The sequence below is a fragment of the Hakea prostrata genome, chromosome 9, assembly GCF_041222555.1.
Source record: "Hakea prostrata isolate BN-2017 chromosome 9, UWA_Hpros_2, whole genome shotgun sequence".
Taxonomy (NCBI): Eukaryota; Viridiplantae; Streptophyta; class Magnoliopsida; order Proteales; family Proteaceae; genus Hakea; species Hakea prostrata.
The window spans coordinates 54,301,120-54,369,420 of record NC_142608.1 but is presented as its reverse complement, the minus strand read 5'-3'; the positions used below and the strand labels follow the sequence as shown (position 1 = coordinate 54,369,420).

The following is a 68,301-nucleotide window of genomic DNA, read 5'->3' as shown; positions in this document are numbered from 1 at the left end:
TTAAATAATAATAATAATAATAAATTTTATTTAATTAAAAAACTGATGACAATTTGCACTTAGATCAGATTTAGGCTAAAGACAAATTGTGGGGGTATATCTAGATCTCGATAATATAAGCTAAATATTTTTCACAAAGAACATGCATTTAAAATAAATAATAATTTATCGAATTAAATAATTGGATTGATTAAAATATTACTGTAAAAATGTGCCAACCCAGTAGGCTCATGAGAGAAGATCACTACATACAACAAAAAGAAGACCTCACAACAAAGAGTCCCATAAAAAAGTTACTAGATCTACAAGTCAGCATTGATACGGAGAAAATATAACCGAACCCAGTTCAATCTCGGTTCAACCCTCGACCCCGGTCGGGACAAAAGGAATTGACTCGCTTCCAAGCGGGCCGGGTCCAAAAGGTAGCTTGTTGAGGAAGAAAACTAACTCAATCACAAGCATGCCCTAATCCGCTACGATCGGAATGGACTAATCGTCAAAGAGACGGGTAACAGCATTTGCGGCTAATGCTTATCGCTATTATATGGATAACTACCATATAACGATCATATTATCAAAGGAGTCATCTACTAGTCCAACCTAGTAGGGGTTTATCACTCAACGGATCTATCCGTTAAGATCCGACGACTATCTGAAGAAGGCTCAAATACATCCAACGAAGGAGATTCGAAGGTACACTCTATATAGGACATCACCTACGCACAAGGTAGAATGACACATACAATCTGAATCGTATTCTCGTTATTCATTCCTTAGCTCTGTACTCAAGGAGAGCCGTTTGTGATTAAGTTCATCAACTGACTTAGCCTTCGGAGGTGGACTCCCGACCCCAGCGGTCGGGCTACATCTGATGTTCGTTTTTGCAAGTCATTCCACAGGAGATCTAAGGGCTGAACAGATTTTGAACACATCATTTGGTGCCATCTGTGGGAAAAGCATAAAAAAGCCATGGTTACTAGATCATCGGTAGTGGCAGTAGCAACAGCGGCTACTGCAGTAATATCCAACCCAATTCTAACCCTGACCCTAACCCGGATCCACTGTTGTATTCAGGTCCGAAGAACCGAAGCGGTGGTAGAAGAGACCTATGGACCATTCTGATTGATGATCATGATTCGGAGACTGAGCCTATGGACATTGATGATGATACCCCTTGCTTAAATGCATTATCAGTGTTTAAGGAAAGTCTGCGCATCGGAGAAGATTAATCTCGTTGATGTACCTAATGACCTCCTGTGCACATTCCGAAGGTATTCCCCGAAACTAGACTTCTTGATTGAATTGTGGAAGAAAACCTCACTCAAATTGACCTTGTATAGCCTTTCAAATCCCTACTTGAAGTTGCTGAACTAAACCTGTTTTTCTGCTGATAAACATTTTGGTCGATACCATCAACCAAAGTTTCCCAGTATGCCAAGTTAAAGATTCCATGGAATATTCCTATTCTATTTATTATGACCTCGAGCCTTGAGCCTTGTGCAATCATTTTCTCACTTGAAATCGTGGGGAGAGCTTCCCAAGGCACCTCCTTGGCTAATGTGAAGGGCACCTCATCAAAAACTCATTGTTTACTATTGATTCTTGTCTACTTCCTCCACACTAAGGTATGAATCACCATTCCACTCTCTACCCTACCATTTTCTACTCTTTTCTTTTCCTTTCTTGCTGGTGAGACATTGGAAATTGTGTTGCAACCTTGCAACCACCACTCCAAGTGTCTACACATGATTAACCTATGAGTTTCTTAGCCATCCATTGATGCTATGCCTCCACCTCATGCCTAGCTTATGTATTCCTCTATTCTTCTATTAACATCATGTCATTTTGTACCAAACTGAGTTGTAGGGCGTGCTATGTTCATGTTTATCACTTTTATATGATTCCAATCGAAATTCTATTAGTTCCCCTAGCTATTACATGCCATTTACATGACAATGCAATCAATCCCAACTCATGGCATGATGTTTGTCACTTGAACTTGTTAGCTCAATTTGGGGCTTTTTGTTTGGACCATTGGATTGGGTAAATTTCTTGACTTATAGTGTCCTACTACTGTTGTTAAGTGTTCCTCCAAGTTTCAGATTGATCCGAACACCGGAACACCAATTTCGGATGAAAACACCCAAAATCCATCATTCTGTCCCGAAGGAAATTTTGGTCGATCCTTTTGGTCGATACCATCGACCAAAGTTGTTGCTGACAACCTTGGCCAGTTTTGATCCAATTGATATCCAATCTTCCTAATTTCTTCTCTAACTTATTATTGATGTTTGTTTAGGGCCTTAACAATTATTTTGGACTATTTCTTGGTACTCTCAATTCATCATCAATTCAACCCAAGGTAAGGATGGTTATCTCCATAAATATATAGATCACCAACTTATGATTTATGTTCTTGTTTGTGAATAGAACCTTTTGATTTCTTTTAAATCCTTATAAGACTATTATATATGTGTTAGAACAGTAGTATTGATATCTTCATACTTTTGTCATGTTGCCTCACTATTCTTGTTTACTTATGTCTATGATGATTCATTTCAAATATCATGATTTAAATTTTTATGATAAGATGCATTGGTTGCATGAAAGATGATGAACTTGAATATGTGATTGCTTACGTATTGAATTGGGATTGGGGAGTGTTCTATTGACACTTCTGTCCTTAGGCATCGGAGGGAATAGTATGGGATGTTCTCCGATGGTGCCTATCGACACTCTCCCAGGTTATTGGATGACATACATAGGACTGTCTAGTTGGTTGGCTAGGTTTATCCTTGTTGTGTCAGACCCGAATCGGAAGGGCATTAAGACCGAACAACCCGTGGTAGTGTATGGTTGGATGGGCGCTCTAGACCGGTAACCAATCCGGTAGGGGACATAAACCATGCTATGGATACCCGAAAGGGGCCATTTATTGGTAGGGTTGCAAATGGCTAGACTTGGGCTCACGGGCGCTGAAGATCGGTAACCAATCCGTGAGAGGACGTGAGAGCTTCCCGTTTACTATTTGTGGATGGCCAATAGGGTTGATGAGTCCGAAATCCGGGATTTCGCTGACTCTAGTGTGAAGGATACAGGAAAGGATCGTCGGGGGCGAGGAATGGACGTATCTGGATCTGACTTGACTGACTGAGTAGAGGACTTGCATTGGGCTAGGCTTTTCTGTGACATGCGCCAGTACTTATACCAAATGGTGATGTGAGAGAGTGGTGACCTATTCCCTTACCATGGATTTTGAGATGACTTTATCGAACTTCCCTGGCAAACCCAAGATATCTTGTATGATTGAGGGGGAGTGACTGACCACCCAAAGAAGTACCGTGCTATGACTTAAAGCATGTCTACCCTAGAGACTAGCATTTATAGAGTTAGAATCATACTGCATCATATGTTCCATATCACATTGCATTATGTATGTTCTGTATGTGTATGATTTCTAATTATGGAATAACTGCCTTGCTGAGTTCTTCGAACTCATTCCTTTTGTACAAATGTTTTTAGATTATCCTATAGGTACCGAAGACTACGATGGCACCCCCTTCGAGAAGGACTATGATTACGCATACTACCCTTCGGGTAGTGGCATCTGTGAAGATCCGAGTGTTGGTGCCGAGGAGGATTACTATCCGCACCAGGGTTAGCCCCACGGTTGTGAGGGAGCGGCAAAGCTGGGTTTACTTCATCCATACCATTGAGGAGACTATTATTAGAGTAGAGGATACCCTAGCTTAGTGCCCCATTTCTCTGATGTATTTATGGAACCTTTGGTTATGTAACTAACTTGTCTTTGGGATTATCTTTTGATACTGGAACTTGTAATTAACTTAATCACACTTCTTTTCCGCTGCTCTGAGAGAGTGGTTATCATACCTTCTCTCACCTTTATGATTATGTTCACACTTTACTGTTATTGTCTTCCACACTCTGATTTATTTAATCTTATCTTATTCATGATACTTAGTATTAAATGTTTTACTTTGATTATCTTTGTTCATGATTATGTCATTGTGTATGTGGGAGGCATGGACCTATGAATCTTGATCCTTGGACTGTGGATCAGATTCCCGGGTATTCCAAATGGGGTACCGGCTGGGTGGATGTGACAGATGCCGCCCAGCGAGATGCTGGCGTTCAAATTCCCGGAGCAAATAATCCAGATATCCCTGAGAGGAGTCGACCTCTTGAAGTACAGGAAGATGGTGGACAAGGAGGTAATAATCCTCCAGATCCACTCCAGTATCAACTGGATCAACTGAAACTCCAGTTATTGGAGGTAGTCAGATGCTCCGTACGCTGACCAGGCAAGTGGTGGCACCGCAAGCACCTGATCACCATGATGTGGGAAGGCGCGCATTACAAAGGGATCACAAACTGATCGATGACCAGAATGTCGGTCAGAATTTCCGGGAAGGTGACCGGAGGCGAGAAAGAGAACCTAGGAGAATTGGAGAACTCCCTAGGAGAGATGATTGGTTTGAAGGACCACAAGGAAGCACGACCGATTCAAATACAAGGTTGGGTGCAGGAGTACGAACTCACTCACCATCTATCAGGCGTGCGGCTCGGGATAATGATCGTGTTGTCGGAGATCGATCAGTGCATATTGGTCAAGAATTGGCCAATATCAATAAAAAATTCAGACAATTGGCGAGAGGGAGAATAACTGATGATATCTGTTATTCCCAGATTAATGGAACAACAATATCTATTCGGTTATTCGAAAAACTCCGTTTGCCGAGACCATATCCGGATATTAGTTTCCTCACAATTTTCGTTTGCCGACCTTTTCTATGTTCGATGGTTCGGGAGATCCTACCGCTCACATCGGTTATTATCAGCAGACTATGGTTGTTGCGGGTAATTCCGATGAAATCCTTTGTAGGGTTTTCGGTTCATCCTTGACTGGAGCAGCGCAGAAATGGTTTTCGAACCTCCCTTCGGGAAGGATCGTGGATTTTGAAGAATTGGCGTGCAAATTCATAGGACGATTCCAGAGCGGAATCCATATCAAAAAGACCGAGGAGACCTTGTTCAGTATTAGACAGGGAAAAGTGAATCAATTCAGGAATATCTGAAAAGATTTAACAGGGTTACAATGAAGATTGAGAATCTGGATGAACAAGTGGCTAAAACTGAAGGCCCCTACGAACAAGCAGAAGCCGAAGCAGAATGTTCGTGATCAAGTTGAAAAGCCTCATCAGGCATGGCGGCAAAGATCTCCCGGTAAAAGTGAGTACACTCCATTAAATACTCCTCGGGCTGATATTTTAAATATTATCAAGAAACATAATATCTTGAAATGGCCTCCAAAGCTTCCCACAAAACCTGGGGAGCAGGATAGAGAAAGGTATTGCCGTTCCCACAAGGATTACGGTCATTATACCAATGATTACAGACATTTAAAGGCAGATATTGAAAGATTGATATCTCAAGGGCACTTGTCCAATTTCATCATAGGGAGACAAGCGGAACCGCGAGACACAGGTAACAAGAGGGAACGTTCGGTTAGTCTAGAACAACCGACGGAGGCTCCTAAATCTAAGAAAGGTAAGGAAGTGATCGATGCCACTCGGTCACCCATACTAACAATATTTGGAGGTCCCGAACCTAAGTCGCTCCAGAAGCTCAAGGCCAAATCCAAGTTTGTTGGAACCGGAGAAACACAGAAGCGAAAAAGGCCGAATGGTGAGGGTTCAATCACCTTTGGCAAAGAAGATGAACGAGGCATCTGTTTACCTTATGATGATGCCATAGTCATCAAGGTAGAAATCGCGCGCCGAGAAGTGCATTGGGTGTTAGTTGACATTGAGTCTGCTGCAGACCTTTTATCCTATGCAGCTTATCAAAAGCTTAAAGTGGATGAAGACTTGATGGAACCATCATCCACACACCTATATGGCTTTGCGGGATCGTCCGCAATAGCAGAAGGATCTGTACAGCTAGATCTGTCGATTGGAAGCTTCCCCAAAGAGGCTACTATTTGGGTAAACTTCTTGGTGGTTCGAGAACTTTCGGCTTATAACGTCATCCTCGGAAGGCCATCCTTATCAAAGTTAGGTGCTATAGTTTCAACAAAGCACCTGAAAATAAAATTCCTGTGAGAAATGGGAATTGGTCAGGTTTCATCTGACCAAAGAATCTCTCGACAGTGCTATGTGGCATATTTAAAGGATAAGGAGGGCTCGAGGAAGGTAACTGCGTTACCAATAGAAGTACGAGACGATCGGGACGAGGCAAAGATGCAAAGGCTCGAGCCAGTAGAGAAGTTGGAACAAATTCAGCTGTATCCCGATGACGAAAAAAGGATTACTTATATCGGGTCTCAGAGCATGGAAGAATTCAAGGAGTTGAAGTGTTTTCTTCAACAAAACAGCGTTGTGTTCGTGTGGTCTACGACCGATATGCCAGGAATTGATCGGCAAGTTGCAGAGAATAAACTTTGGATAGATCCGAAGGTGAAACCAGTAATTCAAAAGAGGAGAAATTTCTCCATAGAAAAGTATGAAGCCGTTTGGGGTGAGGTTGAAAAATTGAAGAACACTGGTTTCATTGAACCTATAGAATGCCCAATCTGGTTGGCCAATGTAGTAATGGTCAAGAAGGCAAATGGAAAGTGGAGAATGTGTACAGATTACACAGATCTCAACAAGGTTTGCCCAAAAGATTGTAACCCGTTACCCAAGATTGATTTGTTGATAGATGCCATGGCAGGATATGAAACATTGAGTTTCATGGATGCATACTCAGGATACAACCAGATCCTCATGAACAAGGAGGACAAAAAGTTTACGGCTTTCATGACTGATCATGAGAGTTCTATTACAAAGTCATGCAGTTTGGCCTGAAAAATGCAGGGGCTACTTATTAGAGGGCTGTCAACAAAATCTTTAAAGACTTGATCGGGAAGAACGTGGAAGCATATGTTGACGATATGCTAGTAAAAAGCACTGCGAGGACAAAGCACATTGAAGATTTAGTGAAGGTATTTTCGGTAATGCAGAAATACCAAATGAAGCTGAATCCGGAAAAGTGCGCCTTCGGAGTCTTGTTGGGCAAGTTCTTGGGCTTTATGGTATCACAAAGAGGTATTGAGGCTAATCCGGCCAAAATACAAGCTTTGATTGATACGGAAGCGCCCAAGACGGTTCGAGATGTGCAATGCTTAACGGGGAGAGTAGCTGCGTTGAACCGGTTCATCTCATAGTCGGGAGAAAAGTGCTTACCTTTTTTCAAAGCACTCAAAGATTTGAGGGGCAGTAAGGAGGAGAAATGGATTGAAGAGTGTCAGAACTCAGAAGGCTTTCGAAGATCTGAAGGACACACTGGGAATACCACCGCTATTGTCCCGACCAGAAAAGGGAGAAATTTTGCAACTATATTTAGCAACATCCCCCTCGGCAGTAAGCGCGGTACTCGTTCGGGAAAAAGACAAAAAATAGTGGCCAATCTATTATGTCAGCCACATATTATTCGACGCAGAAACACGATACTCTCAGATAGAAAAGCAGGCTATGGCTCTTATGATGGCAACTAGAAAACTAAGGCCGTACTTTCAAGCTCATCCAATCGAGGTATTTACTACTTTTCCCCTTTGTAAAGTTCTTCATAAACCTGATTTGTCTGCAAGAATGGTAGCTTGGTCGGTCGAGCTCAACGAGTTCCAAGTAAGCTTTAAGCCTCGAACGGCAATTAAAGCCCAAGCATTGGCTGATTTCGTAGTAGAGACTACTGCACCAGTCAAGGAGATTGCCGAACCCATTATTCCGACCGTTTGGGAGGTATATTTGGATGGTTCGAGTAATAAGCAAGGAGCAGGGGCTGGAATTCTTTTAAAGAGTCCAGTAGGTTTTATTATTCGGTATTCATTAAGATTCGCATTCGAAGCAAGTAACAATGAAGCAGAGTACGAGGCTCTAATAGCTGGACTTTGATTGTCAAAAGCATTGGCGATAGCGGAGGTAACTATTTTTAGTGACTCGCAGCTTATTGTTAATCAAGTACAAGGGGAGTATGGTATCAAAGAACTCCGATTACAAAAATATCAAGAAATTGTGCAAGCATTGTAGAAAGAATTCAGGAATTTGAAAGTATTTCAGATCCCAAGAAAAGAAAATACGATGGCAGATGAGCTATCAAGACTAGCTAATGCCAAGGAAAAGAATTTAGACCCTTTGGTCTATATAGAGGAAGTAACATTCCCAAGTTACCGAGAGAAGGAGATATCATATATTGAAGCTGAACGGTGCTGGATGGATCCGATCGTGGAATATCTAAGAGATGATAAATTGCTTGAAGATCCGAAAGAAGCAAGATTAATCAAGGTATGATCAGCACGATTCATAATGTAGAATGGAAGGCTATACAAAAGATCCTATGCTGGACCCCTCTTAAGATGGGGTCCCGAAGGATCGGATTTAGCTCTGGCCGAGGTTCACGAAGGAATTTGTGGAGCTCATATGGGCGGTCGGGCCCTGGCACACAAAATTTTAAGGCTCGGTCTATATTGGCCTAAGCTTCAACAAGCTGCTATGGAATATGTTCGTCGATGTAGTAGTTGTCAAATCCATGCTACGGTATCTAAAAGCCTAGGTAATACCTTGACTTCGATTCTAGACCCCATCCTTTTGCGATGTGAGGAATCGATATCATGGGAAAATTCTCCAAGGCATCTGGCGGAAGAGAATATCTTATAGTAGCGATTGATTACTTCACCAAATGGGTCGAGGCTAGCGCTCTGGCAACCATCACTGAATGAAGGGTGGAGAAGTTCATGCTCGAGTCTATCATTTATCGGTTGGGGATGCCAAAAATAATCATAACCGATCATGGCACTCAATTCGAGAATCCACAATTTGAACAATTTTGCAATACCTATCTGATCAAGCATCGTATGTCATCAATGGCATACCCCCAAAGTAACGGCCAAGTGGAGGTTACAAACAGAACATTACTTGAGGGGATAAAGAAGAGACTTGAGGTTGATAGAGCCTTATGGGTCGAAGAATTGCACAACATTCTGTGGGCCTATCGAACTATGGTTCGAACAGCCACAGGAGAAACTCCTTTTAAATTGGCTTACGAATCTGAAGCATTGGCACCTATTGAAGTAATGGCTAGAACACTACAGGAAAGAGAGTTCGAAGAAAAAGCGAACAAACAAGGGCTGTTAGATAGCCTTGACTTGTTAGATGAAGTTCGTGCAAAAGCAATAGCACGAACTCAACATTATCAACGAGGGATAGCGTCACATTATAATTCCCGAGTGAAGAGTCGTCGATACATAGCGGGGGACTTGGTATTAAGGAATACCTTGGCTTCAGATCCACGCCATCAAAGGAAATTGGACCCTTCATGGGAAGGTCCTTATATGGTTATTAAACCAGTCTGTTCGGGAGTGTATAAGCTAAAGAACATGACAACAAACAAAGAGCTGGATCATTCATGGAATGCTAGGCACTTGAAGAAATATTATCCTTGAGGAGATTATCATTTTCATTCATGATGTAACAGTATTCAACTCAATCAATACAATTCTTAGTTTTCAACACATTGTCTTTTGATTGGGGGCAACAACTCAAGATCAGATCCAGCGACAAAATCAAAGGCATTGGTTTAAAACCCATGTGGGACCTTCTACAAGGCGTCGGTTTAAAACCCGAGTGAGTCCTTCTCAAACTTATTGAATTTCTCCGGAAATCCTTAAGTAAAGGCATCGGTTTAAAACCCGTGTGGGACCTTCTACAAGGCGTCGGTTTAAAACCCGAGTGAGTCCTCAAACTTATTGAATTTCTACGGAAATCTCTAAGTAAAGGCATTGTTTTAAAACAACTAAGACCTACTGCAACAGAGACTCAAGTGACTGACAAAGTTCAAAGATGAAGTTCATTCTTTATTCCTTTAAACGACCAGAAGGGGCCAACCTTTACATCAAATATACATATGAGATAACAAGTGTTGGGATACAATCTTCGTTCGAAAATCATCGTCAGTGATCATGAAGAACTCTAAAGCAAGATTGAAGCAGCTTTGTCAGAAGCAACACAGAGTCAAGAAGAACAGTGTCGGGAAAACATATGTTATCATTTGTTTTTCTCCCTCGGGTATTGCGAAGCATTCTGTAAACCCCATCTTAAAAAATCCTCCGCAATTCCATACTCTTTATTCAGCTTTTCCTGAAGAAGCCTGGCCTTTGATCAAACTTGCATTCAAGGCAAGCTCTTCATAGCTGAATCCTTTAAGACGAAATGATGCATTATATTCGGATCTGGAGGTGGAAAGTCCATCATGTCCTTGGCCCAGGCAGGAAGAGGAAGACCCAGCTTTGCAAACACTTCAGAATGACAATTGGCGCGGTCGGGAGTCGTGTTGAAATAAGGATTTCTCCTGAGTATCGATTCCCATACCTCGTTCTCACCGTCCCGATATGCCTGCAAGTTATAAGCGTTCAGCATGTCAACAAAAGGCTTACTTTGCAAATATTTGAAGATGCAAGCCCTGCGAACATCAGTCAGAAGGGACTCAGGCAAAAGGGTAACAGCTTGCCTTTGGGGCATTGATACAGCTCCAAACCCTTTTGCCCCTGCTGAAAGCTTTTCAACTTCCCGCTCCAGTTGTCGGATTTTCTCCCTGGCACCATCCAAATCCGAACGAAGATGCTCGTTCTCGGAATTCTTCACTCGGGCAATCTCCCAAGCGTTGTTTCCAGGATGAGAAATCTCAGCATCTTTGGCTCTGGATTCTTCCCGAAGCCTGGAAAGCTCATCACTCAGTTTACTGAGTCTAAAGGCTGCTTCCACTTGATTGTGGAAATTACTAACGAGACTCCTGCTGTCACATCCACCCAACTGGTACCCTATCTGGCATACCCGAGTGTGTGATCCACAATCCACAAGATCCAGTAGTTAGTAAAATCAACCTCCCACATTCACAACAATATAATCAAGAACAAGACTAAATCAACGTTAACAATATTATTCAATTGAATCAAAGTAAAGTAACGAGATAATCATCAGAGTGCGGAAATGATACCAATAGATATATAAATCAAAAGTAGAGTGAGGCGGAATCTCACTCCACGAGTACAGCGGAATGTAGTTCGAAAATCAAAGGGATTACAACTGATTCTAAAGACAAGAAAGAAAGATATAATCTAACTAAACTAGAGTCTTTTCTACTTTATAAAGGATGTCCTCATAAACATAGACTTCATCGATTATGCTCAGATGCTCCCACTCCCAGGTAGGGCTAATCCTGGTAACAAGAGAGACCACTCGAGGGATCCTCAAAGTAATCTTCATAGTCGCCAACACTTTGCGTATGGTACGCTTCTTCATCTTGCGCTTCCTCATATTGCACTTTATAGCCATCAAAACCTGTAGAATAATCTAACAAAAGATATTGTGCAAAAAGGAGTGAGTTTCAAAAGAAACTCAGCAAGGCAAGTTATTCCATAATAGCATAAATAACATAGTATTACAAACAAAGCATAAACTGATATGATATGAGATAGACAATGCATGTATGAATCTAACTCTATATATGCTGGTCTCTATAGGCAGACATGCTTTAAGTCATGGCACCATACTTCTTTGGGTAGGTCTCATCTCACAACGTCGGTTGGTAGTGGGTCCTTCATCCATCTCGGACAATCCATGGTTGGGGGTTAAGTCACCTCTCTCTCACATCACCGTTTGGTCTAAGTATTGGCGCATGTTAGAGTAAAGCCTAGCCCAATGCAAGTCTTCTACTTAGTTACATCAACTCAGATCCAGATACGTCCATTCCTCCCCTCTCGGGATCCTTTCTGGTATCCTTCACACTAGAGTCAGCGTATCCAACTCTCTCAAATACGGACTCATCAACCCTATAGGTCATCCACATAGTAAACGGGAAGCTCTTATGTCCTCTCACAGGTTGGTTACCGGTCTTGAACGCCCATGAGCCCAAGTCCATCCATATGCAACTCTACCCATAAATGGCCCCCACAATGTGATTCATGTCCCCTCATGGATATAACTCACCGGTCTTGAGCACCCATGAATCCCCATTGCTACCACGGGTCGTTCGGTCTCAATACCCTTCCGAATCGGGTCTGATATAATAGAGGTATAACCTAGCCAAACACTGCTAGACAAGTCCTAGGTATGACAACCAATAATCCGGGAAAGTGTCAAAGGGCAACATTGGAAATATCCCATATTACTCCCAATGAGGTCCAAGGACAGAAATGTCAAAAGGACATTCCCCAATCCCAAATCATACCTAAACAATCACAATCATAATTCAGTCATATCATCCACGACAGATATCTCATCATATGAAAGAGTATAATAAGACAGATTAAATAAATAAGAAACATACATGAGTAAGTATTCATACATAATCAAGTACATAAAGTAAATAAATAAATAAATAAGATTCTAATGTACTTGCAACATTCATATCATAATAGAAACTAACATAACAATAGCAAATCTAAGTAGTTCCCAATTTAGAAACTAAATCTATGCAATCTATGTTAATATGGTAACAACTTTCCTTACCTTAAATAGATTCGAATGTATTTCGGACGGACAAGAGGATGAATCCAAAGTTAGCAAATAAACCCTAGAATAGCATCACACAATCATTAGGAAGTAGTCCTAAAAGAATAAGCATCAATCGAATCGAATCGGACGAAGAAATCAGATTCTGTTCTTGCGGGTTGATTGGCCGGGTTGAGTGCTCCAGTCGACTCAGGCAATCTGCCCAAGAGCAAATCCAAAAATAAAAAGAGAATCTTGATCCGAAACCTATGCTACACAAACCGGAATGCGACGAAACTTGGAGAGATTATCGAACACAGTAGTCTAAGACTAAAAAGCATAATTTAGACATCAAAACACCATTAAAACCATTACTTACTAATTTAGAATCATAGTTTCTATTTTGGTAAAAATCGTAGTTTTCATTGGAAACATGCTATGAATGAAAGAGATGAACTAGAGATGATTAGATCTCATTCTAGTACAAGAACACAGTAGATCATGTGAAACCCAGCCCTAACCTTGACCCAGAAACTTTGTTATTTGTAGGTCCAGTGACCCGAAGTAAAGTAAGAAGTCAGCTTTGGGCCATCCCAGTGGAGGACTTGGTGTCTGGCTTTGAATCCATGAGTGTTGATGATGAGGTTCTATTTATGGAAACTGAATCCTGATGAAGATCGGATTAGTTGATGGACTTGGAGTGCTCTCTATCATGGTTTGAAGGCATTTCTACCTATTAGGTAAGTCACTTGATATGTGTGCAAAACCCCTTTAGGATTGGATTTGATCTGGGCCTTCAATTTCCTGTTTAGGAGTTGCTGAACTGATTGGTCGACTGGACCAGTCGACCAATCCACTCGACCAATGGGTTCTGTCTTTGGTAGTTAGGTCTTGCTTGCTCTATTTAAGTCCAATCTCGAGTCTACTTCGTATTTTCTGCCTCCAAACTCTTTGGAACTAACCAAAGACCTCTGCAAGTCATCTCCCTTGCGTCCTTGGTGTTTATCTTGACGGATCTTCGTCAAAACTCTTGTTCATACACAAAAAGGTATGTTTACACTCTCTTCTTCTTCTTTATCCATGTTTTCTTTCCTTTTTGAGTTGAGATAGTAGAGGAGATGCTGCATTCTCTGTTGCAAACATCTCTGGACTTGTCTCTCATGATCTTCCTAAGGATTAATGGCTAATGCGATGATCTTAACCATGATCATTGCAAGCTTTTGAAGGGATCATGATCAAATCATGATCTTGTCTTTGTTCATCTTTTGATTTAAATTCTGATCTTCTTAGATCTACTATATTGATCATGTTAGTAGTCAATCGCTGTGTTTTCTTTACATGATCCATGATCTATCAATCCCTAGTTGTTTCTCTTCTACCATACCATGCTTTCTTCATGAATCATGACAGTTACATCTATGGTAGGTTTTGTTTCCTTATTTAGATTTATGTTCTTAGATCTATTTTCTTGAAGATCTAAGTATGCCTTCCATGATATCTTTATCTGAATCAATGATTCATTCTCCTATTGTTCTTGTCTATGATTTCTATCTTGAATTCTTCAAGAACCATGATTGATCTAATTATGGTAACTTTTTGTTTCCTAATTTGTAACTTGAAAACTTGATTCGATTAGTGTTTTGAGGTCCTCTATATGTTAGGATACTACCAATGTAGTTTACCCCTTGTTTAGTACCCTTTTGAACCACCAAATTCGGTTCTTTATTCTTAAAACTTTGATTTTGTAGGCCACTGTCTCCATTGGTCGACTGATTGGTCGACTGGGACAGTAGACCAATCCAATCGACCAATGAGTACAGCAACTCTAGATTTGGTCTGTTTTGGATGTTTTGATATCTTTTCTGTTAGGGATCTTTCCTAATATATTGTATACACTTGTTTAGGACCTTCTTCTCAAGTTTGTCAAGATCTTACTTGATTTCTTAGGATTCCTTTGCAAGTTATAAAAGGTAAGGATGGTTACTTCTTTAACAACATAAATTGCATATCTTAAGTTTCTATATTTGAATCTTGTTAATTTATTTCTTTAATTAGATTCTTATAATGTTATACTACTGTGGTACTGTCTTGATATCAGTACCATTACTTCTTTATATTAAATTGACTCATGTAGGATTTACTTACCAATTATATACAAGTTGATTGTAATTATTGATTTCTTTCCATATATGAAGTTACCATATATGTGTTGTTATGAATTGATGCTTGTGTATGCTTAAGTATGGTTCGGGAAGGAGAGGTGTCCTTTTGACACTTTTGTCCTAGGACTACTACGGGAATATTATGGGATGTTTCCGAAGATGCCCTCTAGACACCTTCCTAAACTGTTGGATGACATATTTAGGACTGTCTAGTAGTGTTTGGCTAGGATGTCCCGTTATGTCAGACCCTAATCGGAGGGGTATTGAGACCGAACGACCCGTGGTAGCAATGGGGATTCGTGGGCGCTCAAGACCGGTAACCAACCCGTGAGAGGACAGGAATCACATTGTGGGGGCCATTTATTGGTAGGGTTACATATGGATAGACTTGGGCTCACGGGCGCTCAAGACCGGTAACCAACCCGTGAGGGGACGTGAGAGCTTCCCGTTTACCATATGTGGATAACCAATAGGGTTGATGAGTCCGTAGTCAGGGACTATGAGGACTCTAGTGTGAAGGATACCGGAAAGGATCGTCAAGGACGAGGAATGGACGTATCTGGATCTGACTTGATGTAACTAAGTAGAAGACTTGCATTTGGCTAGGCTTTACCTTGACATGCGCCGGTACTTAGACCAATGGTGATGTGAGAGAGTGGTGACCTATACCCCAGCCATGGAATGTCCTGCGGGATGAAGGACCCATTACCAACTGATGATAAGTGAATGAGACTTTCCTAAAGAAGTATGGTGCTATGACTTAAAGCATGTCTGCCATTAGAGACCAGCATACATAGAGTTAGATTCATACATTCATTGTTTGTCTCATACCATATTGCATTTATGTTTGTTTTGTAATCCTGCCATTTATGTTATTATGGATTTAACTGCCTTACTGAGTTTCTTTGAAACTCATTCCTTTTTGTACAATGTTTGTTAGACTATTCTACAGGTTCTGAGTATCATGACTGCTCGTATAAAGAAGCGCAAGGAGAAGAGGCATATCTCCAAGAAAGTGATTGCAGTTACGACAATTACACTGAAGATTCCGCGAGTGGTTATGCTCCGTATGATGCTTAGTCCGACCATAGAGTGGAAGCGCCCTTGTGCCATTTATGAGATTTATACTTATAGGGATATTGTCTATAAGATTGAGAACAATTTACTTACCTATTGTACCTGCTATTGGGATTAGATTCTATCCTGTTTCTTCTCTTTTAGAACTACATTTTCGCTGGTTGTAGAGTGGGATTTCGCCTCACTTTACTTATCTGATTTAGACACTCTGATTATATTTAGTACTCTGATTTATATATGATTCATTCTTTCCTTATTTGGATCTATGGTTTATCTTTCGCACATCGATTATTATTGTTCATGATTATGTTATTGTTTATGTGGGAGGTTGATTACTCGATACCTGATCTTCGGGCTGTGGATCACACTCTCGGGTATGCCAGTTAGGGTACCGGCTGGGAGGATGTGACAGATCAGAGGTATGAATAATCATAGAGAAGCATCTATAATGCTAGAACAAATCAAAATAGGAATATAATCATAGTTTAAGAAGAAATCAACAGAATCATGTCAAGAATGAATGAGATGATCATAGTACAAGAGAATGAAAAGAGATTGTAAAGATATGACTACAAGGTTGCAGCATCTTCATCATAATCTCAGTTCAAAGATGAGAGTGATCATAGAAAGAATAAATCATTAACATAAAAGATAGAATACTAACCTTTAATTGAAGAACAAGAGAGAGAGAGAGAGAGTTTGCAAGATTGCAAGATTAGGTCTTCTTCTTCACTCTTGGAGGCTTGGAGATGGTTTCCCTTCGTTCTCTAAGTGCTATGGAGGCTAGGGATACTAAAATCATGAAGTCATGGGGTATATATAGCAAGATAATCAAAACAGAAGATTCTGTTCGAGTTCAGCATCTCTGGGTCGATTGGCTGGGTAGCATGGCCCAGTCGACCCAAGCACTCGACCCAAGCTGTCAGCAAAGCCAAAGACAGGGATTTGAGGGTCTTCCACTACTCGGAATCAAACGAAACTTTAAACACATATTCTATAACATACCTAGCATGGAAAAATGGCTTTAAATCATATCCCACCAAGCTCTAAGGTCATCAACTAATCTTCTCTTCATCAAGGTGCAGTCTCTTCTCTATATCCAACACTGTCTTCAAGTATGGGGCATCATCTTCAATCTCCATATGTTCGGAGTCGAACACTATATCTTCTACCAATGTGGCCCATAGTTGACTTTCACTTCTACTTCGGGTCTTCGGACCTACAAATCAAGAGTATCCGGGTTAAGGTTAGGGCCGGGTTTCACACCTACAACAACTCAAGAGTTAGTCAAGAGCAAAAGAAAAATCTTCAGAACGAAAGGTAATGAAGAAAAACTTACATCACCAGGGATTTCATAAATTCCCTATCTGAGACCGTGGAGAAGGCTTTGCTCTCGGTAGGCATTTGAACAGAAGTGCACCATTCTAGTGCCTTGTCAAAATCGCTTGTCACCAAGTCAGATCTCTTCAGTGACCAGGAAGGTTGGAACACATCATCTGCCAACCGAGGGCGCTTCCTAGAAGCAGAATCCTCGGCCTCCTCAAAAACCTCCACAGTAGAAGGATTGGAGGAGGATGCCAAACAAGCACTAGAGTTAGGTTCGGAGGCCCGAACGACGACTGTAGGGACCACATCTTCCTTAGAAGCCCGAAGGGTCTTCATCATGGAATAGGACTCTAGTGTAGTGCCAGCAGGGGTTTCAATAGTGCGAACAACGACGGAGGGAGCCACATCCTCCTTAGAAGACTAAACGGTCTCTCTCAGCAAAAGAGACGTGGGAGAAGCATCAGCAGAAGCTGTGGGAATCTGAACTGAAGATTTACCAACAACAATCTCCCTGCGTTTAGAAGATTCACCAACAACAATCACCTCAGAGGAAACAACCTTTGTCAGCACTGGAGCAGTCTTCTTGGAAGATTGTGCCCTAATATTATCCAAGTTAATTCTTGGAGGCACTACAAAGGAAAGGCAAGCATCATTAGTACAAGAAATCAACCAAAAATATAGCAAAAAAGGGAAAACCCTAGATTTCTGAAGAAAAGACGAAGCAAGGAATATCCAACAGGGAACCTCCGTAATGAGTAAACCCCAAGTATAACTACTGTGGAGATTACTCAGGGAGAAGAAGAAATTCATGATAAAACTGAATGACAGAAGAGAAAACTCACTTGTTTAGATTCTGATCGAGATATCGTTGGAGGATAAGAGCACAGAGGCAGCAAAGGAAAAATACTACTTTGCAAATTTAGCAGACAAGAATGACTTGCAGATAGCAATGAAGAACCCTTGAGGAACTTAAATAGCCATAGGGAGAGAGCGGGGGGGGAAAGGCCAAGGCAAGGGGGGGGGGGGGGGAGAGGCGGGGCGTTCGAAAAAAAGAAGAACGGACGGGGAGGAGAGAAGGCGGCGCAGATAAAATTTGAAGGGGGGGGGTGGTGTTGCGCGGGGGGGGGTGGGGGGTTGGGTGGGGGGGGGGGAGGCAAACCCCCAACGGCCACCGGTAAAAAAAAAAAAAAAATTTTCTATGGGTGGGGGAGGAGGAGGGAAATGTAGAGGAAGGGATGGGGGGGGGGTTTGGGTATGTTGGGTGGGAGGGGGGGTTGGGTGGGGTTGTTAAAAAATGGGGGGGAAGAATCAAATTAACGCTCCCGAGCATATTCCTTTGATTTCCCGAGCGCCATCTTCAATTAAGGTACAAGTTTCTCAACATAATAGCTTGTCTCTTTCCTAAAACCATTTTTACGAAAGGGAACAAAGAAAATTTTTTGAGCAAGTATTATTAGAGCTTTATGGCAATCATTGATAGAGTTCGAGAAGGAAGGAGGCAAATGTCTATTTCATTATCAGGAGGCCATGGGGGGCCAACCATTACAAAAAAAAAAGATAGCTTCCTATTGTTCTTTAACATTTTTGGCCAAAGGATCTTTGTCTGAGACGGACTTTGGAGGTTCTTCAGGAAGAGGCGGCGAATCATCAAGAAACCTCTCGATATCTGGATCTGCTGGAATAGGGTCCACTTCCTCCCAAACCCATTCTAGAACAGGTAGCTCAAGCTTCTGAAAGATTTCCTTGTGACATAGGCTCCGGAAGGGAGTTGTGTCAAAGGAAGGTTCAGCTTCAAGAATATCTTTCCAGACATCATTCTGCCCTGCTCGAAAAGCTTGAAGGTTAAATTGGGTCATTAGATTGCTGAAGAGAACGTTGTTCAGGTACTTCCGAATGCAGTCCCTCCAAAGATCTTGTGAAAGATGTTCGTGTTTGCTGGGAATTGCCATCTTCTTCAGACGTTCGTTCTCTAGGGCTTGAAGCTCTAGGCTATCAGTGCTTGCAGTAGCAAGATTTTTTTGCTTCTTGGCTTCGCGTTCAGCAGCAGCAGCACGACTGATCGACAAGTCCAAATCCTTATTCAAAGAGTTGATGACTTGGTCATTTTCCTCTTTGGACTCTTTGGCTGCTTTATTCAGCCGGTCCACCTCAGAATTGGCCTTCGCCAAATTCTCTTCACGAGTATGTAGCAAGGAGCCACTACGACCAACTCCGCTCAAGGCCTCCATGTGTTGGTAGAAGCTCAACACGGCATTCCTAGGAAAGCAGGAGAATTATAAAAAATCCCAGGAGAGATTATAAAGCAAGTAGCAAAAAATAAAGAAAAATAATACCTCGTGGAAAGACTAACGAGAGTGCGTCTTGCATGGTTTCATAGGCCTGTCGATCGGTAGGCATAAGGCCTAGAGAGCTCCACTCAGCAGCCTTCTCATGGTCCTGCATAACTCGGTCTATCACCGTCAATGACCATTAAGGGATGAATGTCTCCTCGGAATCTTTATTCTTTTTGGATTTCTTCGAGGCAGAAGCATCGACTAAGTCATGCTTCCTTTTGGTTCGAATGGGAGAGGGGACTTCGACCTCTTCCACCATTGGGTTTTCCCCTCTCCCTGAAGCCTCAACCATTGGCTTCAAGTATCTTATACCCTTGTAAGAAGGGTCTGGAGGAGGGATAGAGGCCACCTATTCTGCAGTCAATGCTCAAGGACACCGTTGCTCTGCAGTCACAACGGCCTTGGCAGCCTTCACCCGAAGGTTGTTTAGATTAATTTTTGGAGGCACTGCAAAGAAGGGAAAAGATCAGAAAATTGAAATAAGTTTGTAGTACATTCAAGAAAACAAAACGTGGCAGTTAGAAAGCTCACATTGAGCCAGCCCCCAGTATTGAAGAATGGAGTTGTATTCCATCTCATAAACATGTATCTCTTGATACCATGGAATTGACTTGATCTTCCTGACAGCAGCTCTGTCTTCCTTGGATAGTGGAGGGACCCGGTTGCCCTCAGAGTATGAAGTGTACAGTTTCCAGGTGATCGGGAAGTTAAGGTCTGATTGAGGCACTCGGCAGAAGAAATACCGCTTGCGCCACCCCTTGTGATTGGAAGGGCAAGTTCCCCTAGCAAGAATGCTGCCCGACCAATCAAGCTCAACTTTTTTGCTCTTGGAAAGAACAACCCAGCCAAGAGAATGGGAAAGAGAAAGAACATGAAAATGTACAAAAAGAGGAAGAGAAGGTGTGATGCCAAGTTCAAAACATAAACCCAAAAAGCCAACGATGAGGCGTCAGCTATTGGGAAGGAGCATGCCAAGACAAATCTCCCAGTGATTTAAAATGGAAGAAAACAAAGTATTGAAGAAAGGAAAGCGAACTCCGCTTTCCAAAGTATCTATATACAGGGAAAATTCGCTAGGAAGGATCGAATTAACCCTCTCATCAAGAGTGGGGGCCCTAGGATGGTACGAGGAAGGAAAGTCGAAGCGTTCGATGGCTAAAGGAAGGTTTTCCTCAGTAAAGGAGGCAACAGAACTAGGTCCATCTATGGACTTGGTAGGTTGTTTGGACTGCCCAGAGGATTCGGCAGTCACCTTTGGAGTTCTGGATGGTCCAAACTCAAGAAGTGCAGAAGGAGCCTCAAAACTTTCTTCTGCTCTTTTCTGTTGGCTAACTTCGTTGAAGTCACGCCAAAGAGTAGTTAAGGTTTTCTTATCACTATCTTATTGCTCAGGAAGGACAGAAGCAAAGGCCTCGTCACCAGAGTCGCCCTTACTAGCACTAAGTTCAGGAGGAATTTCAGAAGAAACCCTACCGCCTTCCATTACTAAAAAAGTTTGGTTGTGGTTTTTAACAAGAAAAAAAAAAACTTGGAGACGAAAGTAAAGATTGCAAAGGAGTCAGTAGACTTACTAAATCACTTAAGCAGAATGCTCGAGAGTGAGAAGATCGTTAAAGCGCGAAGAAGACGATGAGGTTTCAAAATTCCTGACAAAGAGAATGAAACCTACCAAGACAACGAACCACATTTAAGCACTCGCACGAGTGATCGAGGACATGTACGATCATGATGGATTCAACATCGACGATCGAGATTTAGAGATGGTTCAAAATTTTTAACTCACGAATCAAAAATAGGCGTTCAGAAACCGTCGTTTCGATTTCGTGAGCAACGATAGTTTCAGCTATAGTGGAAGCGTGGTGTCACCCCCACAAAAAGTGAGAATATTCACGATGCTCGAGGAAAAAGCAATACAGCCGCATTAAATGTGATACAACATTTAATGGGCTGAGGATTATGCAAAACTATTGTTCGACAGATTACCCAATTCAAAACCAAGCCCTCGGGATTGCCTGAACGCTTGGTCTCGGGGGCTCGTGATACAGAGAAAATATAACCAAACCCGGTTCAATCTCAATTCGACCCTCGACCCCGGTTGGGACAAAAGGAATCGACTCTATTCCGAGCGGGCCTGGTCCATAAGGTAGCTTGCTGAGGAAGAAAACTAACTTAGCCACAAGCACTCCCTAATCCACTACGATCGGAATGGACTAATCGTCAAAGAGACGGGTAACATCATTTGCGGCTAATGCTTATCGCTATTATATGGATAACTACCATATAACAGTCGTATTATCAAAGGAGTCATCTACTAGTCCAACCTAGTTGGGGTTTATCACTCAACGGATCTATCCGTTAAGATCCGACAGCTATCCGAAGAAGGCTCAAATACATCCAACGAAGGAGATTCAAAGGTACACTCTATATAAGACATCACCTACTCACAAGGTAGATGGACACATACAATATGAATCGTATTCTCGTTATTCATTCCTTAGCTCTATACTCAAGCAGAGCCATTTGTGATTAAGTTCATCAACTGACTTAGCCTTCGGAGGTGGACACCCGACCCCAGCGGTCGGGCCACATCTGACGTTCGTTTTTGCATGTCATTCCACAGGAGATCTAAGGGCTGAGTAGATTTTGGACGCATCAAGCATTAATTAATTTTTCTACTTTGTTGATTTCAAGATTGTTGAATAAGTATTCATGTGCTTCCCTCACCCATATCAATAAATTTTAAAAAAGAAGATAATCTTAAAGACACATAGATAGCAAGTCTCAAAACAAAATAACTACTATATATCTAGTTTTGTTTTCTTTGAGAGCTAGCGATGTCCACATGCTTCCATCTTTTAAGGTCAACAAAATAATATTAGATTAGAGAAATTTCAAGGACATCTTTAGATAATTAGTGAAAAACACAAGTATCTCAAAACTATACCAAATTAAAATACTATCTCTTAAAATGTTTCATTAATTTGCATACAAGTACATTTAGTTAGAAAATTCTATAAGTCATGGTTAGGTAATTCCATAATTCTTAAATTGTTCAATCATTTCTTGTAATTTTATAGTGTTTCTCTTAGTATAATAGAAACCTAAATTTTATCTACTTCCTTCATCCTTGAGTTCTTCCATCTTTCTCCATTTCTAATTTTGTATTTTTCTTTAACTAATATATATTAAAGGATCAAACATAAGGAAGTCTAGTACAACTTAAGCTGACTGCTCTTCGTCTTGAGTGCACCCCATTCAACCTAGATGGGACAGCAGAAGTGCGATCAACCATAGACACATTTAGAGGATACGATCCCACCATATATATATATATATATATATATATATATAAGATGAGTCATGACAAAACGAACATCATAAGGTAAATGCCACAATAATAGAACCAATGTTTCAGCCTCTAAACCGAATCCAATTAAAATATTAATTAGTTGATTTAAATCCAATAAGATTTAACAATTTAGTCCATTGCAATCATTCAACTTGAATTTGATTCGGTATTCAATTTTAGACTACAAGTTGATACTTGATGCATCCAAAACTTGCTCAGCCCTTAGATCACTGATGAATGATCTGCAAAACAATCGTCAGATGTGGCCCGATCGTGGGGGTCTGGAGTCCACCTTCGAAGGCTAAGTCAGTTAATGATTGATCACAAAGGCTTTGGCTAATTGCAGAGCTAAAGTATGAATACGATTACTAGGCATACAATTCAGTTACCTTCTTCGAACGTAGGTTATGACTTATGTAGTGTGGACCTTCTAATCCTGTCCGTTGAACTTGTTCGAGCCTTCTTCTGGTGTCTGTCGGATCTTGACGGTTAGACCCGTTAGTGGGGTGATGGACAACTTCCCTTGATCACACGATCTTTTGCTGCGGGTGAAGTTATCCAAGTTTGCACTATCGTCAGCTTCCGTGAGTGTTGATAATCGTCTCCTGATGGGTTATCCATCCCGAAAATCTCGGACGTGTGCTTGCCTACTGATCGCATAAGGTTTCTTCCTTAGCACGCTATCTTCAAACCCGGTTCGTTCGAACCTTGAACGGTCGGATCATTCCCGACCGGGGTCAACGGTTGAACCGAATGTGAACCCGGTTTCTTCATATTTTCCTCATATCATGAGCCCCCCAGGCCAAGCGTTCGGGAACGCCAAGGGCTTGGTTTGGTTTAAACCAAACATGGATACCGAACAAGGAATCCGAACAATTGCTTGCCCACTTGAATGTCAAGTCGCATTTATTGTTGTTGTGTCATCGTTTTCCTCGAGTTACTCAAATGTCTTCGGCCTTCATGTGGGAGTCACCACGTGTTTGTCATAGCCAAAATCATCATTGTTTTTAACTCAAAACGACGGTTCTACTAAATGTAAACTCTGATTCGATTCATTTACGCTTTTCCGAAATGTCTCCCGATCACGATCGTTGATCTGGACTGATCCTGATCATACACGCACTTGCTGACTTGCTTACTTAAAAGCCATTCGTTGCTTTCAAATCTCATTCTCTTGTTTGTAATTTGAAACTCGTTGTTGTCTTCTCTGTGCCCTACCAATCTCCCTGCTCTCAAGCTTTCTACTCCGATGAACAAGTAAGTTCATTAACTCTTTTGCCTTCTTTACTTACTTTAATTACTCCTTTCACTTTCGTACTCATTTTCTTTCTGATTTAAAAACCAAAACTAGACTTTCCTTGCAATGGAAAACGGCAGAACCTCTGACGAGGGTTCTTCTGAACGTAACTGTGAAACCCAGCCCTAACCTTGACCCGGAAACCCTGTTGTTTGTAGGTCCGACAACCCGAAGTAAAGCAAGAAGTCAGTTATGGGCCATCCCAGTGGAAGACTTGGTGGCTAGCTTGGAATCCATGAGTGTTGATGTCAGTGTTCCATTTATGGAAACTGCATCCTGATGAAGATCGAATTAGTTGATGGACTTGGAGTGCTCTCTGTATAGGTTCGAAGGCATTTCTACCTACTAGGTAAGTAACTTGGTGTGTGTGCAAAACCCCTTGATGTTTGGATTTGATCTGAGCCTTCATTTCCTTATTTTGATCTTGCTATTCTGATTGGTCGACTCATTGGTCGATAGGACCAGTCGACCAATCCAATCGACCAATGGGTTCTGTTTTGCTAATTAGGACTTTGCTTGCTCTATTTAAGTCCAATCTCGAGTCTACTTCGTATTTTCTGCCTCCAAACTCTTTGGAACGTACCAAAGACCTCTTCAAGTCATCTCCCTTGCATCCTTGGTGTTTATCTTGACGGATCTTCGTCAAAACACGTGCTTCTACACAAAAAGGTATGTGATCATCCTCTTTTGTGTTTCATCTTTGATTCTTTGTTACTTTTCTTTCCTTTTCTGATTGAGGACAGTAGTAGTGATGTTGTATCTCTGTTGCAACCATCATTATACTCATTCCCTCTCTTTTCCTAAGGATCTAAAGCTTGGTGGATGATCTTCATCAAGATCATCACTCGCTTTTGAAGGAAAACTTGTATTCATTCACTTTCCTTATTTAGATTATTGTTCTTCAGTCTTAGATATAATTTTCTTGAAGATCTATGCATGCTTTTCATGATTTCTTATTCACAATCAATTATCCATCATCTTATTGTTCTTGTCCATGATTTTTACTATGGATTCTTCAAGAACCATGATTGATCTAAATATGGTAACTTTCTGTTTCCTAATTGGTAACTTGAAGACTTGATTTGATTAGTGTTTTAGAGTCCTCTATATACTAGTATGCTGCCATTGTAGTTTCCCCTTGTTTAGTACCCTTTTGAACCACCAAATTCGGTTTCATATTCTAAAAACTCTGATTTTTTAAGGCCACTATCTCTGTTTGTCGACTCATTGGTCGACTGAGGCAGTAGACCAAGTCAATCGACCAATGAAGACAACAACTTCATATTTGGTCTGTTTTGGATGTTTTGATATCTTTCCTTCTATGTATCTTTCCTAATATGTTATATATACTTGTTTAGGACTTTCTTCCCAAGTTTAGTCAAGGTCTTACTTGATTCCCTAAGATTCCTTGAGAGTTATATAAGGTAAGGATGGTTATTTCCTTAACTACATAGATTGCATATCGTAGTTTCTATATTTGAATATTGTTAGTTTATTTCTTTAATTAGATGCTTACAATGATATACTACTGTTGCGTAGTCTTGATTTCAATAGCATTACTTGTTTATATTAAATTGACTCATGTATGATTTACTTACCAAATATATGCAAGTTGGATGTTATTATTGATTTCTTTCCATATAAGAAGTTACCATATATGTGATGTTATGGAATTGTGTTTGTGTATGATTTAAGTACGGTTTGGAAAGGAGAGGTGTCCTTTCGACACTTCTGTCCTTGGACTACTACGGGAATATTATGGGATGTTTCCGGAGATGACCTCTGGACTCCTTCCTAAACTGTTGGATGACATATTTAGGACTGTCTAGTAAGTGTTTGGCTAGGATACCCCGTTATATTAGACCCTAATCGGAGGGGTATTGAGACCGAACGAACCGTGGTAGCAATGGGGATTCATGGGCGCTCAAGACCGGTAACCAACCCGTGAGAGGACAGGAATCACATTATGGGGACCATTTATCGGTAGGGTTGCATATGGATAGACTTGGGCTCATGGGCGCTCAAGACCGGTAACCAACCCGTGAGGGGACGTGAGAGCTTCCCATTTACCATATGTGGATGACCTATAGGGTTGATGAGTCCGTAGTCAGGGACTATGAGGACTCTAGTGTGAAGGATATCGGAAAGGATTGCCAGGGGCGAGGAATGGACGTATCTGGATCTGACTTGATGTAACTAAGTAGGAGACTTGCATTGGGCTAGGCTTTGACCCTGACATGCGTCCGGTACTTAGACCAATGGTGATGTGAGAGAGTGGTGACCCATACCCCCAGCCATGGAATGTCCCGAGGGATGCCGGACCCACTACCAAAAGGCATTGTGTGATTAGACCTTCCTAAAGGAGTACGGTGCTATGACTTAAAGCATGTCTGCCAATAGAGACCAGCATACATAGAGTTAGAATCATATTGCATCATGTGTTTCATATCATATAGCATTTTACGTTGCTTTGAATTCTTGCTATTTATGTTGTTATGGATTAACTGCCTTACTAAGTTTCTTTGAAACTCATTCCTTTTGTACAATGTTTTGTTAGACCACTCTACAGGTACTGATGACTATGAAAGTCAATTCGAGGAAGCGCAAACTGAAGAGGCGTACTTCACGCAAGGTGCCGGCAACCATGAAGATTACATTGAGGATTCCTCAAGTGGTTTTGCTTGTAGCCCTACTGTGGAGTGGGAACGTCTAAGCGTCGTTGATGAAGTTTATGTTTATGAAGACGTTCTCTATAAGATATAATAGATTCTAGTTTTGTTTGTTATTTCTTTCTTATTTTAGAAACAACTGTAATCTTTCTTTTGACTTGCTATCTACTTTCCATTGGTTGTAGAGTGGGATTCTGCCTCACTTTACTTTTTGATTAGACATTCTGATTGTCTTTCATACTCTGATGATATGTGATTTATTCTTTCCTTATTTGGATCTTTTGATTATCTTCTGCACATTGATTATTTATGTTCATGATTATGTTATTGTCTATGTGGGAGGTTGATTACCTCGATACTTGGTCTTTGGGGCTGTGGATCACACACTAGGGTATGCCAGGTAGGGTACCGACTGGGTGGATGTGATAGTAACGCTGGTCAGGGTGATTCCGGTAATGAGGCCATTGTCTCCATCTCCATTGAACAATCAGGCAGTGAGGGGCGAAATTTAACTGATGTCTGGCGTGAATTTGAAGAGGTGAGCGAAAAGAAAGAGATTGAAGTTCCAACCCTGCCTCCCTATTCCGGATCATCTAAAACTTCAAAAGCGGCCACCAAAGCCCCTCGACAATCCAATAGACCTAACCAAGGTCCAAGCTTTTTTGTCTCTAATATACCGAACCCAAACTGACTTCGGCAACCGAACACTTCAATTTTCCTCCTGACTATTTTCTTCGAATTCCTAATCCCGACGAGAGGGCCAATTCGAATCCCCTTGATGAATTTTTGTTGTACTTGGAAACCTTGGAAAGTGGGGTTTGGTTTCCCTTTTTCAATCCTTTGTTTTCTGCAGTTTTGAACCACTGGGACATTTGTTCCGAAATGCTTCTCCCCAATAGCTGACATCATATCGTTGGCTTTTCTTGGTTTATGCTTTGAGCTTAGCATTAAACCTTCTCTTGCTCTTTTTGTACATTTTCATGCTCTGTCTCAATCCAACCCTCCGGGTTGGGTTACCGGTCTTGAGCGCCCACGAGCCCAAGTCTAGCTATTTGCAACCCTACCAATAAATGGCCTCAACAAGTATCCGTAATGTGATCTATGTCCTCTCACGGGTTGGTTACCAGTCTTGAGCGCCCATAAACCCACATTACTACCACGGGTCGTTCGGTCTCAATACGCTTCCGATTCAGATCTGATACAACAAAGATGTCCTAGCCAACACCTCTAGACAAGTCCTATATATGACATCTAATAATCTGGGAAAGCGTCAATGGGCATCTTCGGAAACATCCCATACTATTCCCTTTAATATCCAAGGACAGAAATGTCGATAGGACATTCCCCAATCCCAAATCATGCTTACCCAACCACATTCTCAATTTCATCATATCATACATAAATGATACATCCTCATATTGAAAGATAAGTCATACACGTCACATGATCAATCATATATGAAATTGACAAGAATGAATAACCATGATAAGCAAGAGTATATAAACATGGTACTATTGTCCTAAAGTATGTACAATAGTCATATGATGTCCAAATACAACAAAGAAGCTAAGCCTACTAAGTTGCCAACATCAATGTAGTATTCACATAGTCTATGTAATATGGTGATAACCGTCCTTACCTTGAGTCGAGATGAAGATAATCCAATAATCACAAGAGAATGATCCAAAGATAGTATTTAGACCCTAGACAAACATAGATGAAAGATTAGAGAAGAAATCGGGAAAATCAGAGGTCGAACGGATCAAATTGGGAAATTACACAATTCAGAAATCAATTGGTTGACTGACTTGGTCGACTAACTCAGTTGACCAAGTGAACAGTGCAGGGCTGAATAGTGAATTTTTGTCCAAAACCTATCTTCCGAAGCTCGGATCACTCCGAAATTTGGAGGGATTGTTAGTAACAGTATAAGAACACTATCTAGCAAGTAATTAGCATAATCTAATGGTCTAAATAGGAATCCCCAAATTGAAACCCTAGGTTCTATATAATAGAATCATAGTTTTCAAATGAAATCAAATGCAATTGCAAGGGGAATTTGGGAATCAACTAGGGGAAGTTTAAGCAATAGATTACAATCAAATGCTAGCATGAAATTAGACCTAGCATGCTTTACAAATCAATTTAGGACAGGAATACAAGATGCTAAGAAGAAAATCATGGAAATGCATATACAAGAATCAAAATGAGAGTATAGCATAGGTAGAAATGGAAGGAGCTTATGCATTAGAAAGGAATGAACACTTGAAGTGGTGGTTGCAAGGTTGCAGCACTAACTTCAAGGTTACAACAGAAAATAAGAGAAGGGATTAGAGTAGAATAGAGTGTAAGAGAGAGAAATCATACCTTAGAGATGATATTGGAGATGGGAGACAATGATTGGCAATGATTGATGCAATATTCCTTCACCACTACCAAGAGAGTGCCTTGGAAGCTCTCCCCTCATTCTCAGCAAGCTAAATGAGTAAAATAAGGTTCAAGTCACGAGGCTCACTTAAGTAGAGAAGAGAATATCCAAAAAACATCAAATTCTCGGATTTGGAAATCCTTTGGTCGACTGGCTTGGTCGACTGGGCAAGTCGACCAATCAGTGGACCAAGCAAGAACATCAAGCTTGATCCAGGGAAATGAAAGGCTAGAACAACTCAAATTCAAGTGGGTTTTCTCCTACAAGTTAATCAACAAATCTAGATCAGAGAAATACCTTTGAAACAAGTCCGAAAGTGCATTAAGTACTTCAACTAAGCTTCCCCTCTTTTAGGTGCAGTTTTTCACTGAACACTGTTAGTGCATCCAAGTAAGGGGCATCACCGTCAATGTCCATGGGTTCGGAATCAAACACCAAGTCTTCAACTAAGAGGGCCCACAAATCTCTCCTTCCTCCACTCCGGGTCTTCAGACCTACAAACATCAAAGGTTTCGGGTCAAGGTCAGCGTTAGGATAGGGCTGGATTTCACACTAAGATACACGAAGTCCTATTAAATAGAGCATCAAACCTTAATCAGAGGATCTTACCAAATCCTGCTATCACAGTTGGTCGATTGCTTGGTCGATTGACCCAATCCATCCGATTACTAATATGATACGTATGTGGTATACCCATTTCTTACCGACTATTATTCGTCCAATAAAATTATCTGATTAAGTTATTTATTTGGATTTATTTTTCTTGATTTTATAAATTTTACTTGAAATATGTGACTATTTTTATAGACTTTCTACTAAAATAACTACCAAAGTTGTTAAATTCTTGAAATTCAAACCTAGTCTCACAAATAAATTGATAAAGATATCAATAGGTAGTCGAAAACTTATTTCAATCTTTATACATGTCCATTTAGAAGATTTTACTTAAGAAAATAATTATTCGATTATCTTCGAATCCGACTGAATCCGTCCGAAAATCGATAGAATATTATCCAAGTCCGTCTAAATATAATAGGATGCGGATGTAGTATTACGACTATCTGATCCGAATCCAATCCGTTTACACCCTAGTTTTAAGCTAAAGACAAAATATGGAGCTTGTAATTCTTAATAATATAAGTTAAGTGTTTTTCTATTCTGTTAAGTAGACTTGGTAGTCTTTTAATTTATTAAAATAGAATATAGTATTCACATGAACTACAGTACCGAGGGATACCCATCCATCTATAAGAAGGAAACTAACTTAACTCCTAACCAGTCTCCTCTGGTGTATGGCCTTCTGGTTTACAAGACTCTAGGAGATCCATTGATATTTCGAACCTTGACTCTCCTCTCTCTTTCTCTTTTTTTCTTCTTTCGGTAATGAACTCTCCTCTCTCTTATGGAAGGTCTTTTCTTCTATCGGTATTGTAAACTCTCAGCAAAATTGGTTTGAAGCAGGATTTGGAGAATGAATGATCATGTCAATTTGAGGTACATAGAGTGTTTTATCTTATCTTTCATTCATGCTAAATTAGTCTCGTTGCTAGTCAATATCCATCTAATATCTTAGTATTTCACTTCAACAATATTTGCTTGATGTATTAGATTTCTCCTTGTTTCTTTCTGCTGATTTTATCTCAACAATAGATGGCTGATTTATTAATTAGATTTCTCCTTGTTTCTATTTGATAACTTTTTTCAATTTAAACATACTAAAAATATTTTCTTCTGATCTACTTCGTCTTCTCTTCCTGCACATACCCTTGACCACTGTTCTTTTATGCCCTTTCTCCGCGATACTCGAAATCATCTTAGACGGTTTCCTGTTGCCATGCCTCTGGAACTGTAAAAGTCCTTTGTCTGCTTTCCTTCCAAGAACCCTATTCATGGCTTCTTTTCTTCTGTTTTCTTCCTCTCTTCACAGCAGTATTACAGTAAATGAGATCCCAAACCGAACACTGTACTAGCTTTCCCTTCTGGTGTATATTTGAGATTCGTGAGGATCCTGCATCTCAACATCTGAATTCACAAGAACAGATTGAGACCCCCATCTTTGGTACATAGTTGTGAGTTATTTTACCAAGCAACTTCTGGATGGAAACCCCTATTAATTGCACATATATTTGTTGAACTTTGTATCGTTTCTATACTTTGGGAGATCAATGGGTGACAAAGGGCGAATTTCGCCGACACTTCAACCTATATTTCCCCTGTAATTTCGCCCGTTTCGCTCCTTTGTTTGTTTAGTTCTATAGTCTTTCCAACATGAGTTTTCATGCATGGCCATGTTCATGTACGGCTTACTGGACTACATCTGGAAATGATGGATTGGTACATTAAGGGTGTCCTCAAGTGTATTTTAAAAGGATTAGACAACTCATTGTTTATATATATATATATAAAATATCACATGGACATTGAGGACATTAATGAATCAAAGGATTCATCAAAGCCTCCATTACCAAATCCGTCAAATCACAATGCATTTTTCTTTAAAATTTGAAATGGAGTTTCAAAATACAAGAAGGCAAAAGCAAGGTTGCACTTTCAAAAAGTATTAATAATCGCCACTCGCCAAAACCAAAGTGAAAGTTACTTGCTTATTTCTAGATTTGCCCTTGCTCAGCGCTTAATCAACCTGCAAATTCTGTCTACCTATACTCCATATACCCAAATGTCAACTAGAGCTCCAACTGTTTCAACACTCCCTGCAAACATATACAACTTACCAATCATCTTACCTCGCATCACAACCATGGATCCTTTTGAAACCTTGAGAACTCCACCTTCAGATGACCATCTAAAACCTTTAGAATCTAGAGTACTCAATGAAATCAAAATTTTCCCTAGATCTGGCACATGTCTAACCCCAGTCAAAGTTTGCACAATCCCATCAAACATGCAAATCCATATAGTCCCAACTCTGATAGCCTTCTTTCTACATTATTTGTCATCTGGAAAATACCATCCTCACTTGCATGATATGTAGCAAACTAATCCTTGACTGAACACATGTGAAACGAACACCCATAGTCTAAAATCCAATCTAAAGTATCCAAACCTAATGATGTAATTAGAAGGAGATACCCTCCATCATCATACCAAGACCCATCGAAACCGTAATAGCTGATTCATCACTCTCCTTCTTCTTTTTCTTATCCTCCTTATGCCTTGGACAATTTCTCTTTATATGACATTCCTCTTAGCAATAGTAAGAGACTACTTTATGACCAACAGACTTTTAGCTACCCCTTGACTTGCCAGACCCCTCCATTCTCCTACTTGAACTTCCTCTACTATGACCACCCCTTACAACCAAGGCATTATTTTCATCTGACTCCCTTTACTTGCTATTTGTCTGTTGTGTTTCATTCATTAGCAATGCAGTAATAATATCGTCAAAATTCAAGTATCCTTACCAAAAAGTAATGTGGTCACAATGTGATCAAATGACTAAGGTGGTGATACCAACAGGAGTAATGCCTTGTCCTCTTCTTTGATCTCTTCATCAAGAGCCGACAACTCTGTCAAAATCTTATTGAACTCATCTAGGTTCTTGTCAAAATTTGCTCCATCTGACAAACGAAGGCCTTATAACTATTTCTTCAAAAACAACCAATTTGTCAACGATTTGGACTTATACCTGCTCTACAGCTTTTCCCAAACATCCTTTGGATCTGCCAACCAAATGACTTCACGAAGAACATTATCCGCAAGATACAACTGGATCGTACTATTTGTTAGATCCCTCGACTCTTGCCACTCATCTTCTTTCTTTGCCTCTGGCCTTTCGATTTTTTTTTTTCTTTTTCTGAGAGCCTTAATAGTCCCTTCTCGCATAAGGATTTATTCATCTATTGTTGCCACAAAGTGAAATCATTATGACCATTAAAAAGTTCTATGGAGAAATTAGAACTCTTCACCGCCATCTGATTTGCGCCCTTCATACCTGTCATCAACCTAATAATCTTGTCCATTGATCTCTGTACGAACCCACAAAATCAGTACCAACGGAGTGATATCTCCTCGATCTGTCACTTCCACTGAGTTCGAAAAGCCCAAAAGCCTTAGGAACACTTAATCCCATATAAAAAACCTTGAACAAACTTCCAACCGAACTAATTTTTTTTCAATCAACTGTAATGATTAACTTCAACTCTGTTTAAAGTTTCAAAAAAAAAATCATCATAAAAGAACTTCAAAACCCATAGCCACTGTTCCAAAGATCAAAACCAACCATCCCTTTTTTTCTTTAATCCATGATTTGTACCTGATCAAACAGTCACAAGAGAGGGGGGGGGAGATAAAAAGTCTTCACTATCTTCAAACCAGAGAATCACACCTTCAATCAATTTGTCGAAGCGTTTTCCGTTCTCCATAGACTAATCCTCTCTTTCATGAATCTTTGCACAACTTTGGTGAAGATCCACCGAACCTCGCTTTAATACCACTTGTTGGGGAATATAGATACACAACTATGAACGAAGAAGAAATACAAGTAAAACGCACAACAAGATTTTAATGTGGTTCGGAAAAATTAAATTTTGAATTTCGCATAGAAGATCAGTTTAATATGCTACATGAAACACAAGAATCCCAGAAACAATGCCTAATAAAACACCTAACCTATTACGCATTCGATGTAATTTATTATTCTTCAACCCTAGGTCTGGCATTCATTCTCCACTGTTACATGTATAAAAACATGCCACGAATTAATGAATCTTGATTAGGCATTCAGACATTAAGAACAAAATTGAATAAAACAAAGAAGAGGATTCAATTGTATAAAGGGAAAAGAATCATTAATTTAATTTATGTAAGGATCCATCTACACTCTAGCAACAGAAATTTAGAACATCATGAGAGAAGTAGAAAAAGAAAAAGTTAAGGGACACATCACTCTAGATTAAGAAAAACTCCAGCCTGAATAGCAACTCACTCTCCCTAAAATGCCTTCAGCAGCTCTTCCTCCTATGAAATTTGTTTTTTGTTAATCCTCCTTCTCTCAAAAACATCCTCTAAAGGTACTGAAGTTTTCCTTTTTATGGAGTGGTTGGTTCCCAAATTAAATAGGAAAAGGATCTTAAATCTAATTGGAAGTAAAATCAAACTTTCCTACAATACAAGCTAACTCAAATAAGGAAACTAAATAAATCATGTTCCCCAAAAGAATATCCCCAAAAGTAATCCAAATCAGTCTAGGAATCAAACACTAGTCACATGCAAAGTTCAATATCACACTTGTGGGCCCCACTTTGACAAAAACTTGATCTGGCCCAAACGTACATGGATGCTCCTGCGTTTGACCTTTGGTAGTTCCTAATTGGAGTAAGACTCCATCTCTTCCATATTTATCTATCAAGGAGCATAAACAATCAGTCCAAATCAAAATATGTAGGAAAATATAAAATTACCATACTTAAATCCAAAGTGGGAGTATCTAATATTCTTTAATATGCATTGTTAGGGTAGAAATGACACAAAATAGACATGAAATGCATAACAATGTGGCCAATAATTATTCAAAATAATATTCATAAAATTACTACCTTCAACTTAAAAGTTTGCTAGTCCTTGAGCAAATATCAGAATCAGACATACATTTATCTAAAATCCAATGTTCAACCTCAGTCAGGTGCAACTATGATTCAAAGATTGTATGAAATAGGCTACATAAGATATAGGGGGTGTCAATTTTCAACCCAAACAGTTAAAACCGGACCGAACCGGCCTGTTATAGCCCAACCGGCCCGAACCGATCCTTAATGGGCCGTGGGCTGAGGGTCCTCAGCCCGAACGGTTTCAGGCTGGCCCGGCCCAGCCCGTGTGCGGCCCCGGCAGCCCATTAGTCTTTTACATAAATAAAATTAAAATATTAAATGTAATTAAATTTTTTTTTTGTATTGTTTAAATGTAATTAATGATCTATGAATTTCGGTGTTTGAGACGTTGAGACTCGAGTTTGAGTAGTTGAGAGTTGAGAGTTGAGTGTTAACACGTTTAATGGTTTAAGTTTTAAGTTTTAAGTTTTTAATTTTCAAATTTCATTTAGTTTTATTATTTTAAGATTTAAAAGTCTTAATTGATAACTCTTAACTCTTAAGTCTTAGTCTTAATCTTAATCTTAATCGTTAACTTTTTAATTTTCAATTTTCATTTAGTTTTATTATTTTAAAATTTAAAAGTCTTAATTGATAACTCTTAACTCTTACACATTCAATTTCATTGGGTGAAAATTGTGAGGTTGGTCTACACATGATAGAAAATCTAAATTCTTTATTTTTTGAGGGTGGAGGATGGTTTGGATCAAGCTAATGCCATCACTTATCGTTGGATCTACTTGGAGTCTTCATCATCTATCTTTTGTAGTTTTGTGTGTGAGAAACTAGGATTTGGAGTTGAGGAAAAAATAAATATAAATTTCAATATTGATTTTTAATTTAGTCCAAACCGTTAGCCAAACCGAATCCAAACCATTAGGCCAAACCGTTAGTCAACCCAAACCCAAACCGCACCATACCGAAACCGCACTGAAACCATTATCTTTTAAATGGGCTGGTTTGGGCTGGGGGTTTTTCAGCCCGAAACCGCTCCAAACCGCACCGTTGACACCCCTAATAAGATATGAGTACATAGATCACAAAATCTAGACTTTGACCCGTGAGTGTGTTTAGATGTTAACCAATAAAGTGTATGCATGTTTGAGATCACAATTTCAACCTACAACTCTCTAATCCAACATCAATTCACATATGTCCAACCAATCATCCCTCTTTCCACTAATGAAGAGCAGTCACTTATCTGAGGTCAAGAGGGCTTGTGAAGGTGGAAATAATGTAGGAAGGGGTAGATGGATGAAGGACATACATGAGACGATAAAATTGAGGCACCCTTTTTTTTTCTTCTTCTTTTTCTTTCTTTCTTCGCGTTATTTATTTATTTATTTCTGTATTTTGCAAACATATATCAATTCACAACACAATTTTTTCCTTTTGATTCTCAAGGCGATAACGCCTCTCCCAAGAAGTCGCCCAAGACATATCGTACACCCGTAACATGACTCTTAAATACTTATCAATTCAAGATTTGTGGTGGCCTTTGTCCCTAAGCCCCAATTATGCAATGTTAACCAGGTGAGAAACCAAAAGACTCACTCAATGGCATTAGCTATGAGGACCCACAAATCCAAGGGAGATCTATTCATAATGCTTTTAACTCTTAACATGCTTTTAACAATCGAAGTTACCTTCGGACTATTCAAGGGATCATACAATTTCGGAGAGTTGCTTATGAGATACTAACAAATACATCATTTATATCTCCATGAAATAATAAATAAAATGAAATATGGTAGGGGTGGAATTAAATCAAAGAGAATATACTTTACAACATTTTATCTCCAGAAAAATTGCCTCTATCATATCCCTAAATAAGTGGTAAGGGATTAAGGTGGATTCTAATATGTTGGCTAAAATAGTAAGGTTTTGTGCTCATAAAATGGGCCACATAGTCAAGGTTAAAGTAGTTAATATACTCATCTGATGTTTAGTGAAGTTCATACTATCCAAAGAATTATAAGAGCGCACAACTAAAACATGAAACACTAAACAGGACTAGATGTTTGAATGCCATCCCTTCCTTCTATTTTACTTTACTAACTAGACAAGTAAGCTCCAACAACATAAAGGTTTTCGAAAAATCTGAAAAGTTTTCCTTTTGAACCAAAAAATTCTGGTTTTAAAAAAAATCTAGAATTTTTTTTAGCATAGTGAGTATAATTCCAAAAGTACAGTCTTAAATATCAAACCCCCCCCCCCCCCCAACTTTTATATGAGCATTGCCCTGAATGCAACAAGAAAATAACATATTGAAGGTGCATAAATGGGACAAGCAAGCAATAAGATATCAAGTAGGGTTAGGATACTCCCCTGATTCATAGCTTCAAAATCGCTCTCTTCTCTTCATTCCCTTATAAAAAATATTTGTGAAAAATAAATACAGTTAGAAACAAATAGTAACTTAAAGAAATGAAAATTAACAAAAGGGGGGAAAATGCAAAGGATAAAAGATAGAAATTTGGGTTGTCTCCCAAACAATGCTTGCATTATAGTTCTTAGCCGAACTGCCCCAACTTTTAGGTCAAAGATAGGAATGACTTCTAGGGGTTGAAGCCATTCCCAAGTAGTGCTTAAGTCTCTACCACGGTCCTCAATAGAAGGTTCAGCTCTAGGCCCTTTCTTCATTAATCAAATAGGCAACGGTGCAAGCTACCTAGTAAAGGATTTAATTGAATTCAGCTCATGCAACTTTTTATGTACCTCTTCTAATCCATACTCCTCACATGCCATCTCTAGGGAGTCGTGGTATATCAGTGTTTGGGGTAGGGATTTAATAACATTCACTCTAAAACAATCCATATGCACATCAAGGTGTGGCATTGCCTTGAAGACAGTGAATGTAACATTTTCATCTCCTACTTTAAGTGTCAATTTCCCCTGTTGAATGGGAACTTCATTGTCTTCCATCTCAAGTACTACAAAATCAATGGGAAAGATAAATTTATCAACCTTGACTAGCACATCCTCTAAGATTCACCAACAAGAGTGATATTGTAGTTAGTGTATCCTCCCTAGTCCATAGTTTGTCATACACAAAATATGACATTAAATTAATTGAAGCTCCTAAGTCACATAAAGTCTTCTTAAATGAAAGATTACCATTTTGACAAGTCGTAGTAAAATTCCATATCTTTCATTTTTTGTGGAAGTTTATGTTGAACAATCACAGAGAACTCCTCGTTCAACTTGATAGTTTCATAATCTTCAAGCTTCCTCTTCTTCGCAATGATCTCCTTCAAGAATTTTACCTAACTTCGCATTTGGGAGATTACATTTACAAAAAGAATGCTAATTTTTAGTTTCTTAAAGACATCTAAAATTTTGAGGAACTACTGGTCATCTTTATTTTAAACAAGCCTATTAGGAAAAGGGATAGTAGGAATATTAGATGGTGGGAGGGGTTGGGAGTAGAAGCATCTAAATAAATAGGTTTAGAATTATCATTTTTCTCTATCTGGTTCTTTTCCCCCTCCTCTAGTGTTATATTAGGAGTATTCAATTCTCTACCACTTCTCAATGTGATGGTTTGTGCTCTCTTTTATTGGATTCGGTTTAATATTGCTCAGAAGACCTCCATCCGGGCGTTTAGAAATCTGTTTAGAGAGTTAGCCTATTTGCTTCTCTAAATTATATGTAGATGCCTCTTGATTTTGAAAACGCACATCCACACTTTTCATAAACTTAGAAGAAGTATTGACAATTTGTATCATCACCTCTTCCAAACAATTATTAGAGGGTGGAAACTTTGGTTCTTGTCTTTGCTGCCCTTGATATTTCCAAGCAAAATTTGAGTGTTCCTCCACTCTGGAGTGTAAGTATTATTATAGGGGTTACTTTGAGGATTCCTACCAAAATTATTAAAAAAATTTTTAGCATTTTTTGAAAAAAATTATTAGGGCATCTATTAATGCTATGGCCTACCATTACAGGACTCACAAGAAACTCCTAGATTTTAAAAACAACCAAACTTTTAAGGGTTTCAATTTTGGTATCAAGCTTTGCTTCTATTGCAATCATAGCCTCAACCTCATACACCCTTGCAACTCTACCCCTTGGTTGTCTATCAGATGGCCATTGGTAGGAGTGAGTTCCCATCTCATCCATCAACTCATAGATTTGATATAATTTTCTATTATGGATCGATTCTCCTGCAACCACATCTAAGATGAACTTGAATTGCACAAATCCATTGTAGAAAGTTTATATGATCATCCATTTGGAAAGACCATGGTGTGGCATCGCTGCAAATATTTCTTCAAGCACTCCCATACCTCATGTAGAGACTCTCCCGCTCCCTGCACAAAAGTAGCAATGTCATTATGCAATTTAGTATATTCAACTAGAGGAAAGAACTTACGTAAAAAGTTTTGAACTAAAGACTTCCAAGTCCTAATTGAATCTAAGGTAATGATTGTAGCCGTGTCTCAACCTTATGGCATCTTTGCTAACTCCATTGTACGTGAGAGTATCAAAATTTTCTAAAATGCCTCTAAGTGTGCATTAGGCTCTTCACTAGCTAGCCATAAATTTGTACTGCATGTTGAAACATCTAATAAAAGCAGGTTTTAATTCAAAATTGTTTGCTTCAATCCATGGGCTTTTTGATGCTTGAAATTGGGTCTTTGATAGGAGGATGGTTAGTGTAATCTCATAGAGTCCTTATGGGAGCTACTAGTGTTAGCTTCTGCAGTCCATTATTTTGCAAGTCTAGTAGATTATCTTGGGAGATTTAGATCTCCCATCTCTGCCTCTTCTTCAAGAATGACTTTAAGAATAAATTCAGGTTGCTGATTTCTCTTCCTTCTTTAGAAAGTTATATCAATCTTTGGATCAAAATTTGTTGTTGGATTCCCAGAGCTTCAACTCATGCACTAGGGAAAGCTGAAAAAGAGAGAAAAATATGAGTAAAACAAACCAAAGAGGAACAAATCAGAACTAAGCAAGATTTGGAATATTCAATCGCACAAACAAGAATTACTTCTTATTGCACCACACAACCAACCTATCAGAAAAATTATGTTTGAACAAAAGAGTGGAATGAAAACTAAAACAAATGGATAGATTCAGATCTAACAAAATTTGAACTAAAAAAAAAAAAAAAACTAAACTTAACAGAAGTTTGACTAAGCTATGACTCACATGAAATAAATAAAAATAAATAAATAAAAACTGAAAAGAAGCAAGACACTAGAAAAAGATTCAGAACCAACAACACATCACACTAGATTGACTAAAATGAAACAAATCAGAAAAGTAACGAAACTGAATAATCCTAAGCAGAATCTAAAATGAAATTAAAAAAATAATAATCCTGATGCGTCCAAAATCTGCTCAGCCCTTAGATCTCCTCGTGATGACCTGCAAAACGAAAGCGTCAGATGTGGCCCGACCGCGGGGTCGAGAGTCCACCTCCGAAGGCTAAGTCAGTTGATGAACTTAATCACAAACGGCTCTGCTAGAAGCACAGAGCTAAGGAATAAAGAACTGGGAAAGGTGATCTAGATCGTAAGCCTCTGATAGTTTACGTCTATCAGGCTGTATCTGAATCTGAGTCTGAGTCTCAGATTGTGTCCCTCACCGTGTATAGCAGTGAGGTTTATATAGAGTGTACCTTCGAATCTCCTTCGTTGGATGCACTTGAGCCTTTTTCGGGTAGTCGTTGGATCTTAACAGTTAGATCCGTTGAGCAATAAACTTCTACTAGTTTGGACTAGTAGAGGACTCCTGAGATAACCTTTAGGTTATGTGATGATTATCCCTTCGATAATGATTAGCCGCAGCCCGCAGCCTCAATTTGAATCTGCCATCATTAGGATAATTAACCTAATCCATAAGTAGGATTAGGGCGTGCTTGTAGCTGAATAAGTTTTCTTCCTCAGCAAGCCATCTTCTGGATCTGGTTCGCTCGGGAGCGAGTTGGTTCCCTCTGACTCGACCGGGGTCGAGGGTCGAACCGGATGAACCCCAGGTCCGATCATAATTTCTCCATATCAAATCTAGAACTAAAAACTTAGACCCAAACAGCAGCAGAAATATGCCAAGCAAAAATAAGAATTTTAACAAATTAAGAATAGAAATAGAAAATAAAAACTAGATTAACAAAGTGTAATTTCAGTTAGTAGCCATTGTAATGCTAGTTGATCCACAACAACAATGCTAAAAACTTGTCGCGTTTATACTTGCAAGTACACCAACTACTAAAACACTTATAATTATCTAATGATCAAATTGTAAGAATTAATTAATTTTAAACTACTAATTCTGCTAACGAACACTAAACAAATCAATTAACGGCAAAACCACTAGAGCTTTGATTTCACCAAACATGTCATAACTTATCAATCCCCCGCCCTTCATACAATCAATTTAATCTCCACCCTTGTGATGGAATTCTCTAAATTATATTACATCAAATGTTACGCATGACGATCCCATATCGAACCCACTACCAGTTACACATAGAAGATAAATTTAATATGCTGCATGAAACACAAGAATCTCACAAACAATGTCAAATAAATTGCCTAACCTATCACACATTAAATGTAATTTATCATTCATCAACCCTAGGTCTTGCATGCATTCTCCATTGTTATATGTATGAAAACATACCAAGAACACATAAATGTTGATAAAAGAATTTAAACATTAAGAACAAAATTAAAGAAAACAAAGGAGAAAATTGAATTGCATGAAGGGGAACAAATCAATAATTTATTTTATGTAAGGATCCATCTACACTCCAACAGCACCACCATAGCAATCTAGAACATTATGAGAGAAGAAGAAGAGGTTGAGGAACACATCACTCTAGAGGAAGAAGAAGACTAGCCTAGGCAGCAGCTCCTCTACGAACTAGCAACTCTCTCTGCCCAAACGTCTCTAGCAAGTCCTCCTCTGAAATTTGTTTCTAGTTAGGCCTCCTTCTCTAAAAAAATGTCGTTTAAAGGTGTTGGACCCCTTTATAATGATTGTTGGTTCCCAAATTAAATCGAAGAGTAATCTTAAATTTAATTGGAATTACAATCAAACTTTCCTAAAATGCAATCTAGCTTAAACCCTGCTTGGGTGCTTCATAGGTTTGGCCTTTGGGCAATTCCTAACTGGAGTAGCATTCATATCTTTCATATTTGACCTATGAAAGAGCATAAACAAATTGTCAAATCTTTTGTAATAGGAAAAATAAGAATTACCATAATCATTTAAATCCAAAGAGGGAGTGTCTAATATTCTTTTGTATACACTGTTCAGGTAAAATAGATAGTCATAACAATGTGGTGAATAATTATTCAAAATAATATTCATAAATGAACTTACCAACACATGGCAAAATCTTGACGGTTGGCTGCAGGCTGCAGCCACTACTGGAAATTAAAATCTGAATCCAACCAGAGATCTCTTCGATCTGCTCTATGATTCTTCCCATGCACCACGCATCCCACATTGAGTGCCTTGTCTGAAAGTGTCTTAGTCGTTAAATTTTTATTGTTAGAGCATTTCTATCATCCCTATTCGAGTGACCCAAAGCTGAAGTAGCTTCTTTCCTAGCCAGCATATCATCACCATGAAGGATCTCTTCCAAATCTACCTCTTTGCGCACACCAACCCCCTGTACACTGTTGATTTTTTTGGTACCCTTTTTCAGACTGCCAGTCAGTAACCTGCTGCTGCTTCCCTCCATTGCTCTTTAGGCAAGATGATTTCTAAGCCCTCCACCTGTGCTGGACCCTTTAGATTCTCATCCAAAGGTGTCCGAGCAATATTTGTCTCAGCAACGTTAGACCTCACTTCTTCTAATGTCTCAAAAACATTGTGGGTTATATATATATATATATATATATATATATATATATATATATACTATATATATATATATTATATATATATGTAAACACTTATATATATATATTTATAAACACTTAAACACTTATATATATTTAGTTAAAGACAATTACACATATAGTTAGGCAGTTCATTATAGTTTATATATCTCATCATAGCATTTACCGCTAGGTAGGTCATCCTAGAATGAAGCAAAGTGGTTGGGAATTCTTCAAAAAACGTTTCAACATTTGTGCTCGCTATCTGCATCAGCCTTTTCTATTACAAAAAATGGTCAGGTTAGCTGATAAGGTCTGGATAATAGTTTCCTTAACTCCGGTTGATTTCTCCAAACATATTTTACTTCTAGTCTCAAAATCTGCGCAGCTTTGAATCATTTTCTTGCAATCCAACTAGTATTGTTTCCAACGCATCATCAGTATTAAACATACCAAAATTGACAGACTGTATATGTCCATCTACCGCAATCCCCATACTCCATCCAGCCGCATTTACCTGTTTGTTATAAATTCCTACACACATTAAAATAACATTAGCATTTAGTGGAATAAGATGTCATATTTGGGTTTTTGTTTCATTGTGATGTATCTCATTACAAAAATCATCACTTTGCCATTCCCTCTGAATCCTGTTCAGATTTGGTTTAGGTTGAATCAGCCCCACCCAATAATTGATTCTATTAAAAATCAAAGTTGGATCAAGTTTTTTGTTTGAAAATACAACATCATTTCGTTCTTGCCATATTAAATAGCAAGAGATGACAAAGACAACCAGAATCCATGTAACATTTTTTTCCCCATTTGAGAGAAAATTAGTTGACACATCCCTAAGACTGATGTATCAACCCAATTTTCAGTTCTTAAACCTGCAGGACTAGCCGCGTGGATTCTTTTTGTCCAATCACAAGAAATGAAAGCATGCCAAATAGTTTCCCTTTCCCTTCCACAAAGCACACAATCTGATTGAATGTTTGTCCATTGAGCAATTGTAGCTCAGACAGGTAATCCATGATTTAATGTACGCCTAAAGAAAACAAGGAATTTAAGATGGATGGGTAATTTCCACATAAATTTCCACCACTTAGATTCCATTTCAGTCAATAAAGGTGATCTTCTTTTTTCTATTTCAGCCATTGCTAATTTGACCGTAAAATCTCCCCTTGCATTTAATCTAGATAGCCACCTATCATCCTCATCAACTAGAATAGGTAGATGTGGAAAAATTGGATTTAGATTAGAAACATTAATCAAATTATTGATGTTAGAAAATACTTCCCTTTTGGTCATTTGCGCATTGCTGACGATGTCTGCCACCGTGCTTTGTCTCGACCAGAGTGAGAAATCCTGGTTTGAGAAGAGCTTATCCTGTTGGCTTGGTAACCATGGATCAAACCAAAATGAAGTTTGTGTTCCCCTCCCAACCTTCCACTTAATCATTGATCTTAATTGTGGTAGTATACTGGCAATACTATTCCACATCCACGATCCCTCTCTTTCTTCGAACCTTTGGATAAAAAATGGAAGAGTTCTTGAAATATCTTGCTCTTAAAACTTTGACCCATAGTGCCTGAGGTTGAGTAATCATCCTCCATTCTTATTTGAGTAAAAATGCAGTATTATAATCCTCCATCTTCTTAAAACCAAGTCCACCTTGTTCTTTCCTTTGACAGCATTTCGCTCACGAAATCATATGCAAATGTCGTTTTTCCCTTGTTTTCCCATTCCAGAATCTCAAGCAAATTGCATCAATTTTCGTGCAAACACCTTTCGATATCTAATGCATTCCATCAATTTTTGTGCAATCTCCAAAACATTGTTTAGTTGACGGATTCTATAGATACACTTGGTCAAACCCCACTTGTACATTAGTCTACTAAATCTAAATTTGAATTTGGAACAAGTGAGTTACCCCTTCCACTCGCCAGTTCCTCATCATGTGCGGTTGCTCCTCTAGATTGGCATCGCTGGACCCCACTTGTACATTAGGTTGGTGACTCCCTAGACTTTGAAATTGACTGATTGTGCTTCCAAGTTGCGAAAAGTTTTCAAAACCAGCTCAACCCCGAATCCGGATCAGCTGTGCTCTCCGACGGCTTACCACCACAAAAAACAGGGGGGGCCAAGGGTGGTGATGGGAGTTTTTTTTTATAATATTTTTCAGAGGTGGGGCCCACCGTTTTTGTGGTGAAAAAATCGTCGGGGTATGTGCTCCCCATCGGGAGTGATGATCTGGATTCCTCAACCCCTTTCTCTTGAGCCAACTGTCAAACATCATATGTAGTAGCTGTTGATGCAATTCATGTAAAGTCCGGCGGCCGTTCATGGCTGCCCTGGTCCGACATCCCCTATTTTCATTATATGGCTTGATCAATATTGTTGGCAGCAGTTAGTAGCAGCTGTGGAATTTTATCCAGTACATTTTTTTTTATCAAAAATATACCATCTATTTCCTTCTAGATGTATGACATGTGTCCAACATTACATCAAATAGTTGTTATTAAATTAAAAAAAAAAATTGATGTGACTTATACATGGACTTTGATATTTGGATGTGATGTTAAAGATATATGTTACACATGTAGATAAAAGAAATGGATGGTCAATTTTCTTATCAGAATATTGGACTGGTGCAAATAAAAATTTCAATTTTGTTTGCATTGGAAAGATGGATTCGCACGTGAACCTTTGCTGATATTGAATAGATTAAATGCAAAAATAAGATTTTTTTCTTCTTCCTTTTAATGAAATGCAAGTATAAGTATACTTTTTGGAATAACTGGCAAAAACTGTTAATTTAGTCATTGAATGAAATTTGAAAACTGGTGATTCATTGATCTCACGATACTATTCATTGATACTGTCATACGGCTGGCTTTTAGGAACTTCACTTGAAATCTGGAGAAGTTTGAGAACATCAAATGGCAGAAATCAACGTCATGGTTCTCTTGAATAAACTAACGTACCTACTTGCAAAACCAGATAACCTTCTCATCTTTGAAGCTGATCAAGTTCGACAGATTCATTCCCAGTTAGAATACGTGCTTACTTTCCTAGTAAAATCTGAAGGAACAAAGGAAAAGGCGATTCGCAAGGAGCTGGTTGATGAAATACGGGATTTAACGCATGAAGCAGAGGGCCTTTTGAGCACTATAGAGCCACCTGCACCAGACATCAATCATCTTCTGATCAATTTAGAAGAAATTAGAAACCGCATACGCGAAAACTTTGGCGAAAGATATGAGCACAAGAACAACATCAGGTTGAATGAGCCAATACAAGCACCGGCCCAAGATGATGAACTCGTAGGCCTTAGTAGTAAGTGTGCGCTCCTCGTACATGACTTGACTCTTGGATACGGATGGAATATGGAGGTTATTCCAATCACTGGAGACGGTGGAAGCGGTAAGACTACTCTAGCAAAAAAAGTCTACAATCATGTTCAAGTTACCCGTCATTTTGCATGTCGTGTTTGGATAACCGTCTCGAAAGAGTACCGGTTGAGGAATTTACTGCTGGACATTCTGCACCAGTTCATGATCATTTCTGAAGACATCTATAACATGGACGACTGGCAATTGAAACGGCAAATTCTGAAACAATTGGAAACTCGTACGTTTCTTGTAGTGGTGGATGATGTATGGACTGCTGAAGCATGGGATGAATTAAAAGATGTATTTCCTAATGCTAAGATGAAAAGTCGAATACTGTTGACCACCCGATCAATTAATGTGGCAAAGAGGGTTGGTACAAGGGTTTTTAGCGGTTGTGGACCATTAAACCTGAGTGACAGTTTTGATCTATTCATTAAGTCGACATTTGGAGACGGCCCTAAAGACTACACACTGTCGTTCGGTAATCTATTAGGTTACTGTAAGGGGCGGCCGATTGTAATAGTGGCGGTGGCTTCTATTCTAAGAGCTAGCGAGAAGACACAAAGCAGATGGGACCTATTGCTCAGTCGACTTGGTCGTCTGTCGAAATACCGCGATCCTGTGTTACACGTCTTGTCCGTCTGTTACGGAGAGATGCCACAACACCTGAAAGCATGCTTACTGTATCTAGGTGTTTTCCCAGAAGACTTGGAGATATCTATAAAACAATTTATTTTTTTTTTGTTAACCAAAGATACTTATTTTTTTTTTAGGATGCACCAAAAATGTAGGAGCAGAATGGGTCAAGGAACGTTAGTAGGAGTGGGTCAAGAGAGACGTTGGTAGAAGTTGTTACAACTCCTAGCTCCGTTTCTTCAGCTGTTTTTTGAATTCAAAATAATGCTGAAGATTTATCTTTTATTGTTCAGCACGTTAAGCAAAGTCCTAGTTATTAGGAGTTAGTTTTTATCTTTCTGTTATATGAAGTTGTTAAATAGGCTTGCTGTATTCGACAATTCAAGGCAGCTACGGTTCCAGTTTTGATTTAATATATTCATTGCCTTCATCGTTCTCTCTGTTTTCTGCTATCTCTTTGCCTACAAAGTGGTATCAGAGCTGTGTTCGATCTTAACTGGGCGTAAAAAGAGAAACACGAAGGAGTGAGTGATTATGGCAGCAACAAATGGATCTTCATCATCGCAACTGCCAATTCCCTTGTTCAATGGGGAAAAGTACCAGTTCTGGAGCGTGAAGATGCAAACCTTATTCAAGTCTCAAGACTTGTGGGAGTTAGTTGAGGAGGGCTTTGCCGAGACAAATGATGCTGCCAAGATGAGAGAAAACAAGAAGAGGGATGCAAAAGCTCTTTATTTACTGCAAACAGCAGTCCATGATGATATTTTTCCAACCATCTTGAGTGCTTCTTCCTCTAAGGAAGCATGGTTGACATTGCAGCGAGAGTATCGAGGGGATAGCAAGGTCATCGCCGTGAGACCTGAGACTCTCGAAGCGGGAGTTTGAAACATCGATGATGAAGAAGGATGAAACAATACAAGACTTTCTCTCTAGAGTTAAGTCAATTGTGAACCAGATGCGGAATTATGGTGAAAAATGCAATGATCACATCGTTGTCACTAAAGTTTTGAGAAGTTTAACTTCACGATTTGATCATGTTGTTGCAGCTATAGAAGAATCAAAGGATTTAACTCTCTGTCATTCGATGAGTTAATGGGATCCTTACAAGCACATGAAGCAAGGATCAATCGGCCAGAAGAAAAAATAGAAGAAAAGGCATTTCATGTTAAGGGGGAGTACGCTTCAGCAGACAGATGATTTAAAGCGTGCGAGATGAACAAACTTATGGTAGAGGTCGTGGACGGATGTATGGCGAGAGGTCGTGGAAGAATTTCTTGGTCGAGGACAAGGAAGAGGAAGAGCTCAAGGAGTTCAATGCCATTATTGCAAAAGGTATGGACATATTCAAGCAAATTGCTGGAGAAAACAAACTCAAGCTAATTATGTTGAAGAAGGAGAACCTAGTGAAGAAGAAGATGATTGCAGATTGTTCATGGCACTGGTGGAACAAGAACCTCACCCTCAACAAGTTTGGTTCTTGGACAGCGGGTGTTCAAATCACATGACGGGGACAAAAATCATGTTCAAGGAGTTGGATGAAAGCTACAAGATGAATGTCACACTTGGTGACAACAAACGACTTCAAGTTGAAGGGAAAGGTACGGTTGCAGTTGGAAAAGTTAATGGTAAGACTAGTTACCTTACCAATGTATTTTTTGTTCCATGCTTATCTCAAAATTTGTTAAGTGTGGGGCAATTAATATTAGATGGGTACTATTTGGTTTTTGATAATTCTTCTTGCTTGATCAAAACCAAGGAAGCTAACCAAGTTATAGCTGAAATCAATATGACAAAAAACAAGTTATTTCCAATTGATTTTTCAAGTTTAGAGAATTATCTCATGGCTGCCAAAGGAGAAATAGAAACAACACTTTGGCACAAGAGGTATGGTCATCTCAATTTGAACAGCATGAAGCTACTACAGCAATCAGAGATGGTGCTAGGGATGCCCAAGCTTGATGCTTTAGGAGTATGTGAAGCTTGCATTTTTAGGAAACAAAGCAAAAGACCTTTTCCAATTGGAAAGGCATGGAGAGCACCTAATAATCTCAACCTAATCCATGCAGGTTTGTGTGGACCCATGAAGACAGAGACATTTGAAGGAAGTAAATATTTCTTACTTTTAACTGATGATCATAGTTGAATGAGTTGGGTGTGTTTTTTGCAGAACAAAAATGAAGCTTTCAATGCTTTCAAAAAATTCAAGACTTTGGTTGAAAAGCAAAGTGGATAGCATGTTAAAGCATTGAGAACAGATCAAGGGGGAGAATTCACTTCACAAACTTTCAACTCCTTCTGTGAAGAGCATGGCATTCATAGGGAGTTTACTGCTCCATACACTCTAGAGAAAAATGGAGTAGCTGAGCGAAAAAACCGAATGGTGGTAGAGATGGCACAAAGCTTGCTCCAAGAAAAAGGGATACCCACTCAGTTGTGGAGAGAAGTAGTTGCTACAGCAGTATATCTCTTAAATATCTCACCAACAAGAAGTGTTCCAAATCAAACTCCTTATGAAGTATGGACAGGTAGAAGACCAGGGGTAAGCCACTTAAAGATTTTTGGAAGTGATGCTTATACTTTAATCAACTCTCAGATTTGTAGCAAACTTGATGACAAAGCCATAAAGTGTGTATTTGTTGGTTATAGTATCAATTCAAAAGCATACAGACTATTCAATCCTGAGAGTGGGAAGATCATCATTAGTAGAAATGTCATATTTAATGAAAAAGCTCGTTGGACGTGGCATGAAGACACTGAAGGAATGATTCGCCTTCAAGAAATAGCCATGTTGGAAGAACATGACAACATAGTAGATGAGGAGCAAGACCAAGTTGCTAGTCAACCACAAACTCCGACACTTGGTAGTTCGAATGTCTCAACACCACCGACTACGCCTTCAACAAGCAAATCACCTTCAGAATCATCAAGCTCAACTGACGAAGAAGGACCACGAGGCTATAGATCCTTGCAGGACATCTATGCATCTACACAAGCATTGTATGTAGCAGAACCAAATTCCTTTGAAGAAGCAATCAGAAAAGTAGAATGGAAGCAAGCTATGGAGGAAGAATTAAATGCAATTAGAAAGAATGACACATGGGAGCTAGTTGAATTGCCTGAAAATAAGAAAGCAATTGGTTTGAAGTGGGTGTTTAGAACCAAGTACAATGCAGATGGAAGCATTCAAAAGCACAAAGCTCGATTGGTGGCGAAGGGGTATTCTCAAGAGCAAGGCATAGATTACGAAGATACATTCTCACCGGTTGCTCGCTTTGAAACTGTAAGAACTCTCTTAGCCCTTGTTGCACAATTGGGTTGGTTAGTTTATCAATTTGATGTTAAATCAGCCTTTCTTAATGGTGAGTTAGAGGAGGAGGTCTATGTAACACAACCTACAGGATTTGAAATTCAAAATGAAGAAATGAAGGTATACAGGTTAAAGAAGGCCCTTTATGGATTAAAACAAGCCCCAAGAGCTTGGTATGGAAAGATAGACTCCTACTTCATCAAGAATGGTTTTGAAAGGAGCAAAAAGCGAACCCACATTGTACATCAAAAGGCAAGGTAATGATGCTCTATTTGTTAGCCTCTATGTAGATGATATGATATATATGAGCTCATTATCAGTTTTGGTTGACAAGTTTAGAGCAAGTATGAAGAATGAGTTTGAAATGTCAGATTTAGGATCGTTGCATTATTTTCTTGGAATAGAAGTGAAGCAGGTGAAAGGGGGCATCTTCATCTCACAAAAGAAGTATGCTACGGATTTGTTGAAGAGGTTTCATATGTTGGGATGTAAGGAAGCATACACGCCAATGAATATGAATGAGAAATTGCAACTAGAAGATGGCACAGGACCAGCAAATGAACATCACTTCAGGAGTCTAGTTGGTGGATTAATTTATTTAACTCACACTAGACCTGATATTTCCTATTCAGTGAGTTTAATTTCTAGGTTCATGCATTCTCCTTCAAAGCATCATTTTGGAGCTGCAAAACGTATTCTACGTTACGTGTCAGGTACACTTGAATTTGGACTTTGGTATGAACACTTGAAGCAATGTGAGTTGGTTGGATATACAGATAGTGATTGGGCTGGTAGCTTAGAGGATAGAAGAAGCACCTCAGGTCACGTTTTCAGCCTTGGTTCAGGAGTAGTCTCATGGAGCTCAAAGAAACAAGCAACTGTTGCATTATCCTCATCATAGGCTGAATATATGGCAGCAACTACAGCAGCGTGTCAAGGTGTTTGGTTGAGAAGAGTGCTAGAAGAGCTTGGTAAGAAGCAAAAGGAGGCAACAAAAATCTATTGTGACAATCAATCAGCAATAGCCATGTCAAAAAATCCAGTGTATCATGGTAGAACTAAGCATGTGGATATAAGGGTGCATTTTATTAGAGAACTTGTTGCTGAAGGAAAGATAGTTCTTAAGTACTGCAACACTGAAGAACAAGCAGCTGATATTTTGACAAAACCTTTGCCCAGAAATAAACACGAATATCTGAGGTCTTTGTTGGGTGTGTGTGATTTTGGAGCAAGGGGGAGTGTTGAGGATGCACCAAAAATGTAGGAGCAGAATGGGTCAAGGAACGTTAGTAGGAGTGGGTCAAGAGAGACGTTGGTAGAAGTTGTTACAACTCCTAGCTCCGTTTCTTCAGCTGTTTTTTGAATTCAAAATAATGCTGAAGATTTATCTTTTATTGTTCAGCACGTTAAGCAAAGTCCTAGTTATTAGGAGTTAGTTTTTATCTTTCTGTTATATGAAGTTGTTAAATAGGCTTGCTGTATTCGACAATTCAAGGCAGCTACGGTTCCAGTTTTGATTTAATATATTCATTGCCTTCATCGTTCTCTCTGTTTTCTGCTATCTCTTTGCCTACAATACCATGGGGGGGGGGGGATGCAAGGCCATCCGGGGGCGGGAGGGAAGATTGGGGGGGGGGTTTTTGGAGGGACCGGGCCTTTTTAAAGGGGGTGGGGGGGGGGAAGAGGGGGGGGAGGGGGGGGCCAAAAAAAATATTTTTTTTATTTTTTAAAAAAGAAATTGTGTATCAGTCTGTCAAGGGATGAAAAATTTGTTGAGGTTTATGGTCATTCAGGTAAAACGTCTCCTAGTGATCATTCAAGTCAGAAGACTCAGAACAAACCCTGGGTAGTTTCTGTCGTAAGCAATTTGGAAAAGTATATGGTTAGTTCAACAACCTGCAGCAACAACTCCCATGTTCGCTCCTTCTCTTGCTTTAGCCATGATGCTAGAAGCGTTTCCAGAGAAGACTGGGCATCACTTCTCCAAAAGTTTCCACTGCTTAGGGTGTTGAATCTTGGCCTGGTAAAAGTTCGTAAACTCCCAAATGAAGCCGTTCATTTGAAATACATCAAGGTAAGAGCTGGAGTTACCGAATCTGTATTCAAGCTTTGGAATCTCCAAACCATTGATTTGCGAACAAGTCAGTTTGGTGATCTACCAAAGGATATATGGAAGATGCAACAGTTGAGACATCTTTATACAGATGGGTCAACTAGATTACCTAAAGCTGATGAAGGTGATGATCAAGATGGCTGCTGTCTACCAAACCTCCAGACTCTATCATCCATATCAATTGATCCTGAAGACGAAATCTCCAAGAAGGCTCCCAACTTGAAAAAATTAGGATTATACAGCTACCGGTGTTCCTCCGGAGACGAGACCACTTTTAACCTTCCACAACTTCAATCCCTCAAGTTTGCGGAAGAATGCACCTTTGAAGTGCCATTCAAACTCCCAACCACTATCACGAAGATAACACTGAAAAAAGCACCTATCAAGCCCGAAGTAATCAAAATCTTTGGAGACCTACCTTGTCTTCAGATTCTAAAGCTGGTACAAACATCTTTTGCCGATGATCAATTAGTGTTTGGAGAAGATTCATTTCCTCAACTGCAGTTGCTGAAATTTGAAGAGTCAAATCTCGTTTCGTGGAAGATGGAGAAAGGGGCACTTCAGAAGCTTCGTCGCCTGATCTTCATTAAATGTCCTTTACTGAGTGAGCCTCAGCCTGGACTCCTCCAAGAACTGACTTCACTCGAAGAACTGGAATTCATTTGGACTTCCTTGACATTCGTTGAAGAGCTCAATAAAGAGGCTGAAAGGCAGAACAAAAAAGGATTGAAGATCGAGATCTATCCTCCGCTGCCTCATTTTTTCCATTATATAACAGGTCTATTTCTTCCTCGAATCTTCTCCTGGTTTAGAATTTCCATAGTCGATATTGCATCTTTATTCTTGAGGTTTTCATCGTGTTTTCGTTGGGTAAGTTACAATTTCAATTCATAATTTATCATTAATATCTTTCTTTATTTAACAGTACAATGAGTTTCCTGTCAATGTTTCGGTACAGCCTCTGACACTTTTCTCTTTTATGAAGTGTGTTAGTGAATCTCAAGACTACAAAGAAGACACATCATTAATCCAGGATATATAGCAGAGTTCGATGTTGATTTCTTCTACAGGTTATTTGCGGTGCCGCTGGCATGCACAACAACCATTACTTCATCCATTCAAGGACTTGGTAGAAAACTGATCGAGGCAGTTCCATCTTTCTGTGTCAATGTTTTGGATTATTCTCCTTTCTTTCTTTTTTTTTAATAAATTCTGGAAAGACTTCCTCCGTGTGCTAATTTTTGGGATTACGTGTGACTGACTGTTCCTATCTTGCTTACGTTTCATTCATAAAGTGGGTTTTGCTGTCACTTTTGTTTTCTATGAATAAATGGTTGGATTTAATTTGTTTTTGTGCTAATGCTTGGATTATAGCATTTTGTGTTCAGAAACTGAAAAGACCTTGCCGGTTGTGACCGTCTCACATGATCTTCTTATACATTGTATCCCATTTGTATTTCTGTACTTTGCTTTACTAGTATATTTATATATACATATATATCCATATCATACCTTTGATTTTTTAATTTGAACCGTTAAATATAAATTTGATGACGTGGTCGAATCTAGACCGTTGGCTGCTGGCAGCAGCAGTTGCTGCAAATAAAAATCCCAAATTTTGCCATTGTTGAGGGGTTGTGACCTAATTGGTTATGCTAATGGCACCTTTCTAGGCCAGTTATCTCCTCCGACTCTGATAGTGTTACTTTTGCCGCTGCTGCTTTTTGGGACCGCCAAGATCATCTAATCCTTGGTTGGTTAGTTTCTTCCTCCTCCGAAGGTGCGATACCCCATGTTCTGTCTAATAAAACCTTGAGTGAAGCTTTGGACAATCTTAATCGTGTTTATGCATCAAGTTCTAAATCACGAATTCTAGATCTTAAAGATTGCTTGTTCAGAGTTCAAAAAGGTTCCTATTCTGTCACTAACTATGTTCTTGAGATAAGGTCGTTATCTGATACTTTCTCTCCTATTGATTCATCTGTATTGGATGACAATCTTGTCCTTTCTACATTACGAGGATTAGGAGGGTTTATCGTGATTTTAGCACTTTTGTGCATCTGAGAGATGGTCCGGTTACATTTGACAATCTTTTTGGAATTCTTTGTCCCATGAAGTGTTAGGAATATGGATGTACAATCACAAACAGAGAAAAACACAAGCAAAACTCACAAGAGGAATTTAACGTGATTTAACAAAATCCTGTTTAGGTCCATCAAAGAGAAAAGAGATTTCATTATTTTAAAAAACTTCACATCACTCTCACACCCACAAAGAGCTATCATTTGCTTGCCTTCTTACCTAGGTTATCCCACATAAACTGTTTATAGAGAAAGCTAAAACTCTAATCCCAATATAATTATAATTTTAACTCAATAATAGCAATTCACCAAACTCTGTTTAAATTACAAATACAACCCAAACTATAATTACATTGACCTACAGAATACAAGACACCCAAACCCAACAATCTCCACCTTGGCTTGAATTTTGCAAACCACCTTGAAGAAAACTGTTGATGATGTCTCTCTGCAATCAGCCGTCTTTGTGCATTTAGCGCACCTTACCACATGGCCCATAGCCCATAGCCCCTACAAGGATGCTTTCCTGACCATCATCGTTAAACCAACATGGCGCACCCCCCCCCCAAACAGGGTTGTCCATACAACTCATTGCCATTGTACGATGTGACATGCCTCCATCTCTCCTATTATTGCCGTCTCCAATAGATCATTGCCACTCACCAAATCGGAAGCAAAAGTCACCCGCTTCTTTCCATATTTGCCCTTGTTTTGTGTTTGAACAACCTACAGATTCTGCCTACCTGTGCCCCTTGCCTGAATGTTAACTAGAGCTCCACCTGTTTCAACATTTCCTACAAGCCTGTACAATTTACTAACCATCTTTCGCCACATCACAACCATGGATCCTCTTAAAACCTTGAGAACTCCAGCTTCAAATGACCATCTAAAACCTTTAGAATCCAGAGTACTCAATGAAATTAGATTCTTCCTTAGCCCTGACACATGTCTAACCCCAACCAAAGTTCACACAATCCCATCAAACATGCAAATCCTCATAGTCCCAACTCCGACAACCTTGATTTCCGCATTATTTGCCATCTTGACATTACCACCCTCACATGCATGATATGTAACAAACTGATCCTTGACTGAACACATGTGAAACAAACACTCAGAGTCTAAAATCCAATCTGAAGTATCCAAACCTGATGATGAAGTCAGAAGGACATCATCTCCCCATCATCGCTCCATAAGACGACAGTAGATGATTCATAACTCTCCTCGTCCTTCCTTTTCCTATCCACCTTACACTTTGGAAAATCCTTTTTTATATGACTTTCCTTTTTGCAATAGCAACAAGCTACTTTGCGACCAATAGACTTTCAGTTATCCCTTGACTTGCTAGACCCCTCCATTCTCCCTGTGAAACCCAGCCCTAACCTTGACCCGGAAACTTTGTTATTTGTAGGTCCAGTGACCCGAAGTAAAGCAAGAAGTCAGCTTTGGGCCATCCCAGTGGAGGACTTGGTGTCTGGCTTTGAATCCATGAGTGTTGATGATGAGGTTCTATTTATGGAAACTGAATCTTGATGAAGATCGGATTAGTTGATGGACTTGGAGTGCTCTCTATCATCGTTTGAAGGCATTTCTACCTATTAGGTAAGTCACTTGGTATGTGTGCAAAACCCCTTTAGGTTTGGATTTGATCTGGGCCTTCAATTCCCTGTTTAGAAGTTGCTGAACTGATTGGTCGACTCATTGGTCGACTGGACCAGTCGACCAATCCAATCGACCAATGGGTTCTGTCTTTGGCAATTAGGTCTTGCTTGCTCTATTTAAGTCCAATCTCGAGTCTACTTCGTATTTTCTGCCTCCAAACTCTTTGGAACGAACCAAAGACCTTTGCAAGTCATCTCCCTTGCGTCCTTGGTGTTTATCTTGACGGATCTTCGTCAAAACTCGTGTTCTTACACAAAAAGGTATGTTTACACTCTCTTCTTCTTCTTCATCCTTGTTTTCTTTCCTTTTTGAGTTGAGACAGTAGAGGAGATGCTGCATTCTCTGTTGCAAACATCTCTGAACTTGTCTCTCATGATCTTCCTAAGGATTAATGGCTAATGCGATGATCTTAACCATGATCATTGCAAGCTTTTGAAGGAATCATGATCAAATCATGATCTTGTCTTTGTTCATCTTTTGATTTAAATTCTGATCTTCTTAGATCTACTATATTGATCATGTTAGTAATCAATCGCTGTGTTTTCTTTATATGATCCATGATCTATCAATCTCTAGTTGTTTCTCTTCTATCATACCATGCTTTCTTCAAGAATCATGACTGATACATCTATGGTAGGTTTTGTTTCCTTATTTAGATTTATGTTCTTAGATTTATTTTCTTGAAGATCTAAGTATGCCTTCCATGATATCTTTATCAAAATCAATGATTCATTCTCCTATTGTTCTTGTCTATGATTTGTATCTTGAACTCTTCAAGAACCATGATTGATCTAATTATGGTTACTTTTTGTTTCCTAATTTGTAACTTGAAAACTTGATTCGATTAGTGTTTTGAGGTCCTCTATATGTTAGGATACTACCAATGTAGTTTACCCCTTGTTTAGTACCCTTTTGAACCACCAAATTCGGTTCTTTATTCTTAAAACTCTGATTTTGTAGGCCACTGTCTCCATTGGTTGACTGGGACAGTAGACCAATCCAATCGACCAATGAGTACAACAACTCCAGATTTGGTCTGTTTTGGATGTTTTGATATCTTTTCTGTTAGGGATCTTTCCTAATATGTTGTATACACTTGTTTAGGACCTTCTTCTCAAGTTTGTCAAGATCTTACTTGATTTCTTAGGATTCCTTTGCAAGTTATAAAAGGTAAGGATGGTTACTTCCTTAACAACATAAATTGCATATCTTAGTTTCTATATTTGAATCTTGTTAATTTATTTCTTTAATTAGATTCTTACAATGTTATACTATTGTGGTACTGTCTTAATATCAGTAACATTACTTGTTTATATTAAATTGACTCATGTATGATTTACTTACCAGTTATATACAACTTGATTGTAATTATTGATTTCTTTCCATATATGAAGTTACCATATATGTGATGTTATGAATTGATGCTTGTGTATGCTTAAGTATGGTTTGGAAAGGAGAGGTGTCCTTTTGACACTTCTGTCCTAGGACTACTACGGGAATATTATGGGATGTTTCCGGAGATGCCCTCTGGACACCTTCCTAAACTGTTGGATGACATATTTAGGACTGTCTAGTAGTGTTTGGCTAGGATGTCCCGTTATGTCAGACCCTAATCGGAGGGGTATTGAGACCGAACGACCCGTGGTAGCAATGGGGATTCGTGGGTGCTCAAGACTGGTAACCAACCCGTGAGAGGACATGAATCACATTGTGGGGGCCATTTATCGGTAGGGTTGCATATGGTTAGACTTGGGCTCACGGGCGCTCAAGACCGGTAACCAACCCGTGAGAGGACGTGAGAGCTTCCCATTTACCATATGTGGATGACCAATAGGGTTGATGAGTCAGTAGTCAGGGACTATGAGGACTCTAATGTGAAGGATACCGGAAAAAATCGCCAGGGGCGAGGAATGGACGTATCTGGATCTGACTTGATGTAACTGAGTAGAAGACTTGCATTTGGCTAGGCTTTAACCCTGACATGCGCCGGTACTTAGACCAATGGTGATGTGAGAGAGTGGTGATCTATACCCCAGCCATGGAATGTCCTGAGGGATGAAGGACCCATTACCAACTGATGATGAGTGAATGAGACTTTCCTAAAGAAGTACGGTGCTATGACTTAAAGCATGTCTGCCATTAGAGACCAACATACGTAGAGTTAGATTCATATATTCATTGTTTGTCTCATACCACATTGCATTTATGTTTGTTTTGTAATCCTGCCATTTATGTTATTATGGATTTAACTGCTTTACTATGAGTTTCTTTGAAACTCATTCCTTTTGTACAATGTTTGTTAGACTACTCTACAGGTTCTGAGTATCATGACAACTCGTATGAAGAAGCGCAAGGAGAAGAGGCATATCTCCAGGAAAGTGATTGTGGTTATGACAATTACACTGAAGATCCCGCGAGTGGTTATGCTCCGTACGATGCTTAGTCCGACCATAGAGTGGAAGCGCCCTTGTGCCATTTATGAGATTTATACTTAAGGGATATTGTCTATAAGATTGAGAACAATTTAGTTACCTATTGTACCTGCTATTGGGATTAGATTCTATTCTGTTTCTTCTCTTCTAGAACTACATTTCCGCTGGTTGTAGAGTGGGATTTCGCCTCACTTTACTTATTTGATTTAGACACTCTGATTATATTTAGTACTCTGATTTATATATATGATTCATTCTTTCCTTATTTGGATCTATGGTTTATCTTTCGCACATCGATTATTATTGTTCATGATTATGTTATTGTTTATGTGGGAGGTTGATTACTCAATACCTGATCTTCGGGCTGTGGATCACACTCTCGGGTATGCCAGATTGGGTACCGGCTGGGAGGATGTGACACTCCCACTTGAACTTCCTCTACTATGACCACCTCTTACAACCAAGGCACTACTTTCATCTGACTCCCTATCATCGTTATTTTTCCGCTATGTTTCATTCATCAGTAATGCAGTAATAATATTGTCAAAGTTTAAAAGTATCTGTTGGAAAATGCCATGTCAACATTTGCCACATCAGCTTCCATTGGTTTTGATGATAACAAACAAACATAAATTACTAATGATTATATTGAGTTGTGTTGTTTTAGTTCAAGATGAGAAAAAGTGGACCAACTTCAATTCAAAGCCATATGCTCATGCTCAAGTCAAGCTCAAGCCAAGATCATGCCAAGATGAACAAGAAGTCTAAGTCAATATGACATGCCAAGATGGACATGAAGATGATTATGAAGAATGCAGTACAAGAAGACTCAAGAACTTCAATGATCAAGACTTAGATGAAGTTAGGACTTAGGACACCTCCATACGCATTCTCTTGTAATTGTATGTAATCATGTGCATATCATGTCACTAGACTAACCTAGGACATAGTAGGAAGGTATATGAGGCTTAGGGTTGACCAAAAACCCAAGCCAAATCCAAGTCCCATACTTGACTCGCTGCGGACGAACAACTGTCTGGTCAGACGGACGTCCGTCTAGTTTCTGTCAAGTCACAGAAAGTCAGATGGAATTCCGTCTGGTTTCAACTTAGCTTCCAACCGCTAGTTTTTAACGGCTACCACAGACAGACGACTATCTCGTCAGACGGACGTCCGTCTGGGCTGAAAATAGGACAAAAAATGTGTCACACTGCTTGTCAGACGAACGTCCGTCTGGTGCATGCATTTCATACATTGAGCATACAACTCTCATTGCATCACATTCACACAAGGAGTAGTGTGACACCTCTTGTAAGTTAACATCTTTCCTTTGTAAGTGTTTCAATTCTAGTCTAGGTATATTAGAATTGGTTTTTGGATGCTCTTGCACGTTAACAAAGATTGATTGGGTGCTCTTGCCCGTGAACAAAGATTGTAAAGGGTGCTCTTGCCTTACTTGGTAAACAAAGATTGTAAAGGGTACTCTTGCCCCGTAATAAAGATTATTGTAAGGGTTTGATCTCTACCCACTGTATTGAAAGAGAATCATTAGTGGAATACTCTCTTTAGTCCAAGAGAGGAGTGGACGTAGACTTGTATAGTTAAATCACTATAAATCCTGTGTGGTGGTTGTTTGCTATTGTTTAAATTCATTTGAATTTTTAATTTACCTTGCATTTCCGCACAAACCAAAAAATTGGGACAATCCACTAGTTGCAATCGATTCACCCCCCTCTAGGTTGCATCAGAGCGGGAGCTCAATTTGAGATTGAAATCAATCTCTAAAAGAGTAAAAGATCATGGCTTTTCCTTTTGACCAAGTTCCTTTAATAACCGAAGGACTTAACACTTCTAGACCACCATACTTTGATGGAGAAGGTTTTGCCTATTGGAAAAATAGGTTTGAAGATTTTGTTTGTGCACACGATTTTGATGTTTGGAACATCATGACATGCGGACCAAATGAAGTTCTCAAAATAGATGAACAAGGCAATAAAGTACCCAAACCCAAAGCCAAGTGGACTCCAATCAACAAGGTTGAAATTCAATTAAACCACAAAGCAAAAATGTTTTTGCAATGTGCTTTAAGTGAAAGAGTCTACAATAGATGTGGCATTTGCAAAAGTGCCAAGGAAATATTTGATAAGTGGGTCGTTACATATGAAGGGATTGACCGCATCAAAAAGATGAACTTAGGTGTCTACATGCTTCAATATGAAGAATTTAAAATGTTAGATGATGAGAATATTGCTTCCTTATTTAGTAGATTCATTAACATTGTTAACACGTTGCATAGCCTTGGAAAGGAGTTAGAAAATGAGAATGTGACAAGAAGAATTCGAAGAGCCCTTCCACCCTCATGGAGACCCAAAAAGACCCTAATTTAAGAAGCGGGAAATTTGTCAAAAATCACCATTGATGACCTTATGGGATCTTTGCTTGCTCATGAAGCAGAGCTTGAAGAAGACAAGCAAGTTCTAGCAAGTGTGCAACAGGATCGAAAGAAGAAGTCCATAGCTTTAAAAAGTGCCACCAAGAAAGAAGAAGAAAGTGAAAGTGAAGGAGAAGACTTGGACATTGAAGAGAAGATATACTCAATTGCCAAAGAATTCAAGAAACTTCTCAAAAAGAAAAGAGGAAAGCATCCTCACAAAGGAGAATCCTCAAAGGAACTCAAAGGTAGAAGAAAGAACTTGTGTCTCTAATGTCACATGTTGTAAGTGTAGGAAACCGGGTCACATCAAATCCGAATGCCCGAATGAAGAAAAGAAGAAAGCCTCTATGACTGAAATATCATACATCACAAGTGATGATGAAGAAGGAAAGGAGGAGACCGATGAAGAAAGAATCAACTTGGCTCTAATGGAAAAGTCCAAGGAAGGACAAGAAGACTTTGATGTAAAATCTTCCTATAGTCTTAATTCCATTAGCAATGATGCTAGGGGCTTAAATGAAACAAATGACATGGATAGGGACAACTTAATTGGAGTATTGTCCAAAATAATTAAGGACCCTGAAAAAGGCTATTAAGGGAGAATGTGGTGTTCTCTTTCCTTTTATGCATTCATGTAGGGGGAGAGTACATATGTGAGGAAGAGAAATTGTTGTTGTCACATCCTCCCAGCCGGTACCCTAACTGGCATACCCGAGAGTGTGATCCACAGCCCCGAAGATCAAGTATCGAGGAAATCATCCTCCCACATATGCAATAACATAATCATGAACAGAAATAAATCAAGGTTTAATATTATAAACAAGGTTCAAAACAAGAAATGAACAATCAGAATAATCAGAGTGCGGAAAGATACCAGATATCCAATGATATCAAAAAGGAGTGAAGTGAGGCGGAAACTCACTTTACCAAAATAGCGGAACGTAGTATAAAAATCAAAAGGGATTACAACTGAAACAAATGTACTAATAAATAAACTAAGATCAACCGTCTTCAAGTTTATAGATAACATCTTCATAAGTATGGACTTCATCAATCCAATGAATCCGTTCTAATTCTATGCCGTTCTCAAAAGTAGTACGCAGCTTGATCCGCCGGGGGATCATCAAAGTAATCTTGATCGTTGCTAGCACTTTGCGTGTAATACGCTTCATCAGCTTTTGCTTCATTGTCTTGCTCGTCGTCATAGTATTCAGACTGCAGGATAATCTAACAAAAAGAAATATACAACAGGGATGAGTTTCGAAGAAACTCAGTAAGGTAGTTAATCCATAACATCATAGATAACATGTGGCAAAACATAACATGATGCAATGCAGTATGAAACAAGTAATGTATGTATGCATCTAACTCTATGTATGCTGGTCTCTATAGCAGACATGCTTTAAGTCATAGCACCGTACTTCTTTGGGAAGGTCACGCATACGGCTCCTGTTGGTAGTGGGTCCAGGCATCCCTCTCGGACAAACCATGGTAGGGGGTTAAGACAACACACTCTCTCACAACCATTTGGCATCAGTACTGGCGCATGTCAGGGAAAAGCCTAGCCCAATGCAAGTCATGTAGTTAGTTACATCAAGTCAGGTCCAGATACTTCCATTCCTCCCCTCTCGGGATCCTTTCCGGTATCCTTTCCACTAGAGTCACGGATATTACTCACTGGACTCATCAACCCTATTGGTTATCCACATATGGTAAACGGGAAGCTCTCATGTCCTCTCACGGATATAACTCACCGGTCTCGAGCACCCATGAGCCCAAGTCTAGCCATATGCAACCCTCCAATAAATGGCCCCCACAATGTGATTCCCGTCCTGTCACGGATATAACTCACCGGTCTTGAGTGCCCGTGAATCCCCATTGCTACCACGGGTCGTTCGGTCTCAATACCCTTCCGAATCGAGTCTGATATAACAGGGGTATATCCTAGCCAAACACTACTAGACATCCCTAGGTATGACAACCATTGATTCGGGAAAGTGTCGATGGGCAACCCCGGAAACATCCCATACTATTTCCGTTAATGTCCAAGGACAGAAGTGTCAAAAGGACACTTCCCAATCCCAAACCAAACTTAAGCAAACACATTCTCAGATCAGTCATGACATACACAACCAGTAGTTCATCATATAAAAGAGAATGTAAAAGCAACATCAGATTAAACAGTAATAAGTAATTCATATAACATAAACAATGGAAAGATGATATAAATAAGTGCTACTGTTCCCACAGTAGGAGATCAGAATTAAAATACAATAACAGTAGGTAATCTCATAGTTTCATAAAGTAGAAACCAAAGAACAAGCAATCTATGTAGTTAAGGAATCAACTGTCCTCACCTTCTAACTTGAATAGAATCTTAAAGAATCAAGTATGATCTTCACAAAACCTGAGAAGACAGTCCTAAACAAGTGCACACAACATGTTAGGAAAGTTGCATAAAGGAAAAGATCATAAATCAATCGAAACAGACCAAGATTGAGGTTGCTGTACTCATTGGTCGATTGATTGGTCTGCTGGACCAATCGACCAATGAGTCGACCAATGCAGACAGTGGCCTGCAAGAATCCGAATTTTGAGAATCCAGAACCGAATTCGATGGTTCAAAAGGGTACAATTAAGAGGGGAATTATCATGGTAGTATTCTAGGGTATAGAGGATATCAAATCATAACTCAAAACAGTTCTCAAGTTACAACCTAGAAATCATGAGGTTAACCTGATTAGGGTTATCATAGGTTAGGAGGGAAAAAAAATAGAAAGATTAAAGATAATGACTAGGATATGAAAGAATTCAAAACTAGTAAAGAAAACATAATAATTGGGTTACCATGATTAAACTAGACGTTCTTGATCTTACCCAAGAATTAGGGTTTTACCCTTTTTGGTTCCCTCGGAAAATAATTGTGAGATCTGGATGAAGGGAGATAAATTGTTAGCCAAGAATAACAAGAAGGGTCATTCAATGATGAAGTTTAGGTTAACACAATATTACTCAAGAAGATTTTCCTTCACAAGGGAGGTTACCAAAAGTTCTCCAGACAATCACACAAATTAGGGTTTCAAAGAATTAGGGTTAGGGTTTTCAAGAATTCAATAGGTAGGGTTTAAGAACATGATGATGATCATGAGTCTTAAAGAATATGGTGAGATCAGAGAATTGATGATTACAAGAATGCTTCATCACCTTTCTGATCTCAATGAAAACAGAATAAAAGAAAGAAAATCAGAGATAGAAGAAAGAGTGGTTGAGATCATACCTTTGCCGTAGAAAGATGAAGAATTCTTCAAGTCTTTGAAAGAGATCACCAAAGAATGCAAGGGAATGGGTTAGATTAGGGTTCTAACTCGTTCCAGAGGCTTAGGAGGCAGAGGAGGCGGAGTATTCCCGAGATTAGACTTAAATAGAAGTGATAGGATTCAAATTTCAAAAATAGAATCAATTGGTCGATTGATTGGTCGATTGGTCCAATCGACCAATGAGTCGACCAATCAAGATAGCAACTTCAAAACAGGGGATTGAAGGCTCAGATCAAGTCCAAACATCAAGGGGTTTCGCACACCTCTAGAGTGACATACCTAGGAGTTAGAAATGCCTTTGAATCAATACAGAGACCACTCCAAGACCATCAACTAATCCAATCTTCATCCGGGTGCAGTTTCCACCATTGGAACACTAGCATCAACACTCATGGATTCCAATCCAGCCATCAAGTCTTCAACAGAAATGGCCCAAAGATGACTTCTTGCCTTACTTCGGGTTACTGGACCTACAATAAACAGAGTTTTTGGATTAGGGTAAGGGCTGGGTTTCACAGTTGTCTTATGCATTAATTTAGGGGGAGCATAAGTTAAGAAGGGAGAGTTATTTTAGGGGGAGCATTCCTTGCTTTTCTCATTTTTGTTAATGTGAAATCCAGCCCAAACCCTAGCCTGGACACCCTATCTGTTTTAGATGAAGAAGTGACTTAGTGGTGTTTGACCTTGAAGTGGGACTCTGATTTCAATGTGGATATGTTTAGAAGGTCCTAGGAAGTCAAGTCAGACCTCTCCTTTAGGGTAGATCCAAAGACCCGAACTGAAGGAAGAAGTCTTTGTGGACCATCTCAATAAAGGACATGGTGTTTGACCCAAAACCCATGGAGATTGATGATGGAGTTCCTTTTTGGAAACCTTGTTTGATTTAGAGATGAAACTGCACCTTGATGAAGAAGAGTCTAGTTGATGGACCTAAAGCCTAGTTAGACATGATTTGAAGGCATTCCTCTATGCTAGGTAAGTCATATGTTGAGTTGGGAGAATCCCATTTGAATTGGAGGAAGTTTGGGCCTTGAAGTCCTTGACTAAGGCTTGCTGACAGCCTTGGTCGACTAGGCCAGTCGACCAACAAAACAGCAAGATTTGGTAAGATCTTCTTTTAGGGTTTTGATGTTCTATTTAATGGGACTTCATGTTTCTTAGCCTCCTTTGTTTCTAAAACCCCTAGAGAACGTGGGAAGTCTCTCTCAAAGCCTCTCTTGGTGTTGTGGAAGATCCCCAAGCATTCTACCAAGTTTCTATTTTGGTTTTTCTCATTCAAGGTTGGTATTCTACCTCTTTCTTCTCTAATTTCTTCTCTCTACTTTTCTAGCTTATTGTGTTGATTGTGAGGAAGGTATTACACAACTGTAATTGCCTATTCTCTGATCTCCTTGTGTTTTAGAGCGAAACCCCATTCACTCTATGCATTCTTTGAAGCCATATGGTGATTCTCCTTGTTTCTAATTTGGTTTTGATAGCATGATCCTTTCTTACTGTAGTTTTCCATTCTAATCAGTGTTAGACATGTTTATTCTTAGTTTTTATTTCTGATCTATTGTAGTCTATCTCTTTGAATGAATCTCCACTCATTCCAATGATGCTATAATCTCCATATTTGATTTTTCTAGAAGAGATCATTGACATCTTCATGAATACATGTTTAATCTTAATTCTCTAGCATGATAGATCCATTCTCATGATAGTTCTTATCTTTGATATGTTGCTAATGTTCCTTTAGAGTGAAACCTTGTTCTCTCTAAATTCTCTTTTGAATCCATGGTGTGTTTTCGTTGAAAACCATGTTTTTGACCAATTTAGAAAGTCATGTTTCCAAATTACTAAGTATTGTCTTTTTTTATTATATATCATGGATGGTGTCCAATCCATGCTTGATAGTCTTAGTATGTTTATGTGGAGTTCCCCTTCGAATTTCAGAGCAATTGGACTTCAAACGAAGAAGTTATGACCGATTTAAGGTTTGTTGTCGCGTACTGTTCACCTAGTCGACTGGGCCAGTAGACCAACCAATCGATCAAGCCTGACAGCAACTCCATTTTTGCTCTGTTTCGACTCCTATCTCTTGGAATTACGTCTTATGACCTATACATGTTTTCTCAAGCCTGTCTAGGTGATTTTGGAATTGTTCTCTGATCTCTTACTTGAAGGTTATAAGTTCAGATTTCGAGGTGAGTATTCCAACTCACAATATGCCTATTTACATTCCTTGTTGTAATATGACATGAACACATGATCTAGTTACTGTTGTTTTGTTTTCTTCACATCATGATACTTCTGTGGATGTGGTATGGGACACTCTCCTATGGTGCCCCTTGACTCTTTCTTTGACTGCTGGTTGACATACCTAGGTTTGGTCTAGCAGTATTTGATTAGGAATACCCTGTTATATCAAGCCCGATTCGGAAGGGTATTGAGACCGAGTGACCCGTGGTAGCAATGGGGATTCATGGGCGCTTAAGACCGGTGAGTTATATTCGTGAGAAGACATAAATCACATTGTGGGGGCCATTCATTGGTAGGGTCGCAAGTAGTAGACTCGGGCTCATGGGCTCTCAAGACCAGTGAGTTATATCTGTGAGAGGACATGAGAGCTTCCCGTTTGCTATTTGTGGATGAACAATAGGGTTAATGAGTCTGTAGTCCGAGTTTGTTGTAGCCATAGAATACGATGACTCTAGTGGGAAGGATACTGGAAAGGATCGCTGGGGGTGAGGAATGGAAGTATCCAACTCTAAGTAGATGACTTGCATTGGGCTAAGATTTACCCTGTAGATGCGCCAATACTCAGACCAATGGTGATGTGAGAGAGCGGTAACCTAAACCCTAGCCATGGAATTTCCAAAAGGGATGCAGGACCCAATTACCACCGGAGAACCCAAGATACTGAAATGGTTGAGGGAAGAGTGATTTGAGACCTACCCAAAGGAGTATGGTGCTATGACTTAAAGCGTGTCTGCCAATAGAGACTAGCATACATATATAGAGTTAGAAGCATACCTGCATATATTGTTTCATATCATTGCATTTATGTTTGCCTTGATTGTGTGTGAAGATGCTTATTGTGATTCGATATACTTGCTAAGTTCTTTTGAGCTTATCCTTTGGGAGACTTGTTTTTAAATGACTTTGCAGGTCTAGAAGAGAACCCATGCCATGGTACGGAGGACCCTTCCTTATATGGTACAGCTCCGGAAGTCTCTAGAGAAGGTTATGACCAGTGGGGTAGCCAACACTCAGGTTTGGACTGCATTGATGGCTCCTGTTGATGGTAGTCGGCATCATTTTGTTTGTCGATGGGATCGTGAGCTAGATGCTAACCTAAAGCTACAAGAGCACAACCCAAAGGTGAAGAAGATGAAGATTGAAGAATAAGAAGAGCTGATGGAAGATGTTGATTAGATTGTCTCTTTTCTTCTAGACTTTTTCCTTTTATTTGTAATAGCTTAGCTTTGCTTTAGTTTTTCGATCTACCTTCCGCATATGTTTGTGGGGTATATTTCCGCTATACTCTACAGTTTCTTCTGATTGGTATCTTGTTATTTCTGCACTTTGATATTCTTTTATGATCCTTCTGAGATCCTTTCTTGACTTTGTTTATTAAAATACTTGAATACTATGATTTGTTCTTGCTTTTGATTATGTTATTGTGCTAAATGGATATGATCGTTTCTAAACTTCATCTTCGGGGCTGTGGACCACACCTCCAGGTATTCCAGATAGGGTACCGGCTGGAGGGATGTGACAGTCAATGACAAAGGGGGAGTGCTATTTGAGGAGAAGCATCTCCTATTTTGTTTGTTGATGACAAAAGTGGGAGAGAATTGTATGAATTAGATAATTCATTGGGAAAACATGTGATAACATGCATATGACTAAGTATTTATTGATATTAATGATCATTCATATTTTCCATTATTCATGTGTTTGTCATCATCAAAAAGGGGGAGATTGTTGGAAAATGCCATCTCAGCATTTGCCACATTAGCCTCCATTGGTTTTGATGATAACAAACATGAATTACTAATGACTACATTGGGTTGTGTTGTTTTAGTTCAAGATAACAACAAGTGGACCAACTCCAAGTCAAAGCCATATGCTCATGCTCAAGTCAAGCCCAAGCCGAGATCATGCAAAGATGGATATGAAGATGGACAAGAAGTCTAAGTCAAGATGACCATGACAAGATGGACATAAAGATGATCATGAAGAATGGAGTACAAGAAGACTCAAGAACTTCAATGATCAAGACTTAGATGAAGTTAGGACTTAGGACACCACC

General features: G+C 39.4%; 2 protein-coding genes across 2 annotated transcripts; both read left to right on the top strand.

Annotated features, from left to right (window-relative positions):
- Positions 1-30,479: 30,479 nt before the first annotated feature.
- Positions 30,480-47,066, top strand: LOC149005583 (putative disease resistance RPP13-like protein 3). Its single transcript, XM_089135945.1, has 3 exons — positions 30,480-30,680; positions 45,531-46,765; positions 47,021-47,066. Exons 2-3 carry the CDS (start codon positions 45,570-45,572, stop codon positions 47,064-47,066), a joined length of 1,242 nt encoding a protein of 413 aa, XP_088992071.1. The 5' UTR covers positions 30,480-30,680; positions 45,531-45,569.
- A 4,641-nt stretch (positions 47,067-51,707) lies between these two features.
- On the top strand, positions 51,708-53,518 carry LOC149005582 (putative late blight resistance protein homolog R1B-16). The gene is made up of 2 exons (XM_089169410.1): positions 51,708-52,856; positions 53,064-53,518. Exons 1-2 carry the CDS (start codon positions 51,845-51,847, stop codon positions 53,069-53,071), a joined length of 1,020 nt encoding a protein of 339 aa, XP_089025536.1. The 5' UTR covers positions 51,708-51,844; the 3' UTR covers positions 53,072-53,518.
- Positions 53,519-68,301: the final 14,783 nt, after the last annotated feature.

What these genes read in the sequence shown, in the direction of transcription:
- LOC149005583 (XM_089135945.1), top strand. Translation starts at nt 45,570, where the DNA reads ATGGCAGAAATCAACGTCATGGTTCTCTTGAATAAACTAACGTACCTA. An exon ending in AAACAATTTATTTTTTTTTT is followed by an intron (nt 46,766 to 47,020) that starts GTTAACCAAAGA and finishes GTTGTTAAATAG; the next exon opens with GCTTGCTGTATTCGACAATT.
- LOC149005582 (XM_089169410.1), top strand. Translation starts at nt 51,845, where the DNA reads ATGGTTAGTTCAACAACCTGCAGCAACAACTCCCATGTTCGCTCCTTC.